Source organism: Talpa occidentalis, unplaced genomic scaffold (genome assembly GCF_014898055.3).
Source record: "Talpa occidentalis isolate TD23 unplaced genomic scaffold, MPIMG_talOcc4v2.1 talOcc4.2, whole genome shotgun sequence".
NCBI lineage: Eukaryota > Metazoa > Chordata > Mammalia > Eulipotyphla > Talpidae > Talpa > Talpa occidentalis.
Window position 1 is genome coordinate 15505901 of NW_023602073.1, and position 67554 is coordinate 15573454.

At 46.1% G+C, this 67554-nt stretch overlaps 2 protein-coding genes and 1 long non-coding RNA gene across 11 annotated transcripts; 2 read left to right on the forward strand and 1 right to left on the reverse strand.

The window, feature by feature from the left end:
* Window positions 1–2824: 2824 nt before the first annotated feature.
* On the forward strand, window positions 2825–17967 carry LOC119251717 (E3 ubiquitin-protein ligase TRIM38-like). Of its 7 annotated transcripts, none has more exons than XM_054698378.1 (9): window positions 2825–2905; window positions 4839–4877; window positions 5582–5664; window positions 6493–7026; window positions 9821–9916; window positions 11976–12206; window positions 13258–13280; window positions 13368–13480; window positions 16040–17967. In XM_054698378.1, exons 4-9 carry the CDS (start codon window positions 6616–6618, stop codon window positions 16564–16566), a joined length of 1401 nt encoding a protein of 466 aa, XP_054554353.1. In that variant the 5' UTR covers window positions 2825–2905; window positions 4839–4877; window positions 5582–5664; window positions 6493–6615; the 3' UTR covers window positions 16567–17967. The 7 variants fall into 7 exon arrangements, with proteins under 7 accessions (XP_054554353.1, XP_054554354.1, XP_037374867.1 ...); XM_054698379.1 differs by having other exon boundaries at window positions 2825–2899; XM_037518970.2 differs by lacking the exon at window positions 5582–5664.
* LOC119251721 (uncharacterized) lies at window positions 4761–10693 on the reverse strand. The gene is made up of 3 exons (XR_005126583.1): window positions 10565–10693; window positions 10398–10454; window positions 4761–4927 (listed from the first exon to the last, which is right to left on the reverse strand). It is a non-coding gene; the product is annotated as an uncharacterized LOC119251721 (long non-coding RNA).
* A 3723-nt stretch (window positions 17968–21690) lies between the features above and the next one.
* Window positions 21691–38735, forward strand: LOC119251723 (E3 ubiquitin-protein ligase TRIM38-like). Of its 3 annotated transcripts, none has more exons than XM_037518978.2 (8): window positions 21691–21794; window positions 23587–24109; window positions 27392–27820; window positions 30313–30408; window positions 33784–34014; window positions 34427–34449; window positions 34546–34658; window positions 37571–38735. In XM_037518978.2, exons 3-8 carry the CDS (start codon window positions 27410–27412, stop codon window positions 38089–38091), a joined length of 1395 nt encoding a protein of 464 aa, XP_037374875.1. In that variant the 5' UTR covers window positions 21691–21794; window positions 23587–24109; window positions 27392–27409; the 3' UTR covers window positions 38092–38735. The 3 variants fall into 3 exon arrangements, with proteins under 3 accessions (XP_037374875.1, XP_037374876.1, XP_037374874.1); XM_037518979.2 differs by having other exon boundaries at window positions 21691–21769; XM_037518977.2 differs by lacking the exons at window positions 21691–21794; window positions 23587–24109 and having other exon boundaries at window positions 27159–27820.
* The last annotated feature ends 28819 nt before the right edge of the window (window positions 38736–67554 follow it).

Here is a 67554-nt window from a genome sequence, read left to right on the forward strand (position 1 = left end):
GACTCACACCTCCTCTTGTTTCCTCTGCGCTTCCCTTCAGAGGCCTCTACTGGCGGCAGTTCCAATTAATCTCAATACCACTATGACCAAGATAACAGACGCTGCTTGCCAGACTCCTCAACTCTCAGTCCCCCTATGGGATTCCAATCACAGCTGCCCCTGCTAGCAAACTGACGTCCTTGCCAGCTTTCATTCCTGTACTTCTAACATTTCGGTTAAGGAATAGACATCTCCTTAGAAAAAACCTCTGTCTTTAGCGTCATTACAAAGACAGGTCACTTCCTGGCACAGACCGCTCTCCAAAACGGGCGGGCTCTGGACCTGTTAACGTCTGATAAGGGGGGCACCTGTCTGTTCCTCAGGGAAGAATGTTATTACTGAGACAGGGCAAGCTAGGGTTATTAGGCAGTTTTAGGGACAGTGCAGTAGGGGACCTCTGAAGAATTTAGGGAGGCTTCAGAGATAAGGACAACCAAAGAAATATAACCAATTCCATTAGGAAAAACAAACATGCCAGGACCAAGGACAACATTGTTAATGCTGTCCTGGTTTCCTTCAGGTGGTAAAGGGAGGCGGAGATTGGAGAAATGGAGAGTGGTTTAATTTATGGACAACTTAGAAGGGCAGCTGTTTAACTTCAATGCAGGGAAGCCCATCCAGAGGACTGGGCCATACATTTAAAGATACAACAAATGGGGAAAGAGAAGGCTGTTAGATAAGGAATGTGAAGATCCCCACTCAGTAGCAAATTAAGTGAGACAGCCGAGAACTAACCAATCACAGAGAGACTGGTGAAGCTTTAGAATAATGAGGGAAAAAAGGTCTATATTCCCTGAAACACAATTCCACTTTGGCTTCCTTGCCCCTCCCAGGCCTGGTTCCCTGGCCTGGGAGTCCCACTTTATTTCTGCTCTTTTTCTCCTCAATAAACTTTTTCTTCTAAACGAACCTGCCTCTTCTCGCTTGCTTGCCTGAGCGTCTGCAAAGTTCCTGCTGCGGCTTCGTGAGACACCAACCCTGGGAGGTCTAGTGGCTGGGACTCAGCGCTGCCCTGCAGCCTGAGATCCGTTCCTGGCTGGGAGACTAGGCCTGACAATTCTGGTATCATTACTAGTAAAAGTGGGGGCTCCAACTCTCCGCTGACATGGTTTCAAAATCCTGTAGTGTCACGGCTCCTCCCACTCTTGGGGTCAATATTAATGATACCCTTATTTTTTCTTTTCACTCCTTGCCTCCTAAAATTCACACAGGCTCGCGTTCGGGAAATGTCTCGGACCACCTTGAACCAACTCCTTCTCCACCTGTATTCTCGCATCCCTGCAGAAGACCCTCATCACCAGGCCTGAGCCTCCCTCTTGGTCTTCGCCCCCTTCCAGCAGGAAGTAGCCAAAGAAAGCACCATGGCCCCTTTTCCTATCAACAAAAGGCTGGTATGAAAGGTCCATGCAGGAGGCTGGAATGCAAAAACCCACCAGGTAGCCCACCTGGGATCAGGAATGCTGAAGCCTGCCTGGAGGATTCAGACAATGAACCTCCCTCGCCCTACAAATCTTTTCTCAGACAAAGAAACTCCCCCCCCCCCTACAAAATTTTTCCCGCCATACTGTTGTAGAGCAGCCCCGATATTGAGCGGATTGCCTGGCTGTGGGTCCTCACCCGCGCGCTTAAAAGAGACTTATTAATACTCCAATACTGACATACAAAAAAGGTTAATAAAAGGTTTATTTACAAGGGAAAAGGAAATAAGGAAAATGTACAACTCAGGGAGAAAATAGGGAAATAAAGTCTTTAGTGTGTCCTACCCAATCCGTTGACCTGGAAACCCAAAGGCACTCTCAGAGCTGGCCTGACGCTGCTAGCTGGTGGAGAGCCAAAATGGGGGACCCCTCCAAAGCCCACGTGTCTGCCTTTATATGAACCTGGCTGCTTAACCCCACCCTCAGGTCCCAGCCACCTTCCCTTTGGTGGGGATGGGATTTGGAGTTCCCAGTGTCTTTGGCTTTGGCCTGGGGTGAGGGTGGAGTCCACAAAGCCTGTATGGAACTAGCTTTAGGACAACCTTTTCCCCCTAACAATACCAACCCTGTTTCCCACCTGACCACTTCTCACCCTATAAAAGCCTGCCTCCCCCTGACAACGTGTGCAGCTTCACTGACCCCCACCTTGGGTCCCTGAGGTCCGCCCTGGGCACAATAAATTTTCCCTTCCTTTGAGAAATTTAGCCTGGCTCTCCTTTTCTTTACTGCGCCAAACCTTTCAGGAGGGAAGAGAGGAAACTGGGCCACCATTGGAACCAGGAGCTTCAGGTTCTGAGCCTGAGTAGCTGGACACCCTTGGCTGGGTTGTTCCTCAGCTCCTTTGCAGCCACCCTGACAGACCCCCTAGGGCATTCAGATCAGCACCAAGCAAAGCACCTGACCCAGGATCCAGCCAGGGGCTCTAGAACCCCAGTCACTGCCTGGCTTCGCCCACCCGACCAGCCCCTCAGCCTCTGCAGAAGTACTTTCTTTTACAAATACCTATTGTGTGATTATCAGAAATGCCTCTTCCATCCTGGGCTATCAGTATGGCAAGGGACTATGCTGCCTGCCCCCAGCACCCAGGCTTGCAGCCTCCCTGCCTGCTGAGCTGCTCCCCTGCTTAAGCATTAAAGGCCTGTCAGATCTACCTAGGGCTCCAAATTCCTTTGCACCCCCTGAAAAACAATGAAGCTGGCTGGTGCTGCCAGTTTCAGGACTTCTCCCAAATCTATCTGGCCCGGCCCCCAGGCAGTTATTTTCTGAGTTGACTCCAGGGAAAGGAAACCACATGCAGGAACCCGGAAGTGGAGCTGCAGGGGGACTAGCAGCGATTTTGTTGCTGACTGCTCCGTGAGGACGGGAGGATTGAAGAAGTCCAGGTCAAGGTTTGCTCTGGGGTAGACTGTGAGTTCCTTGTCTGTGTGTCTGTGGGTGTGTGTGCCCTCACAGGGGTATTTGTTCCTGCATGTGCATGTGTGTGGTCCATAGCAATAAGGAGCTCACGGGAATCTGTGAAAGGTCAGGGCTTTGCCTTCTAGCTCTCTCCCACTGCTTTCTCTTTCCCAGGCACAGTGTCACATCTCAGATCAGTGTGTGAGGTCAGCAAGGGCAGGCACTTGGGGTTCAGGAAGGGCATCCAGGAGCACAACCCCAGGCATAAAGAAGGCTGGTGCAGCCCCTGGGAGAAATCACCTCCATGGGAGAGCAGTCTGCAGAGACATTTTCTAGGCTCTGAGGGCTAGTCCCGAAAATAGTGGGAAATAATCTGTCCAGTTCCTTATGTTGGATCTGTTCTTAGTCCCTGTGAGTGCAAAGGAAATGTCTCTCACTCCCTCCCTCAGCACCTCCCCACACATACCCAGCAAGGGGAGGGCAGCAGGGCTGGGAGCCTGAGCAGCTGCCACTGTGGGGAAGGGCAGACCCTCTGCTCTGGTCCCTGCTCCTCTGTCTCCAGCTCTCAGTCCTCACTGGTGGACACTGGGGGGTCAAGCACAAGGAGCCCACAACGGACAGGCCTTGCCCTCTGCTTCCTGCCTCCCCACATCCTGGTTCTGCAAATTCCCTCTGCCTCAGGCACCCTTCTTGTCCTGGGAGACCTGTCCTCCCCTGGAGGGAGACAGTCACCTCCCTTGTGCCCAGGGCCTCTGCTCCCAGCACCAACACCTTCTCTTGCCACCCTCTGAGGCTCTCTTGCTTTCAGTGTGGTCTCCATGGAAATGTGAATAACCTGGAGACCCTTTTTCTCCAAGGGTTTTAGTAGGGTCCAGAGAACCAGACAAGGGGGTGTGAACAGAGTCAAGTGTGATTGACCCCATGGACTCTGTTTGCCAACCATTCACCTCAGTGTTGGTCCCAGGACAAAGAAGGAACTCATAACTCGGGACTGACTCCTGTTGAAGCTCATCAGACATGGAGAGAGTTTTACTCTTCTCCATGAGTCCCCCCACTTTTTTTTTAAAGATTTATTTATTTATGCATACAAGAACGGGGGTACAGGCTAGAGGTAGGTGGGGCTCGGTTGAGAGGATTCAGCAGAGACAGAGTAGGGAGCAGAACATGCAGAATGACTGAAATACACTGCTGAGGGGAGCTGCGGGTGAGATAGGAGAGGTCTGCTGCACCATGTGGGTAGCTCCTTGGCTGTCCTGGGGTGGAACTCATATTGCAGAGGCTGCAGATAGCTTCACAGTGCTGTCCTTAACCCCTTGCGCCATTAGTGTCCCTACATAATTTCTGTTCTCTCATACAACTTTTGTGAGCTAACCTGTCTGCTTCTCTATCTCTGCTAGCACCTGATACAGGGCACTTTCTGCCAAGATGGAATGATTTTACCTGTCTAGCCCGGGGGCATTGGCAGACTTTAAGCACTGAATTATGGCTGATGGGACTGAAACATTGAATTCAAATGTTATTATTGAAATTTAATCTAAATTAAGGTGGGCAGGGCCTCTCCTGGTGGTGCTGTGGTTGAGCGCAGCGCTGTGAAGCTGTCCACAGCCTCTGCAGCACTGGTTCGATCTCAGCCAGCCGACAAAGGTCCCACATGGCATGGCAGACCGCTCCTGTTGCTCCCGCTGCTCCCCTCAGCAGTATATTTTGTCAGTCTGCCTTTTTTGTTCGCCGCTCTGTCTCTGGTGAATCCTCTTACCCTCCTACACGTCTGACCTGTACCCTGGTTCTTGTATAAAAAAATAAATTAATTAAAAAAAATAGATAAATAAATAAATTAAGGTGGGCAAATGTGACAGGTATCACCATATTCTACAACAGAGGAACATATGAGGCATCTTTCAAATTGCAATCCACTTATCTCTCCAGGGAGAAGACTTCAACACCTGCGCAGGCTCAGAGGCTCAGGTGAGGCTTCTGTCCTTCACTCTGGGATATCCTGGCGGATTCATCTCTGCCTGTAGATACGTAGTAGAACTTTTAGGAAGAGCCATGGCCTCATCCCCAGTGATGAGGAGGATGAGGAAGGAAGCCATGTGCTCCATCTGCCTGGAGCTGATGACAGAGCCCATGAAATCAACTGTGGACACAGCTTCTGCCACTAGTTCCCCTCCTTCACACAGCAGAGGCAGGGGCAGTGGTCACAAGACAGACCCTGTCTTGAGCTTGTTTTTGTCTGCCTGCTGCTGTGTGGGGGTAGTTGATCCCCTGTGCCATTCCCTAGTCTCCTTCCCAGGCCTTTGACAAGACAAACTCGGGATGAGCTATACCAGGTCCAGAATCATCTCCAAGACAGTGAGGGTGGAGGCAGATGCCAGGAGTCATCATGGGAACAGGGACCTCTGTCTGTGAATCTGATGCCTCAAGAGGGGCCCCTCCCTTCCCCATAAAGGGCATGCCCCACGCGCTGTGTCAGGTCACGATGAGATTTAATTTGTCCCCTCTGCTGTTGCTCTGAAGGAAGGGTGCTGTTCCTACCAGGCCCTCCAGTCAGGATTCCTGAGTGTAAAACCTCTGGCATTTTGACAAGTTTCCTCCCTCATCTGTCTGGACCCGCCCCCTCATCAGTTTCGTTTCTGAGTTGACTCTAGTCAGAGGAACTTCCCTTCCAGGAATCTGGAAGTGGAGCTGCAGAGAGACTCAGCGATTTTATGACTGACTGCCCTGTGAGGAGGAGTGCAAAGTCCAGGCAAAGGTTTGCTCTGGGGTGGACTGTGATTTCTCTGTGTGTGTGTGTGTCTGTGTGTGTGGTGGGAATGGGTGGTGGGTGGCAATAAGGAGCTCACCAACTGTGAAAACATAAAGGGAGGGAGACGGTCACCTCCCTTGTGCCCAGGACACAAGGGAGGCCATGGCTCTTCCTAAAACTTCTAAAGAGTATCTATAGGCAGAGAAAAATAACCAGGTTTTTCCAGAGTGAAGGACAGAAGGACCTGACCCTCTGAGTCGGCACAGGTGTTGAAGTCTTCTCTCTGGAGAAGATTTGCAACTCTCTCCAGCTCTCCTGCCCGTTGGGGTCTCCATGGAAACGGGACTAACCTTTTTCTTAGAGGGTTTAAGTGGGGTCCAGAGACCAACATGGGAGTTTGAGGACAGTCAAGTGGGACTGACCCCATGGACTCTGTTTGCCAACATTCATGTCAGTGTTGCTGGCAGAACATAGAAGTCACTCGGGGCTGACTCCTCCTGAAGCTCTCTAGACACAGAGAGAGTTTCACTCTCCCTCCCTGAGTTTTCTTCTCTCATACAACTTTTGTGAGCAAACCTGTCTGCTTCTCTATCTCTACGAGTACCTGCTCCAAGAACATCTCCTGCCATGGTGGATTGTTCTGTGCCTGCGTATGGGGGAATTGGCAGATATTAAGCATTGAATTATGGCTGGTGGGACAGAAACACTGAACTTAAGTTTCATTGAATTCTAATCAATGTAAACTGAATGGGGCAAACATGACAGGGATCGCCCTATTCTACCACACAGGGACAGGTGAGGCATCTTTCAAATTCTAATCCGTTATATCTCCAGAGAGAAGATTTCAACACCTGTGCAGGCTCAGAATCTCAGGTGAGGCTTCTGTCCATCACTCTGGAAAGTCCTGGCTGATACACCTCTGCCTATAGATACTTAGCAGAACTTTGAGGAAGAGCCATGGCCTCATTGCCAGCGATCAGGAAGATGAGGGAGGAAGCCACATGCTCCATCTGCCAGCAGCTGATGAAGGAGCCCGTGAGCGTCAACTGTGGGCACAGCTTCTGCCGCCAGTGCATAGACAATATCATTGGGCAGCAATATTTTGTGACATCTTTTATTTGGAGGGCTCGCTGTCCCCTGTGCCAAACATCACTTCAAAGGGAGAGTGTCCGACCCAACAAGCACCTTGAAAACCTCATTGAGCGCATCCAGGAGCTGGAGCGTGAGAGGCTGTGTGAGGAACATGGGGAGCAGCTCTGCCTGTTCTGTGAGGACGACGAGCAGCTCATCTGCTGGCGCTGTGAGCGCTCCCCCCAGCACAGAGGACACCGCACGGCTCTAGTGGAGGACGTATGTCCAGGCTACAAGGTGAGTGAGTGGCCAAACCTTTCAGCAAGTTCTTCCTCTTATGTTGCACATTTTCATTGAAATTACTTAGTCTGAACACCAAGATTGTGACTGCAAAAATGTTGTTTCCATCATGTTATTTTCTGAATAATAATTAATTATGATCCCAGTGAGTCAGGTCATCAGTCATTTTCTTCTTCTTTTTTTTTTTTTTAAAAGATTTATTTATTTATTTATACATACAAGCACTGGGTACAGTCAGAAGCACAGGAGGGTGAGAGAATTCACCAGAGCCAGAGAGGGGAGCAGAGCAGGCAGAGGACCGAAGCACACTGCTGAGGGGAGCAGGGGGCGGCAGGAGAGGTCTGCACACCATGTGGGACCCTCCTCCGGTGTCCGGGGAGCAGCCGGGGATCGAACTGGCGCTGCAGAGGCTGCAGGCAGCTTCACAACCCAGCGCTCAACCGCTGCGCCACCAGGGAGGCCCGAGGTCATCACTTTCTATGCTGAACTTTAAGGTTGGGCAGAACCTTTCCTGTAAGAATTTCCTGTAATGATTCCCCTGGACAATAGACTGTGCTCTTTGTCACACCTGCCTCATTCATGGCCTCACCTCAAATACGTAAGTGGAGATACCACAGCGTTCAAGAGCACAGGGAAGAATCTGAAATCCCAGAGGTCAGAACCTACACCTTCTTGATATCCCAGAGTCCACAAGGAGTAGGAAAAGGAACTCAGGACGCCTGACCTGCCTTGGTGTGGATGGTGAGGGGGGACACTAGGGGCAGGAATGAGTGTGTGAGGGGGAGACTTCCCTGAGTGAGTCCTGAAGGACACACACAATATCACCACGGGCAGAGTGTGGATAAGAGACAGGAAGCCAGATCAGGTGGTTCACTTGTCACGAGAGCTTGCCTGACTCTCCATGGCCCAGTCAGGGGGCTCGTGAGAGGAAAGGCCGTTGCGGGCATGGGAAAGGATGTCAGGAAGGATTGTTGGTATTACTCGGAGTCTATACCCCTCCCCAGAGCGGCCTGGGACAGTAGGACTTTATTTGTGGAGGGAAAGATCAGGTTGACATGTAAAAACACATTCTGCGTGGACAAAATAAACAACAAGGACAAAATCTAAGGATTGGAAATGGCAACAGGTGTGAGCATAAACTGGGAAGGGGAGTTAGGGTTTAAACATACTTGGTGGGAGGGATGAAGCCTTGAGAGACCTTTCAGTCATTTCCTATGTTTTTGACACAATAGCTTTTAACATAAGGGTCCCTTTGATGTGGAGGAATGAAGAAGTGGGATTCCTTCCTCTCTGCCCCTTTGACATTTGAAGTAACATCCCCAGTGTGGGGCTCTGAGTACCCTCATCACTGAGGGCCTGTGTATTGTGTGAAGGTTCTGGATCCTGTGTCAGGGCATGTCAGCCCTGACCATTGCTCAGTGCACTCACCTCTTCCTGTAACCCCATGAGCAGTCAGGGCTGTAATGGGGCAGGTCTCACTGCTTCTCCCCATGTCATCAAATAGGAGGAACACAAGGTGATGGGTGTAGCCTCAAGAGTCAGACTGCTGAGGTCAAATATTAGTTTAGCCTCCTCCGAAGTGGGCAACTGGGAGCAGCTCAGTTCTTGCTTCATGACTTGGTTTCTCCATGTGTAAATGGAGAAAAGGGCTGCCCCCTCCCACCCGACACACACACCAGGAGGTTGTCATAAGTTGTAAGGACATTCTCTAGGTAGAGTTGAGAATAGCACTGTGCTCATTGCAAAAGCAAATCAGTCTTTTGGTAAATAGTTTCTTGAGCATTATTTTGAGAGTGTTGTGATGTTATGAGTAATTTTGTGAATTTGCAGAGGCCAGGAGGCAATTCCTTTATTGTGGATGACAATGAGCAGTTTAGTAAGCTTCAGATCCCTTCTCTTGAAAATGTGAGGAAAGGGTGCCTTCCTGGTTGTACAGGGGTTCAAGACTCAATGCTATCAAGCTATCCCAGCCACTGCAGCATGAGTTCAATTCCTGGCCAGGAAGCAACCCACATGGTGCAGCAGACCTCTCCTCAGCAGTTTCTTTCAATCCATCTGCCTGTTCTGCTCCCCACTCTGTCTCTGGTGAATCCTTTCACCACCCCCCATCCCCCCACATCTCTAACCTACACTCCAGTTCATGTAGGCATAAATGAATAAAAAATAAATCTTCAGTAAAGAAAAAAGAAAGTGTGAGAAACTTTTGAATAAACCCTAGAGATGGATGTGGACACGAATCACTGTGAGTTGACGTCATGACACTGTTCTCCAGGTGATACAGGGCGCCCCCTCATGACCTGGTTCTATAACTTCAACTGCCATCCTGGGCTCTCCTTCCTGACTTGGCGTAACATGTGAAAAGTTCCCTATGTGTCAGGCACTGTGTATTATCTATGACGGGTCCAGCACGTTATTTTACAAAATTTGCTTTTAGATGATTTTAACCTTAAACGATGAGCAGCATTTTCCTAGCTGACTGTAGTGCGGAGTTAGTCCAATCCTTAGTTCCGCGATGAGCTGGGAATCACATCTCTGCCACCTACCAGTGATGGCCCCTTGGGCAGGTTACTGCTCCCTTCCTAAGCCTCCACATCTACAGCACAGAAAGATGTTACAATCCAGCAACTGCTCAGGGACTCCTAGGAATCACTTAATACTACTGCCCTCATGTTGCTTCCTCGCAAAGTGTAAGGTTCAATGTTATTGTACTGCTTGGAGGTTGGGATTCCCTGTAAGTACCAAATGAAGATTTGATATGGATTAGCCAGACCTCACTCAACATTTCCTGCAGGACAAGCTCCAAGGCATTGTAACAAACCTGAAGGAAACTCAAGACCACTGTACCAGTGCGAAGTTGTTCATGGCAGAGCAAATAACTGCATGGAAGGTAAGAATTGGAGTTTAGTGATCACAAACTATTTTTCATCCTGAATTCAAGTATAGGATATGACTGGGCAAAGTACTCATTGATAGTTTATTCTCATTAAACCAGTACAAATTGCTGAGCCCCAAAGAATATGCCAGTTTTTTAAAAAAATAATTCCTTTAGTTGTCTAATCTAGGAGAATTTCCCTCTACTTTCTTCAGCCTTGCAGGAGTAAAGTGCTAGGCATCCCATCACCTCAGTCAGGAGAAACAAAGCTGTTGTGCCCCTGACCTTCAACGGGCTTCACATTTTCAATGACTGAAATTACCTCCTGTCTGAAGATCGTGAACTCACCTGCGCACATTTACCAGAGTACAGGGTCAGACCCTCTACCTTCCTGGTTGCAATACCACCCTAAGGGAATAACAGGACCAGTGCAGAAGACCTTCCCATAACTCAAGCTCGTGAGGTTGTGATGAGGATAGAGCTCTGCAAGACTTACACACACTTGCACTGTAGACGTTGGGTCTCTAAGACAGTGTCCGTGGCTGACCAGCCCCTGCAGGATCAGAGACACATTCTTTTATGGATATGGATGTAATCCATCATTTAGTAACCAAATTCCCCAGATGTGTGAGCCATTTTGCCTCTTTCAGTTTCTCTTCCCACCTTGACCTTGCTTCTGTGTGAGTGGATGTGAAATTGACTCGTCCATCCCTCATTTCGAGATCCTTGGAAGTTGGAGGACCATACTTGGAAATAACAAGTGAAGATTCCTGACACTGTAGGTGCTACAACTGCCTCTGTCTCCTCATTCTGGAATATTAGGTCATAGGGAGAACTTCTATTGCTACATACCATATAAGGAAACCATGTCAATGCCAGAGTCCAGCTGTCCCAGGTCTCCTACAAAAAGTTCCGCTTCAGGGCCTCCCTGCTGGCTCAAGGAGATAAGTCTCAGACAGTGAAACTATTGGTAGCCACTGCAGCATGAGTTCAATCACTGGACAGGGAGATGCACAGCAGACCTCTTCTGCCTCACTGGCTGCTACCCTCAGCAGTGTATTTCAGTCAATCTGCCTGTTCTCCCCACTCTGTCTCTGATAAATTCTCTCACCTATGCACCTCTGGCCTACACCCAAGTTCTTGTATGCATAAATAAACAAAATCGTTGAAAAAAAATTCCACTTCATCCTAATCAATACTCCATCTACCATAATATCACAGTCACTAAAGCACTGTTGGAATTGAGAAAGCACAGATATAAATTGCAATTCCATATACCACAATAAAACCTGTGTTACACATAAAGATGAAATATGAATCCTGGTAGGTGCAATAATATATCTGGTAGCTCTTCAGGCTTCCCCTATTGAGTGTTATAGACTCTCCTATGAGCCTGATGACTTAAATTCAGCATTGGTTATATTCACTATCAGCGTTTAGTTGAAGAAATTCTCTCAGAACATATATATAGCATGTTACTTGCCCATAGTGCTTGGTTTTATCTTCATAAATGATAAGTTACTTGCTATTGGCCAAATTCCATTATTCTCCTGTTTAGCATTCCGGGAACATCTTCTTCTGCATCGTGGCTGGAGAAAAAGGAAATGTACCAGGTGGCTGCAGCTTATGATCACCTTCCACATCAGAGTGCAGCCTTTAGGTCATTTCTAGTGTACAGTCCAGTGGCATGAAATACATTTACTTGCTTTGTAGCCATCACCATCCTCGTCTGCAGAACTATTTCAGCATTCCAAATTGGAGACTCTATGTCCATGAACAATAACTCCATTGCTCCCTCCTTCCGGCTTGAGGGCCACCGAACTACTTGTTGTTTCTCAATTTGATGAGGGCCCACATATGAGAGGACTCATAGGGTCTTTCTCTTTTGTGCTTTGGCTCATGTCCCTCAGCATGAATCTTCAAGATACGTCCAGTTGGGCACATGTCACAGTTTGCTTTCCTCCTAGGGGTGAGCAGATTTGCACTGTGTCTCAGTCCTACCTGTGTTTACTGACTCACCAAAGAGGTATGTTTGGTTTGTTTCCCCCTTTTCTGCCTACTTTCTTGATTCTAGGAGAACATAGAGCTTCGGAGACAAGAAATCAAGTCTGAGTTTTGGAATCTCCACTGCTTCCTCCATGAGGAGGAGAGGGCTTATCTATGGAGATTGGAGAAAGAGGAAGAGAAGCTGCTGGGGAGACTGCAGGACAGTGAAGCCAGTCTGGACAATCAGAGTTGTGAACTGGAGAAGCTCGTCCTGGAACTAGAGAAGAAATGTCAGGGCTCAGCCCAGAATTTATTGCAGGTGAGGGAGGCTGTGAAATTGGAGGAAAGAAAGAATGTCTGTTTCTGATCTATTGAGAGGAGAATGTCGAGGGAGCCTGGGAAGTTTGGCGAGTCCTCTCTGCCTCATTCAATATTTAAAGTAATAAATGTTGAAGGCTATAGCAGCAGCAGTTCTTTTGCCCATTTCTGTCTATGCAAGTGTCCTTTACTCTTCTCTCCCTTTTTATTATAAACCTCCCCTTTGGAAACCAAAGAAAAGATCCATATCAATGTCAGCTGGTGGCCTGTGCAGGTATCCACAGGGGCAGTATGTGATTCAGACACCAGCTTCTCTGGGTGGAATGTAGGTTTCTTGGCCATATGGAACCACAGAATAACCTTCATCCCATTTATTCACCCTTGTCAGTTGTTCATGGAACCTTCACCCCATCTCTTGAAAATGACTGGTGGTATAGAGAGGGGCATCCAAAATGAATGATAACCTTCTCCTGAACCACTTGTCTTGGGCCATGAGCTCTTAGGGAACCTCATTTCAGCTGCCTGGAGCTTCCAGCTGGTGAACATCAATGCCTGGACTCCAGTTGCTGTTGCAGGACTGGTGGTTGCACTGTGAGGGTGAGGATGTAGTGTGATAGCGCCCTCAGCAGGTGACATCTGCTGCCTTGGCCTCAGTGTCCCAGAGCCAGGGTCTGGGCATGGATTCCCCACTGAGGACCTTTGTCATAAGTAACAAAGGTAAGATGGGCTCCTCAGAAGGAAATTGTATCACTAATAGCAGAAGGAAATGCAACCTTGCTCCTGGCCTCTTCTCTAATGTCACGGGTTAATGTAAATGAAGACTCCATAACTCCCCCCAAGCCTGAGTAAGTGTGATCACATACTTACACACACTGGCAGTGACTATCCTAGGAGACTAGGATGGGAATCTTTCAACCTGGGTATGTGTGGGTGTCTCAGGCTGGGTCACTCTACTTCCTGAGATGGAGTGTTCATAGCAAGTAGCCCCATGTTTCAAGTGACACAAAATACTGATTTCCCCACACTCACATTTGTCTTTGTTTTCACTGTAGGGTGTGAAAGACACATTAAACTGGTGAGTCTGTATGAATGTGGGAGTGTGAGGATGTGGGCAGTTGTGTGGCTACCCAGAGCTGAATGGAATGTCCCCTGTTCCTTATAGGAATTCAGATGTGAAGCTGAAATTGCCAGAGATCTTCTGTTTGGAGCCTCAAACTGTGTGCCATGTTTCTGAGCTTTACTTTGATGTGAAGAAAATGTTAAGGCACTTCCAAGGTGTGTGAAGTCAACAGTTCCCTTCATGCTTTACATAGAATGCCCCTTTGGTGGCAACTAACTGAGCAGCTGTCCCTGGATAGACTCAGAGACAGAGAGGCTGTTTAGCTGTTCTCAGTGGAGCTGGAGCTCTCTACCTTGTGGATAAGCAGGGATGTAGCTTCCCTGTTAACTCTTCAGGCTCTTCAAATTCCTTCTCTCCCAGACTAATCACCTGCTCATTCTCCCCATCTAAACAACAATATAGAAGATTTCACTTCCCTCACTTATCATGACATTTAACAGCATCAATGTATGCAGTGTTTAGAACATTTATTACAATTTCATTAAACTCTCAGCAATGCAAGAAAGATAGATCAGTATTTTAAACTGTGATGAAAATGGTTTTAAGGCCTTGACTCCTCTAAATGTTAGAATCCTAATGAAAGCCAGTATGACCAATTCCAATCCTGAGCTTCCAATCCCTTAGTTCTTACTTAGTATTTGTCATTTTCCATATGTCCACAATTAGATAATTAGATAATAAGTTAAATATTATTAAAAAATTCTTTAGGCTGTAAAATCAGAATGAACCTGACAGAGGCCAAACCAGAATTGATTCCACTGGTGTGCTGCTATTTTAAGTATGTATTTTATCCCACCAGGTTATTTCTTTAAAGATTTATTTATTTACCCATACTAGAGCTGGCACACAGGCCAGAGGTGTTGGGGGGGCGGTGGAAGGATTCACCTGAGACAGAGTGGGGAAAAGAACAGGCAGACTGACTGGAATACACTGCTAAGGGAACAGTGGGCGAAACAGGAGAGGTACTGTGCATGTAGGTTGGCTCCCTGGCCAGCCATGGATTCAACTCATGCTGCAGAGGCTGAGGATAGCTCACAGTGCTGTGCTTAACCCCTTGTGTCCCGAGGGAGGCCCAAGAGTCATCTATTTTCTATTTAGGTTGCTTCTGCAGGGATTTTTCCCATATCTGCCCATTGTCATTTATAAGCATTTTGATTGTGTAATCTTACCATTTTTATTGGTGTTTTTATTACTGTATTACACTGAATTACATTCAAGTAACCGGTCTGTGTAACATAGATCTACAGATATATGTTCATTCTTTCAATCTGACTAGTCTTATTCATGGCTACATAGTCCATGTAGAAAATGTGATGTAAACTGCATTTTCTCTACTTATTAATCGCTGGTATTTTCATTTGTCTATTAAATTGGTCTGTTTGAGGGCCTCCCCAGTAGCTCAGCGGGTTGAGCGCAGTGCTGTGAAGGTGACCGCAGTCTCTGCAGCAACGATTCAATTCCCGCCAGCCAAGGAGAATCCCACATGGGGAGGCGGACCTCCCCTGTCTCGCCCGCTAGTCTGCTCAGCAGTGTATTTCGTCAGTCTGCCTGTTCTGTTCCCCACTCTGTCTCTGATGATTCCTCTCACCATCCTGCAACTCTGGCCTGTACCCCAACCTCTTGTATAAATAAAAAAATAAGAAAAAAAAAAATAAATTGGTCTGTTTGAACTGTCTTAGTCTTCCCCAGTTTAGTGATCTTTTTGGCCAGCCTCACACTTAAGAAATCACACTCCTGTTGCCTCCCTGAGACGCAAGGGGTTAAGAAGCAACCTATAAAGCTGTCTGCAGCGACTGCAGCATGAGTTCGATCCCCAGCCTGGGAGGTAACCACATGGTGCAGCAGACCTCTCCCAACTCATCCTCTGCTCCCCTTAGCAGTGTATTTCAGTCAGTCTGCCTGTTCTGTTCCCCACTCTGTCTCTGGTGAGTCCTCTCACCCATACTCCTCTGGCCTGTGCCCGAGTTCTTGTATGTATAAATAAATAAACCTTTAAAAACAAACAAATTACACTCCTGGCCAGTATCACGCTTAAAAGATCATTATTTTTTTTATTTTACTTATACTAGTCAGATCCTTTTGATGTGCGTTATTCCAGCATAAATTGTATCACTTTTTACTCATCCCTGGGACAATATGGACTATCATCTGCAGCAACATAAAAGACTTCACACCAAAATTCATGGGTCTGAGAGGTGCTCTGAGGGCTGAATAGAATACTGGGATCTGAGGTAACTGTTTCAATAACAAAATATGGCAGGACCTATGTTATTTTGCTTTCTGATAATCAGTGTGAAAGGTTATCACTAAAAATGGGGATAAGCTTCTTTTTTGCGTCAATATTCCATGATTCTTGGTGGCCCTACACAGGGGATAAGGGTTGTGGAGAGGACAGCAACCACTCTGGTTAGTCAGTCCCTTTCCTTCTCTGAGGGACTGAGTTGGTGATGGTGACAGTGATGGAGAGGATATTACTTCCACTTATTGCTTACTTACCAAATGCCAGGAACTTCTCCAAGCAGTAGGGTGCATGAGCTCCTTCAATCCTCCCGACCGTTACTGTGGCGGGTATGATGATGTCGTACTATAGCATGCAGAGTCTTAGAAAGTGACTCACAGAGCTAGAAGAAGTAGGCAGCACCTGAATCCAAGAAGGTTGTACTTGAAGTGCACTGTCTTCTCAGCAAATAAAATGTGTCTTTCTCTTTTATCAGTCAGCGTGACTCTGGATCCAAACACAGCTCATCGTGAACTAATTCTGTCTGAGGATCGGAGACATGTGACCCGTGGAGGCAGACGGAAGAAGCATATCAGTTCTAAAAGATTATGTTCCTTACCCTGTGTCCTGGGCTGTGAGGGTTTCACCTCAGGAAGACATTACTTTGAAGTGGACGTGGGAGAAGGATCCGGGTGGGACTTAGGAGTTTGTCTGGAAAATGTGCACAGGGACAGGGACATGACCCCAGAGCCTCAGTCTGGCTTCTGGGCCATCAGACTCTGCCAGGAGAATGGCTACATGGCCCTTACCTCTCCCCCAACACCCCTTTCATTGAGGGAGCGGCCCCTGCTAGTGGGAGTTTTTCTGGACTGTGAGGCTGGACTTGTGTCCTTTTACAATATGAACACTGGCTCCCACATCTTCACCTTCCCAAGGGCCTCCTTCTCTGGTACTCTTCGGCCTTATTTCCTGGTTAATCATTCTTCTTCTTTGTTCCTCCCTCCACCCCTGGAGTCAATTTAAAAGAGTCTCTTTGTTTCCCATTGTAGAAATATAACGTCAGTCCTATTAGGTCAGGACTTGGTCTATTTTGTCATTTGCTCTTTCCCTTTACCTGAACTGGCGCTGAGTTCACAGTGGACACTCAGTGAGTGTGCCATGACTGCTGGACACAGCCACTGTGCAGACAGCACAGAAGATCAGCCTGACCGGCGGGGAAGCGAGAGAACAGCAGGGTCATCCCTCATACTCAACCCCTGTCACTGGGTCACATCTCTGACCTGCCAGGGTCCTGGTCTCACGCTGGTGTCTGGCCTCTTCCATTTCATGTCAAGTTTTCACGCTCCATCAATGTTGTAGTTTGGGTTAGTAGTTGCTTCTGTTTCTGGACAAAACATTCCACTGTATGGATATCACACATTGTGTGTTCCCGTTCATCAAAGGATGGACATTGGTTGTTTCCACTTTGGGGAGAGTTCAAATGATGCCATTGAGAACAGTGCTGTACAAGTTTTTGTGTGATTATGGTCAAATTTGGAGGTTTATACCTAGGAGTAGAATTGCTACTTCCTGTGATAATTTGTTCAACTTTTTTTTTTTGAGATTTATTTATAGAAGAACTGAGGTACAGGCCAGATGCGATGGAGGGTGAGCAGATTCACCAGAGAGAGAGCGGGGAACAGAACAGGCAGGCTGACTAAATACACTGCTGAGGGGAGCAGCGTGTGTGACAGGTGAGGTCTCCCGAGCCATGTGGGACTCCGCCGGCCTGCCAGGATCCAACCGGTGCTGCAGAGGCTGGGAGAGCTTCACAGTGTGGTGCTCAATTGCCTGCTCCACCAAGGGAGGCCCAAGTTGTTCGTCTTTTTAAGGAACTGTCTGTTTTCCAAGGATGCTACAACATAGTATATCCTCACATGCCATGTATGACATTCCAATTTCTCTACATTTTATTGTGGGTATTTTTAAATGTAACTATGCTAATGGATGGTAAGTTCTATCTCCTTGAGATTTTGTTTTTTTCTGGCTTTTGCATTTTCCTAATGAGTGGTGATGGTGACAGCTTCATGGCTAATTGTGTGTCTTTTTGGAATTATCTCTTCACATACATTGCCCATTTTAGTTGGGTTATTTGTATTTTGGTTTGTAATAACTTCTGTATGCTAATTACAGTTCTAGGTATGTCCCTTATCAGCCTAATAATTTTAGAAACTTTCTGTCATTCTCTGAGTTGTCTTTTACATTCTTGATGGAGTCCTGTGAAGCTCACCTCAGTATCGTTGTTATATTGAACTTTTATTGCTTGTGCTTTGGTGTCATCCAGGTAACCATTGGGAACCCAAGGGAACAAGAGTTTTTCCCTCTTTTCTTCCAAAAGGTTTTAACCATTTCAGTTCTTACACTTAGATCTTTGGTTCATTTTGGGGATCCAGTGATCTGTCCACTCCATTCTTTGAATTTCTCCATCCTACACTCCTCATACACAGGAAGGGATGCACTGAGGGAGGGACTACCTCTGGCCTCCCCTGAGCTGTCTCAGTACATCACACAAATCACATGAAGCACTGGGCTCTCCCCACTTAGGGAACATGTCTCTGAAGTCTCTTCTGCCTCCCCTCCCCTCTCAGACCTGAGCTCTGCATGATCCCCTCCCTTACACAGCAGGTGCCAGGGGGGCAGTGGTCACAAGACAGACCCTGTCCTGAGCTTGTGTATGTCTGGCTGCTGCTGTGTGGGTGTGGTTGATCCCCTGTGGGGTCCCTCAGCTCCTTTCCTGGTCCTTTGACTATGGGGAGCCATGCTACTCATGTCGTCTGACAAAAGTCCAGGCATGGGGCAGATTTCTGAAAAATCAGGAATCTTGTTAGCTGACTCCAAGATTCTCCTCATTTGTTTATGGCTAGTTTCTACCATTGCTAAAATACGCATTTAAAAGTAAAACTGCAAATACTGATCAATCACTGAATAACCCTTTTGATGACAAATGGCACTGCATGATACAAATATCACATTTTTTATAAAATTAGTAGTTATCTGCCAAAAGGCAGCAATTCAACATTTGGCCTTACATTAACAAATTAAAAAAAACTTCTGGGAACAAAAGGCTGTAAACATCCCTAGGCCAAGTCTTTGATATGGAGATGTGGTCTTTTGAGGCAAGGGCTAATTGGAGAAGGAAATTCCTTTACTTTAAAGTAAAAGATAGCAGTTGGGTGGCAGAGGAGAGCCATGCTCCAAGTGTAAGAAAATTCCTAATAAACCAGGAGGCGCCATAGCTGACTCCTGCTAAATTCTTCCTGTTTGTTTAGGGCTAATTTCCCTGGAGGTGACAATTGGTATGGTAGCTGTTAGAGTGTGCATTCAAGAATAAGTCAACAGCAATTTTGTGACTGGTTGAGCTAGTACCATGGCAGCACAAATAATGCACTTGGATATGGTTAATGTTACAACTACTGATATGTCACCTATCGACCATTTTTGAGAATCAAAGGCTATAACCATCTCTGCTCCTGCCCCTGGTGAAATATTTGTAGTTCCTTAAAACAACAACCAGCAATCTTATAGATAAGGAAATTGTCTCTTGATCTTAAAGTTAAATATGGAAACTAGGCTGACTAGATAAAGTAGAGGAGTAATAAGTAGAAAACTCTTTGTTTAGATTAGGAGACTTTCTCCCTCAATTTGTTAGGGGAAAAGGATGTCCTAAAGCTAATTCCATACAGGCTTTGTGGACTCCGCCCCCAATCCCAGGCCAAAGCCAAAGACACTGGGAACTCCAAATCCCATCACCACCAAAGGGAAGGTGGCTGGGACCTGAGGGTGGGGTTAAGCAGCCTGGTTGGTATAAAGCCAGACACGTGGGCTTGGGGGGGTTCCCCCGTTTTGGCTCTCCGCCAGCTCTCAGCATCCGGCCAGCTCTGAGAGTGACTTTGGGTTTCCAGGTCGGCAGATTGGGTAGGACGCATTAAAGACTTTATTTCCCTATTTTTTCCCTGAGTTGTACATTTTCCTTATTTCCTTTTCCCTTGTAAATAAACCTTTTATTAACCTTTTGTGTGTGCCTGTAGTGGAGTATTAATAAGTCCCTTATAAGCGCGCGGGTGAGGACCCACAGCCAGGCAACCCGTTCAATATCGGGGCTGCTCTATAACAAATTCACAGCTGGGGCTAGGGAAGAGTCAGTGCCGCTTGCCTGGCATTAACGCCCTCCAGGCACTTGGTTCCTTAATATCAAATCAATATAAAAGCAATATACTATAGATGATGATTTCTATATAAAAGCCTTCTGTTTTTTACTTTAATCAATTAGTTATACGTTAGTCTAAACTTTATAGGTTAGTTAGAAAAAATCCCTTTGTTTCCCCTCCCCCAGGTAACTTCCTGCCCTTTGTCTCCCCAGCCCTTAGTTAATCCTTCAACATGGCAAACATAGAAATGTTAGTTACAGTCATGTAAGCCTTTTGCTAGTAATAAAATTGTTAGGGGGAAATGATGTCCTGAACTAATTCCATACAGGCTTTGTGGACTCCACCCCCACTCCAGACTAAAGCCATCAGGACATTGGGAAAGACAAATCCCATCACCACCAAAGGGAGGGTGGCTGGGAAGTGAGGGTGGAGTTGGGCAGCCAGGTTGTGTATAAAAACCAAACACGTGGGTCTTGGGCTGGCTGGCTGTCACTCGCCTCCTGGCTACACAGCTCCTGGCTGGCGGCCAGCTCTCAGAGCGCCATTTTGGAATTCCTGATCAGCGGATCGGGTAGGACTCATTTAAAACTTTGTCTCCCACTTTTCTCCCTGAGCTGTACATTTCCTCATTTCCCCTTCCCTTGTAAATAAGCCTTTATTAACCTTACGCGTGTGCCTGCAGTAGAGCATTGATAAGTCCTTTTAAGTGTGAGGGTGAGGACCCACAGTCAGGCACCCCGTTTTGTATCGGGGTTGCTGTACAACAAAATGACTGGTTGTTTAAGGTAAATGACTATTCTAAGAACACTTTTGTTTAGCAACTGTGTCTTCTTTAAAACAAAGAATAATAAACATCACGACCTCTGCAGGACTGCAAATAACCCCTTGGCTGTTCTTGAGAAAGATGTGATGATTGTTATCTTCCTGCCTTAATGCATATGCTTATGCACTCTCCTGGTTTGCTTGAAATGTATAAATAAAGGCTGCTGAGACCCTCAGCAGGATGATGCCTGCACCCTGACTGAGTGTCCCTGTCTCCTCATGCCCCTTCCCCATCCCTCAGGATTTCGCCGAAGCCGTCCCTTCCTTCAGGAACCCCTGACACCGACTGCTGCGGCTGGCTCACAACATTTGACAAGACAGCTCAGGATGATCTGTGCCCAGTGCAGAGTCTCATCCATGACAGTGAGGGTGGAGGGATATGCAGGTAGTCATTATGGGATCAGGAACCCAGGGGGGCATTCTCATCTCTCTTGAGCTGGATGCCTCAGGAGCTGGTGTGTCCAGTTCCTTTGAGGGGCCTGCCTGCAGGCTGTGCCAGGATGAGATGAATCTTCAGGCTTGAATGGCAGAGACTCTGGGAGCACCCAGGAGAGTGCAGAGACTGAGAGATTCCTCTTGGGAAGGAAGAGAAGAGCCTGGGCCACCATTGGGACCAGCAGCTTATGAGCCTGAGCAGCTGGACACCCTTGGTTAGGTTGTTCCTCAGCTCCTTTGCAGGTCAGCTGCCCTGACTGACTCCCTAGGGCATTCAGATCAGCACCAAGCAAAGCACCTGACCCAGGATCCAGCCAGGCAGCTCTAGAATCCCAGTCACTGCCTGGCTCCTCCCTTACCTCACCAACCCCTCACACTGCAGAAGTGATTTCTTTTACAAATGTATATTGTGTGATTATCAGAAATGCCTCTTCCATCCTAGGCTATCAATATGGCAAGGGACTTTGCTGCCTGCCTCCTAGCCCCCAGGTTTGCAGCCTCCCAGCCTGCTCATCTGCTCCCCTGCTTAAGCATTAAAGGCCTGTTAGATCTACCTAAGGCTCCGAATTCCTCTCCCTCTCCTGAATAACAATGAATCTGGCTGGTGCTGCCAGTTTCAGGACTTCTCCCAAATCCATCTGGCCCCGCCCCCACCAGTTTCCTTTCAGTGTTGACTCCTGGGAAAGGAATCCACAGGCAGGAACCCGGACATGGAACTGCAGGGAGACTAGCAGCGATTTTGTTGCTGACTGCTCCGTGAGGAAGGGAGGATTGAAGTCCAGGTCAAGTTTTGCTCTGGGGTGGAATGTGAGTTCTGTGTCTGTGTGTCTGTGGGTGTCTGTTCACACAGGGTGTTTGTTCCTGTGTGGGCGTGTGTGTGTGGTCCCTGGCAATAAGAAGCTCACTGGAACCTGACAATGGTCAGGACATTGCTTTCCAGCTCTCTCTCCCTCTGCTTTCTCTTTCCCAGGCACAGTGCCACATCTCAGATCAGGGTGTGAGGTCAGCAAGGGCAGGCACTTAGGGTTCAGAGGAAGGGCATCCCCAGGAGCACAACCCCAGGCATAAGGAAGGCTGGTGCAGCCCCTGGGAGAAATCCCCTCCGTGGGAGAGCAGTCTGCAGAGACGTGCTCTGGCTCCGAGGGCTAGTCCTGAAAATAGGGGGAAATAATCTATCCAGTTCCTTGTGTTGGATCTGCTTTTAGTCCAGGTCCTGTGAGTGCAAAGGAAAGGTCTCCACTTCCTCCCTCAGCACCTCCCCACACACTCCCAGCAAGGGGAGGGCAGCAGGGCTGGGAGCTGGAGCAGCTACAGCTGTGGGGAAGGGCAGACCCTCTGCTCTGGTCCCTTTGTTATAGGGCAAGCCCAATATAAAATAAAATGGGTTGCCTGGCTGTGGGTCCTCACCTGTGCGTTTAAAAGGGACTTATTAATACTCCACTACAGGCACACACAAAAGGTTAATAAAAGATTTATTTACAAGGGAAAGGAATTAAGGAAATGTACAACTCAGGGAGAAAATAGGGAAATAAAGTCCTTAATGCGTCCTACCCAATCTGCCGACCTGGAAACCCAAAGGCACTCTCAGAGCTGGCTGCACTCTGTGAGCCGAAATGGGGGACCCTCCAAAGCCCACGTGTCTGGCTTTAATACCAACCTGGTTGCTTAACCCCACCCTCAGGTCCCAGCCCCTTCCCTTTGGTGGTGATGGGATTTGGAGTTCCCAGTGTCTTTTGGCTTTGGTCTGGAGTGGGAGGGTGGAGTCCACAAAGCTTGTATGGAATTAGCTTTAGGACATCCTTTCCCCCCTAACACCTGCTCCTCTGTCTCCAGCTCTCAGTCCTCACTGGTGGACACTGGGGTTCCCGGACAAGGAGCCCAAAATGGACAGGTCTTGCCCTCTGCTTCCTGCCTCCCCACATCCTGGTTCTGCAAATTCCCTCTGCCTCAGGCACCCTGACCTTGTCCTGGGAGACCTGTCCTCCCCAGGAGGGAGACAGTCACCTCCCTTGTGCCCAGGGCCTCTGCTCCCAGCACCAACACCTTCTCTTGCCACCCTCTGCAGCTCTCCCACTGGAGTAGGGTCTCCATATAAACTGGAATAACCTGGAGCCCCTTTTACTTTGTAGCAATTTGTGGGGTCCAGAGAACCAGACATGGGGGTATGAGGAGAATCAAGTGTCACTGGCCCCATGAATTCTGCTCCCAAACCATTCACCTCTATTGCTGGCAGGAAAAGAAGTCACTCAGAACTTCGAGCTGACTCCTACTGAAGTCCATTTGATACAGAGAGATTATCACTCTCCCTCCCTGACTTCTCTTCTCTCCTACAACTTTTGCTAGCAAACCTGTCTGCCTCTCTATCTCTACGAGTACCTGATGAGAACACTTTCTGCCATGAGGGAATGTTCTTTACTTGGATACCATTGGCAGGTATGAAGCATTGAATTATGGATGGTGGGACTTAAACACTGAATTTAAATGTTATTATTGAATTTTAATCTATTCAACTGAATAGGGCGAAGTGACGGGATCACCCTATTCTACCACACAGGGACATGTGAGGCATCGTTCAAATTATAACCCATTTTGTCTCCAGAGAGAAGACTTCAACACCTGTGCAGGCTCAGAGTCTCAGGTGAGGCTTAATGCTTCACTTGGAAAATCCTGTCTGATCCATCTCGGCCTACAGATACTGTCTCAGGAAGAGCCATGGCCTCAATTTCAGGGATCAGGAAGATGAGGGAGGAAGCCACGTGCTCCATCTGTCAGCAGCTTATGACAGAGCCTGTGAGCATCTACTGTGGGCACAGCTTCTGCCGCAGGTGCATAAGTAGCTTCTTTGGTCAGAGTCTCCATTGTGCGTTTTTTGTGATGATGCGTCCCTGTCCCTTGTGTGGAACATCATTTCAAAGGGAGAGTCTCCACCCAACAGACTGCTGGAAAACCTCATTGAGAGCATTAAGGAGCTGGAGCATGAGAAGCTGTGTGAGGAACTTGGGGAGCAGCTGTACCTGTTCTGTGAGGATAATGGGCAGCTCATCTGCTGGCGCTGTGAGCGCTCCCCCCAGCACAGAGGACACAGCACGGCTCTAGCGGAGGACGTATGTCCAGGCTACAAGGTGAGTGAGTGGCCAAACCTGTCAGCAAGTACTTCCTCTATGGTACACATTTTTATTGAAATTAGTTAGTCTGAACACCAAGATTGTGACCCTAAAAATGTTGTTTCCATCACATTATTTTCTGAATAATCGTTGATTATGATCCCAGTGAGTCAGGTCCTGATGATCTATGCCAAACTTCAGGGTTGGTCAGAACCCATTTCTGTAACGAACTTTTCCTGACAATACAGTGTGCTCTTTGCCACACCAGCCCTGTTCAAGGCCTCACCTCGAATATATAATTGGAGACACCACAGCGTGCAAGAGCATAGGAAATCATCTAAAATCCCAGTGGTCAGAACCACCAACTGTTTTACAGCCTATAGCACGAGGAGTAAGAAAAGGAACACTGGATACTGACGTCCCTTGGTGTGGGTGATGAGGGGGAGCACCAAGGGGTGCCAATGGGTGTAGGTAGGGAGACTGCCCAGAAGTGAGTCCTGACAGGAAAATATAAATAACCCTGTGTGGAAAAAAAACAGGATCCACTCAGGCAGACCACCTGTCACGACAGCTTGCCTGACAGTCTAGTACCTTGTCAGGGGGTGTGTGATGGGACCGTCAGGTGAGGGCATGAGAAAGGGAGTCAAGGAAAGAACTTGAGTGTCACTCAGAGTCTACTGGTCCACAGTGGGGATTTATTTGTGGAGGGAAAGATCAGGCTGACATTTAAAAGAACATTCTGCATGCACAAAATAAACATCAAGGAATAAAATCGAAATTAGTCCTCTAATAAAAGGGGATGGAAACAGGCGTTAGCAAGGATTAAGGAGTTAAAGGTTTTCAAAATAATTGGTGAGGGCCTCTCCGGTGGTGCAACGGGTTGAGCGCAGTGCTGTGAAGCTGTCCGCAGCCTCTGCATCACCGGTTCAATTCCTGGCCGGCCAGCGAGATGCCCACATGGCCTGGCAAACCTCGCCTGTCTTGCCCGCTGCTCCCCGCAGCAGTACTTTGGTCGATCTGCCTGTTCTACTCCCTACTCTGTCTCTGGTGAATTCTCTCACCCTCCCGCGCCTCTGGCCTGTACCCCAGTGCGTGTATAAATAAATAAATCTTTTAAAAAATAAAATAAAATACTGAGGACATAAAAACATTGTTCTAAATAAAAAAGAAATAATTGGTGAGTGATGAAGCCTTGAGAGAGGTTCAGGCAACTCCTATGTTTCTCACTCAGTAGCTCTGAGTAAAGACGCCCTTTGCTGCACAGGAATGAAGAAGTGGGAATCATTCCTCCTCTGTCCTGTTGACATTTGAAGGAAAAGTCCCATGGGGCCTGTGTCCCCTCATCCTTCAGGTCCCCGTGTCTTCTGTGAAGGTTCTGGATCCAGTATCAGGGTGTGTCAGTCCTGAGCACCACTCAGTGCACTCACGTCCTCCTGTAACACCATGCGCAGCTCATCACTGTGATGGGGCAGATCCCATAACTTTCCCACCAAGCAGTAAAAAATAAAGCAACCCAAGGTGATGGACGTAGCCTCAGGAATCAGACTTTGGTGGTCAAAACTTAGTCGAAGTTTCACATGAAGCACTGGGCTCTCCCCACATTGCGACATGTCTCTGAAGGCTCTTCTGTGTCCCCACCCCTCTCAGCCCTGAGCTCTGCATGATCCCCTCCTTCACACAGCAGGTGCCAGGGGGCAGTGATCACAGGACAGACCCTGTCATGAGCTTGTCTTTGTCTGCCTGCTGCTGTGTGTGGGTGGTTGATTCCCTGTGGGGTCCCTCGTCCTCTTTCCTGGCCCTTTGACAAGACAACTTGGGATGAGCTGTGCCCGGTGCAGAGTCTCATCTATGACAGTGACAGGGGAGGGAGAGGCAGGAGTCACTATGGGATCAGGGACCCAGGGTCTCAATCTCCCTCTGTCTGTGAGCTGCATGCCTCAGGAGGGGTGTCCTGTCCCTGTGAGGGGTCTGTCCCCGACTGTCCCAGGTCATGATGAGATGTTAATTTGTCCCCTTTGTTGTTGCTCTGAAGGAAGGGTGCTGTTCCTACCAGACCCTCTAGTCAGAATTCCTGAGTGTAAAACTTCTGGCATTTTGACAAGTCTCCTCCCTCATCTACCTGGACCTGCCCCACATCCATTTCATTTCTGAGTTGACTCTATCAGAGGAACTTCCCTTCTAGGAATCTGGAATCGGAGCGGCTGGCATAGATTTTGTGACTGACTGCCCTGTGGGGAGGACTGAAAAAGTCCAGGCCAAGGTTTGCTCTGGGGTGGACTGTGATGTCTGTGTGTGTGCAGTGGGAGGCAATAAGAAGAGCTCAGCCAAGTCAAATTGGTCAGGACTTGCTTTCTAGCTCTCTTCCCCTCTGCTTTCACTTTCAAGACTCCATTTCCCCTCTCAGATCAGGGTGTGAGGTGAGCAAAGGGCAGGCACTTGGGGTTCAGAGGAAGGGCATCCCCAGGAGCACAACCCCAGGCATAAGGAAGGCTGGTGCAGCCCCTGGGAGAAATCCCCTCCGTGGGAGAGCAGTCTGCAGAGACGTGCTCTGGCTCCGAGGGCTAGTCCTGAAAATAGGGGGAAATAATCTATCCAGTTCCTTGGGTTGGATCTGCTTTTAGTCCAGGCCCTGTGCACCTGTCTCTCTGCTCACCCTCTGCAGCTCTCCCGCTGGAGTATGGTCTCCACATAAACTGGATTAACCTGGAACCCCTTTTTCTCTGAGAGTTTTAGGGAGTCTTGAGGACCAGATGTGGGGTGTGAGGAGAGTCAAGTGTCACTGACACCATGCACTCTGCCCCCAAACCATTCACCTCTGTTGTTGGCAGGACAAAGAAGTAACTCAGAACTTGGGGCTGACTCTTCCGAAGTTCATTTGACACAGAGAGACTATCTCTCTCCCTCCCTGACTTCTCTTCTCTCCTACCACTTTTGCTAGCAAACCTGTCTTCTTCTCTATCTCTCCTACTACCTGATCAAAGAACACTTTCTGCCATGAGGGAATGTTGTTCACTTGGATATGGTGGGACTATTGGCACTTGGATATTGGCAGGTATGAAGCATTGAATAATGGCTGGTGGGACTCAAACATTGAATTTAAATGTTATCATTGAATTTTAATCTAAACTGAATGGGGCAAACGTGGCAGGGTTCAACCTATTCTACCACACAGGGATGTGTGAGGCATTTTTCAATCCATTATGTCTTCAGAGAGACTTCAACACCTGTGCAGGCTCAGAGGCTCAGGTGAAGCTTAATTCTTCACTTGGAAAATCTTGTCTGATCCATCTCTGCCTACAGATAATTTCAGAAAGAGCCATGGCCTCACTTTCAGGGATCAAGAGGATGAGGGAGGAAGCCACGTGCTCCATCTGCCTGGAGCTGATGAAGGAGCCTGTGAGCATCCACTGTGGGCACAGCTTCTGCCGCCAGTGCATAACTGCCTACTTTGGTAAGAGTCTCCATTGTGTGTTTATTGTGATGATGCGTCCCTGTCCCTTGTGTGGAACATCATTTCAAAGGGAGAGTCTCCGACCCAACAAGCCGCTGGAAAACCTCATTGAGAGCATCAAGGAGCTGGAGCGTGAGAGGCTGTGTGAGGAACACGAGGAGCGGCTCCACCTGTTCTGTGAGGACGACGGGCAGCTCATCTGCTGGCGCTGTGAGCGCTCCCCCCAGCACAGAGGACACAGCACGGCTCTAGTGGAGGACGTATGTCCAGGCTACAAGGTGAGTGAGTGGCCAAACCTTTCAGCAAGTGCTTCCTCTTATGTTGCACATTTTCATTGAAATTAGTTAGTCTGAACACCAAGATTGTGACCCTGAAGAGTTGTTTCCATCATGTTATTTTCTGAATAATAATTTATTATGATCCCAGTGAGTCAAGTCTTGATGATCTATGCCAAACTTCAACATTGGTCAGAACCCATTCTTGTAAGAACTTCCTGTGATGAACTTCTGGACAATACATTGTGCTCTTTGCCAACCTGCCTCATTCATGGCCTCATCTCGAATATATAATTGGAGACACCACAACATGCAAGAGTACAGGAAATCATCTGATCCCATAGGTCCGAATCTCTAACTGTTAGATAGCCTCCAGTCTACAAGGATTAACAAAAGGAACACAGGCTGCCTCATGTCCCTTGGTGTGGGTGGTGAAGGGGGGAACTTAAGAGCCTGAATGGGTATAGGGGGAGACTGCCCAGAAGTGAGTCCTGACAGGAAAATATAAATAACCGTGTGGAGAAAAAACAAGATTCCACTCAGGCAGACCACCTGTCACAGCAGCTTGCCTGACCTTCTAGTACCTTGTCAGGGTGTGTGTGCTGGAACTGGCAGGTGAGGGCATGAGAAAGGAAGTCGAGGAAAGAACTTGAGTGTCACTCAGAGTCTACTCGTTCACAGTTGGGATTTATTTGTGGAGGGAAAGATCAGGCTGACATTTATTTATTTATTTTTTTTTAACTTTTTAAAAAAAATTTATTTATTTATTTACACAAGCACTGGGTACACTCAGAAGTGCGGGAGGGTGAGAGAATTCACCAGAGCCAGAGCGGGGAGCAGAGCGGGCAGAAGGACCGAAGTACACTGCTGAGGGGAGCAGCGGGCGGCAGGAGAGGTCGCGCGCCATGTGGGACCCTCCTCCTGTGGCCGGGGAGCAGCTGGGAATCGAACCGGCGCTGCAGAGGCTGCGGGCAGCTTCTCAACCCAGTGCTCAACCGCTGCGACACCTGGGAGGCCCCCAGGCTGACATTTAAAAGAACATTCTGCGTGCACAAAATAAACATCAAGGAGTAAAAACAAAGTTAGTCCTCTAAGAAAAGGGGATGAAAACAGGTTTTAGCAAGGATCATGAAGGACAGTTAAAGGTTTTCAAAATAATTGGTGAGTGATGAAGCCTTGAGAGATGTTCAGTCACCTCCTAAGTTTCTCACTCAGTAGCTCTGAGTAAGGCTGCCCTTTGCTGTGCAGGAATGAAGAAGTGGGATTCATTCCTCCTCTGCCCTTGTTGACGTTTGAAGGAAACATCCCCAGTCGGGCTCTGTGTCCCCTCATCCTTGAGGTGCCTGTGTCTTATGTGAAGGTTCAGGATCCTGTGTCAGGGCTTGTCAGTCCTGAGTACCCTCAGTGCACTCACCTCCCCCTGTAATGCCATGAGCAGCTCATCACTGTAATGGGGCAGATCCCGTAACTTTCCCACCAAATAGTAAAAAATAAAGCAACCCAAGCTGATGGATGTACCTCAGGAGTCAGACTGCGGAGGTCAAAATCTAGCGAGAGTTTCAGTTCTTACTAGATGGGATCAGTGAGCAACTTAGTTATTGCCTACATGACTTGGTTTCCCCATCTGTCAGTGGAGATTGCAGTGTCCCCTCCCAGCCCCCCACCCCCACACACAGCGGAGGTTGTCATAAGCTATAAATACATTCTTGATGTAGAGTTGAGAATAGCACTGGGCTCAGAGCAAGAGAAAATCAGTCTTTTGCTAACTAGATTCCTCACACTTTCTTGAGAGCACTGTGTTGTTATGAGTATATTTAAGAGTTTGCAGAGAGCAGGAGCAATTCTTTTACTGTGGACCATGACTAGCAGTTTAGTAAGCTTCAGATTGCTTCTCTTGAAAATGTGAGAAAGTGTTTGAAAAGTAACTCTACAGCTGGATGAGGACACTAAACACTGTAAGTTGCTGTCATGACACTGTTCTTCAGGTGATACAGGGCTCTCCCTCCATGACCTGGTTCTGTAACTTCAGCTGCCATCCTAGGCTCTCCTTCCTGACTCACCATAAGATGTAAAATATCCCACGTGTTTCATACACTCTGTAGTGTTTATTACTGGTCCAACACATTATTTTATAAAACATACTGTTAGGTTATTATAATCCTGTTCTATATGCAACATGTCCTGGAAGGCTGTAGTGGTGGTTGTATTTCAGGCTCTGGGTCAGCGGATGAGCTGGGAATTACATCTCAGCCACCTTTCAGTGATGGCCCCATTGGAAGGTTACTGCTCCCTTCCTAAGCCTCCACTTCTACAGCACAGAAAGATGTTACAATCCTAGGAACTCTATCCGTTATGTTACAGCCCTCATAATTTTGTCCTTTGTTAAGGCCTGAAAATATATTCAATGTTAATTATTTATTGGCAGTTGCACCCTGTAGGTGCCAAGTGAAGGTTTGTGAAATTGACTAGTCGTAACTCAGCCCTTTTTCCTTCAGGAGAAGCTCCAGGAAGTTGTGACAAAACTGAAAGCACAGAAAGATACATGTAAGAGTGCAAAGTTGTTCACGAGAGACCAAATGACAAAATGGGAGGTAAGAATTTGAGTTTATTGACCTCAAGTTATTTTCTGTCCTTGAATTTAAAGAGAGGCGATAACTGGGAAAGTATTAGGCTGTTCATTCTCTGTCCACCAGAGCACAGATCAAACTCAAGAAGAATCCATTTTTTTTAGTTTTAATACTACTAGTTGTCTATATCTATGAGAATTTATCTCCATTTTCTTCAACCTTTCAATAATAATTGCGTAGTTGTCCTGTGCCTCTGTCAGGAGACGAGAGTTGGTATGTCTGCTAACCTGGAACCCAGAACTTGACTGGATTTCTATTTTTAAAATCTTTTTTTTTTTTATTATTATTTTTTTTTAATTTTTCTAGAGGCATGTTTTTTTTTATTTATTTGTTTGTTTGTTTTGTTTATACATGCACTGGGTACAGTCAGAAGCGCAGGAGGGTGAGAGAATTCACCAGAGTCAGAGCAGGGGGCAGAGCAGGCAGAAGGACCGAAGCACACTGCTGAGGGGAGCAGCGGGCAGCAGGAGAGGTCTGCGCACCATGTGGGACCCTCCTCCGGTGGCCGGGGAGCAGCCGGGGATCGAACCAGCGCCGCAGAGGCTGCGGGCAGCTTCGCAACCCAGCGCTCAACCGCTGCGCCACCTGGGAGGCCCTGGATTTCTATTTTTAACAACTCAACCTTTGAAGGCCTCGACCTGCTGACATAGGCAAATTTATCTACTATATTTTCGAACTTCACCTGCCAGGTTTAGAAATCACCTTTGGGAGCCTGAAAATAGGATCACTGCAGGTGAGATTTTATTACTCAAACTTGCAGAGCTCATGAGGAGGCTGAGAACTGCTTCAATAATGCACTTGAGGGCCTCCCCCGTGGCGCAGCGGTTGAGCACTGGGTTGCGAAGCTGCCCGCAGCCTCTGCACCGCTGGTTCGATCCCTGGCTGCTCCCCGGCCACAAGAGGAGGGTCCCACATGGCACGCACACCTCTCCTACCACCCGCTGCTCCCCTCAGCAGTGTACTTCGGTCCTTCTGCTTGCTCTGCTCCCCGCTCTGGCTCTGGTGAATACTCTCACCCTCCTGTGTCTGACTGTACCCAGTACTTGTATAAATAAATAAATAAATCTTAAAAACAAAAAAAAGAATGCATTTGAGGGTCTCCCCTGGTACTGCAGCAGTAGAGCGCTGGGCTGCGAAGCTGCCTGCAGCCTCCTCAGTGCTGGTTCAATCCCCCGCTGCCAGCGAGGGTCCCACATGGCCGCTGGCGAGGATCCCACCTGGCATGCAGCCCTCTCCTGCCACCCGCTGCTCCCCTCAGCAGTGTATTTCAGTAAATCTACCTGTTCTGCTTGCTGCTCTGGCTCTGGTGAATCCTCTTACCCTCCCGTGCTTCTGACTGTACCCAGTGCTTGTATAAATAAATAAATAAATCTTAAAAAAAAAAAAAGAATGCACTTGCACTACAGACTTGGGGTGTAGCACAATGTCATGGTCAAACAAGGTATGAATAGAGAAAGCACCAAGTGAAACTACAATTCTGTATGTCCCAAATGAAAACTGAGACCTTCAGGGTGGGTCATTTGATTTCCGTCAGTCTTAGCCATAATGATGATAGTGAATCCTCTCTTGGTGGATAATTATTTCTGGAATCTGTGATCAAAGCCTGTCACCTAAACTGCCCCCCTGCTGAGGCTGAGAATCATAGACTCTTCTACCAGCCTGGACATCTTAAATTCAGGATTGGTTATATTTATCACAAGCCTCTGTTTGAAGATTCACATTTACCTTCTAACATCCCCTTCAACCCTTGGTTTTATCTCTATAAATGATCAATTATTTGACCTTGACCTATTTCCGTGTGTGTGTATGATTTAGCTTCCTGCCCCACGTTCTCCTGCAACTTGACTAAGGAAAAAGGAGATCAATTAGACCACCATAGACAGTTGAGTAACCCTCTCCCACACTTCGCTGCCTGCTCTCAGGCTTGACATACAGCGGGGAACTGGACATTCAAATGATGTAGGGGATAATAATATCACAGAAACTGAGCATGTTTCCTGGTGTGTGTGGGTGTGTTAAAATAAACATAACAACATTGGGGCCTCGCTGGTGGCACAAGGGGTTAAGACGCAACCTATGAAGCTATTCACAGCCACTGCAGCACAAGTTGGATCCTCGGCCAGTGAGACACCCACATGGTGCAGCAGACCTTTCCTGACTCTCCTGCTGCTCCCCTTAGCAGTGTATTTCAGTAGATCCACCTGTTCTGTTCCCCACTCTGGCTCTGATGAATCTTCTCAACCCCCTACATGTCTGGCTTGTATCCCCAGTTCCTGTATGCATAAATAAACCAATCTTTAAAGAAATAGAACATAAAATGCTGTTTTAACACTTTGTGAATGTAAGTTCATCAGTGCTTTTACACTATTGTGCAACCATTTTCACTCTATCTGCAGAACTTTTTCGTTGTTCCCAACTGGATCTCTGCACCCATTAAGCAATACCCATTGCTCTCTCTTCAAAACTCCTGGTAACAGGGGCCTCCCTGGTGGTTAAGGGGTTAAAGTCTCAGCACTATAAAGCTGTCTCTAGCCACAGCAGCATGAGTTCAATCCCCAGCCAGGGAGCTAGCCCACATAGGGCACAGAAGACCTTTCCTGTCTTTACCGCTGCTGCTCCCCTTAGTAGGGTATTTTTTTTTTAAATAGTTTTTGAGAATTTTTTTTTAAAGATTTATTTTTATTTATTTATACAAGCACTGGGTACTGTCAGAAGCGCAGGAGGGTGAGAGCATTCACCAGAGCCAGAGCAGGGAGCAGAGCAGGCAGAAGGACCGAAGTACACTTCTGAGGGGAACAGCGGGCGACAGGAGAGGTCTGCGGGCCATGTGGACCGTCCTCCCATGTGGGACCCTCCTCCAGTGGCTGGGGAGCAGCCGGAGATCGAATAGGCGCTGCAGAGGCAGTGGGCAGCTTCGCAACCCAGCGCTCAACTGCTGCGCCACCGGGTAGGCCCTTAGTAGGGTATTTAAGAAGATCTGCCTGTTCTGCTCCCCACTCTGTCTCTGGTGAATCTTCTCACCCCCACACCTCTGGCCTCCATCCCAGTTTTTGTATGCTAAATAAATAAAAATAAATCTTTAAGAAAAACCACTCCTGGTAACCATCACTCTACTTTCTATGCCTGAATTTGATTAGGTACTTCATGTTAGAATAATATTGCAATGTGTGTCTGACCAGCTTCACTTTTCATGTCTTTAAGGATTCATCCTTGAACATATATGGAGCTTTTCCTTCCTAAGGCCAACAGATTTCAAAATGTGATACCACATTTTTTGACTCATCCATACAATAGCATTTGGTTTGTTTTCCCCTTCTGAACACACTTTCTGTATTTTAGGAGAACATAGAGCTTCAAAAACAGAAAATCCAGTCTGACTTTGAGAATCTCATCAACTTCCTGTCAGAGGAGAAGATGTACCATCTGCGAAGACTGGAGAAGGGGAAAGAGCAGACTCTGGACAAACTGTGGAAGAATAATAACTGTCTGAAAGAGCAGAGCCAGGAACTCAAGAACCACATCCTGCAACTGGAGGAGAAATGCCAGGGCTCAGCCCAGAACTTGCTGCAGGTGAGCTGTGCCCGGGAGGACATAGAACAGGGATCTGTTGCTGGGGTGTTACCAGGGACAGGGTGAGGAAGCATGGGGCATCTGGCACAGCCCTTCTGCCTCATTCAAAAGAGCACACAGGTGTTGGGAAGTTAAAGGAAGATTTCTTTTAGTACACATCTGTATGCGCAGAGAGGCCTCTGCTGTCTGGAGGGTAATGTCAGACACTACAGCTCCCTCCAGCCTCCACGCAGAAGACAACAGACTTCAACATGCTGGCAGCTGAAGTCCTAGGAGACTGGGGTGGGCTCGTCCTCCTGGGAGTGCCTGGGTATCTCAGGCTGGGGTCACTCTTTACTTCTTTATAGCCCCACATAATAGACACCATGAAATATGAGTGTGTGGCACTCACCTCTCACCTTTGTCTCTGCAGGGTGTAAAAGACACCTTAAGCAGGTAAGTGCTGAATGAATACAGTGGGAAAGTGGGCTGGGTGTATAGAGCTGAATAGAATTTCCCACTAAAAGTGTCCTTGGTCTTTGTTTCTTCTAGGAGTTCCGCAGTGAAGCTGAAAGTACCAAAGCCTGTCTCTTTAAAACTTCCTGCTGTCTGCAATGTTTCTGAGCTTTACTTTGACATGAGGAAAATATTGAGGAGCTACCAAGGTATGGAATGTCAAGAATTTCTTCAGTGCTAAAGATGGCAGGGACCTAAAGAGGTAACCAAGTTCACCCTCTGTCCATGGGCAGACTCACAGCCAGAGAGGTGATTTAGTTGTTTCAATGGAGCTGTCACCTCCTCCGTACCAGGATACTCCAGGCCTTACACAGGACTTAACGATGCATGCAGATGCCTCAAATGCCTGTTTCCATTTCTTAGTTGTGTCAGCTAAGGAAAATCACCTCTTCATTTTTCCTTAGGCAAAAAAATGAAATTATTAACAGTTCCCACTTTGATGGATTGTCATGAAAATTAAAAACATTGACATGTAGGAAGTGTTTCCAAGACTTTTTAACTGTTAACCTCAGCACAATGCAAGAAAGGTGATTATTATGAACAGGGTGTGTATGGTTTTAGGGCCTGATCTTGATACCCCCATAAATGTCAGAATTGGAATGAAAACCAGTTTTACCTACACCGAAGCATGAGCTGCCCTCTGGCTCTTGGCTCTCTTCTTCAGTACTTGTCATATCTCTAATCCCTTATCCACAGTTATAAAATTGGAATACCTCTAAATACTAAACTCTTTTAATAATTCATCTGACTGCAATTTGAGAGCAAATCTGAAATGTTAGATTGGTCTTCTTAAAAGAGCTTTTTTTTTTTCTGTTTTATTTATTTGTGCGTAGAAGAAGTGGGATATAGACCGAAGGTGCACAGGGTGAGGGGATTCACCAGAGACAGTGAGGAGCAGAACAGGCACATTGAGTGACAAACAGTGCTAAGGGGAGCAGCAGGCAAGACAGGAGAGGTCTGCTGAGCCACATGTGGGTTAGCTCTGTGGCCAGGGATCAAACTCAGGCTGTAGGGGTGACAGCGCTGAGACCTAACCCCAAGGCCAACAGGGAGGCCCTCTTTAAGCTGCTGAAGCTTTTCCCATCTTCAATTACTTTCATGCTTCCCTGATCTATCAATTATGAAGAGAAGAATGTTAAAATGTTTCATGATGGTTATAGAGCTTCATATTTCACCTTGCAATTTTTTTTTTTAAAGATTTGTTTTTATTTATTTATTTATACAAACACTGGGCGCAGTCAGAAGCACGGGAGGGTGAGAGAATTCACCAGAGACAAAGCAGGGAGCAGAGCAGGCAGAAGGACCAAAGTACACTGCTGAGGAGAGCAGCGGGTGGCAGGAGAGGCCTCTTTGCCATGGGGGACCCTCCTCCGGTGGCGGGGGAGCAGCCGGGGAGCAGCCGGGGATCGAACCGGCACTGCAGAGGCTGCGGGCAGCTTTGCAACCCAGCGCTCAACCACTGCGCCACCTGGGACGCCCTCACCTTGTACTTTGGTGATTTTTTGCATTGTTTGTTTTGAGATGACATTACCAGTACTTGTGTTTGGACTTGTGATTTTTCCTAGTGACCTCCATACTTTTAAGGTGATTCCTTTCTACCCTGACTTAATACAGTGTGGTATCATTGTATAACATAACATTGTATAACCGTCCTATGTCTGTTTGTTACTAGTGCTGCTTACAAATAAATGTGGGTGGAGTTTCAAGAATCCAATTGATATCTTCTCTTTCAGTATATTTCACTTTCCAACCTCAGAATATTTTAATCTGTCCACTTCGGTTTTCCTGTATTGTTCAGATAACGTGAATTGAAATTGCAAACTTCTATGAATCAGGACAAAATATGGGCTGACTAAAGAGAGTTGACTAAAGGAGTTATTTCAAAGATGTGTGTTAGGATAGCAAATAAGGACAAGTGAAGGCCCCAGGACTAGGAGTAGGTAGGGAGCCATCCTCTGTCCTGGGCTCAAGTGCTGGGAGAAGGGGGGCAGGGATAGCAGAGAGTGTCCAGAGGCAGAGGAATGGAAGACCCCCCCCCCAGTCACAGCCAGTGGAGTACAATTAATCTTATCTCTTGTCTCTGCTTCTGTTTGCCTGGGTCTCCTCTAGTGCTTCCCATTGGCTAAAGCAAACACAGGTCAGAATAGAGGGATCCTGGCTGATGTGTCCACAGGGGTCTGCTTTAGGGAACAGAGCAGGTAGGGAAGGTGGGGAGAGACCTCCACTGAAAACAAAGGTGTCAGCACAGCAGATGTTTCTATACTTGATTTCTCTTATCACCACCATCCAAGCAACCAGTGTTTAACGAGTATCTCTGCGGAGGCTGGCTTCTCGGTAGAGCATTCCATTACCACTTTGTCTTTTTTAAATTTCATTCTGGCCAGAATTAAACTTAAATTTATAGTATTATTTTTGTATTTTACTTGACTCTTCAGATCATTATTGTGTCTTAGTGTACCACCTTATACTCACACCTGTGAAACTTTATCTGAAGCATGGAAAAAAAGCTTATCCTTACAAGCCATTGGACTAAAATGTGTCCTGAGGCCTGGGTAACATACTGGGGCTGTTATACCAAGCTATGCTATGAGCTCTGTTGTTCTCTTGTTGATCCTGAGAGTTGGTGATTGTTTCGTGAAGATGGGAAGGGATCTTTGTGCCCCAGTATTCCATGGTACTTAGTGGTCCTACTTGGGAGAGTCCCTCTGGGAGAGGAAAATCACCTTGTCCACTCTGGGCAGTTCTGGTCCTTGCCGTCTCTGAGTGACAAAGATGGCGATGATGCTGGTAAGGGTGGTGGTTGTGATGGGGTTGATGTCACTACTACCACTTATTGATTGCTTACATATATCACAAATTTCATCAAGAACTAAGCATGTATTAGCCAATCAATTCTTCCCACCATTCTTTATGACAGATAGGACAATTTCTGCTTTAGTTTTCACCCTCTCAAAACTGACTCACAGAACTAGTAAGACAAAGTTTGCATTTGAGCACAGACTGGTTTTACTTCAAGTAAAGTATATTCTCTTCATCACCAAAATGTCTTTTCTTTTTTCAGTCAGTGTGACTCTGAATCCCGATACAGCTCATCCTGAACTAATTCTGTCTGAGGATCGGAGACAGGTGACCCGTGGCAGCCCCCAGGAGAAGCATCACGATTCTAGGAGATTTAGTGTGTTACCCTGTGTCCTGGGCTGTGAGGGCTTCACCTCAGGGAGACGTTACTTTGAAGTGGCCGTGGGAGACGGAATGCAGTGGGATATAGGAGTTTGCCTGGGAAGTGTACCCAAGAACGCTGACGTGACACTGATGCCTCAGTCTGGATTCTGGGCCATCAGACTCAGCAACGGGAACTGCTATGAAGCTCTTACCTCTCCCCCAACTTCCCTTTGTCTGAGGGAGAAGCCTACGGTTGTGGGACTTTTTCTAGACTGTGATGCCGGACTTGTACACTTTTATAATGTGACAACTGGCTCCCACATCTTCACCTTTGAGAAATTCGTCCTCTGTGATACTATCTGGCCCTTTTTCCAGGTTTATCATTGTTCACCTTTGTTCCTGCCTCCTTCAGAGAAATAAGTAAGTACAGGAGCCAAGTCTTTTTGTTTAAACATCACAGGTAATATAAAATCCTGTGAAGGCAGTAATCAGATGTTTACTTCACTGCTTGTTCCCTTCACCTGTAATAGTACCAAGCACCCAGCGGAGTTTTAATAAATCTGCATTGACTGATGCACGTATAGACTCTAAAACACGGCAGATGATAGCCATGATCATAAATTGTTCTCTCCATCCCTCCTCATTGAGTTCAGATTTGGGTTTTGAAGACTTGTTGGCTTAAAAGCAGGGTGACAATAATCTAGAGGTCTGCATTCTCCCAGTTTGAAACCATTTAACTCACGTGTGGGGATGACGGGATGCTGCAGATATCTGTCAGCCACCTAAGGAATCCAAAATGGGGCCTCCCTGGTGGGGCAAGGGATTAAGACATAACCTATGAAGCTATCTGCAGTCACTGTAGCTTGTATTTCATCCCTGGCCAGGGAGCAAACCACATGGTGCAGCAGATCTCTGTCTTGCCCGCTGCTCCCCTCAGCAGTGTATTTCAGTCAGTCTCCCTGTTCTGTTCCCTACTCTGTCTCTGGTGAATCCTCTCACCCCCCACACCTCTGGCCTGTACCCCAGCTCTTGTATGCATAAATAAATAAATCTTTAAAAAAAAATCCAAAATGGCTGTAATTCTCTAAATAACGGTGTTATTACGTAACTGAAGTAATTATCACTGTGAAGCAAATTTAAATTTAGTGAAAGGGACACTGATGATACAGATTAGAGTCAAACTGAGGACGGGCCCTGGAGACCAGCATCAGATTTCTTTGAGGGACTGACTGGTCACTTACCTGAAGTTTCTGGCTTAGGTTTGTACATGGAACTTACATGCACAGAGAGTTCATAATTTTTTTTCTTACTAAAGGTGAGAAGACATCTACTTAATTTCCAACCATTCTGTTAACTAAAGGAGTTTGGTTTCTAACAACCTCAGTTCATAGATAAAGGAGAACAAGTTCCTACTGACATAGTTACACTTGGGTGAGTATGTGGTTTGTGTGTCAGGGCAGGCTCAGCTGCTCTCTTCTCTGCCGTGTCACTCACCTTCAACATGGAGTCAGCTGGCACTGGCTGATCTCGGGTGGCCTCATCTCTCATTCTGGCAGTTGGCAGGCTGCTGACTGTGGGGCCTTATCCTATAGCAGGGATAAGGCCTCTTTCATGTGATGATCTCAGGGTTATGAGAGAACCAAAGGGGAACAAATCTCCATGTACCAGGCTCCTCTGAAGCATATACTCAGGTCACATTTGTTAAATCATGTGCCCTGGCCCAGACTCTTGTTGGGAAAAAGTACAAAGTCACAAAGTCACAATTTAAAAGAAGTGCAACCAGAAATGGAATGAGATTAATTGGGGGCAATTTTTGCAATTTCGGTAAGATTTTGCTGCTAAAGGTCTGTACATTTCAACTAAGGGAGAGATAGAGATTCAGACCCATTTGAGGCCCTGGTCCTCAGCAGATTCAGCCTCAGTTTCTCCCCATATTTGACATCTATGAGAGTCTCTGGACCATGAATAATTCCATCCTTTTCTTGCCCCCACACATAGCCCACATACCCCAAATTCTGGGGGAATTATTCCTGCATTCACCACTCTTACACTTGACCCTCATGTACCCTGGCATTTCCAGCCTAAAGTGGCACCTGGGGCCTCCTGGTGGCGCAAAGGGTTAAGATGCAACCTATGAAGCTATCCGCAGCCATAGCAGCATGAGTTCAAGCCCCAGCTGGCCAGGGATCTACCCACATTGCTTAGCAGTCCTCTCCTGGCTCACCCGCTGCTCCCCTCAGCAGTGCATTTCTGTCAGTCTGCCTGTTCTGTTCCCCAGTCGTCTCTGGTGAGTCATCTCACCCCCCCCCCCACCTCTGGCCTGTACCCCAGCTCTTGTATGCATAAATAAATAAATCTTTAATAAAAAAGAAAGTGATAATAAAAAAATAAAGTGGGGTTTGGTTCTCTGGAACTCCCACATTGGGAAGGAGTTCTCAGAACTTGGAATTGGAAATCCAGAAAACTGCAAGTCTTTCACCTGTGAAAGTCCTTTCTCCACCGGTCACAAGGAGACAGCTTATGATTCAGAAAGATGTTTCATAGGTGCATTCATGAGCATGTGATTAGGGAAATATGCTAAATTCTTTGAGTTTATCCTAAATTTCTTCGGACAAGAAAACTGATCCAATGTGTCCAATTCTCAGAATCGGGTGTTGCCTGGTCACTCCAGTGCCGGGCAGGGGCGGAGACTGCAGACTGCTCCTTCCCACTGACTTGTATCTCAGCCACCCTTCCCAGACCTGGACTCTCTGAGTATGGTGGGAATGTGTGGGGTTGGCTAATTTTACACGTTGCTGCCACTCCTGAGGGCCTGTTTTGGTGAGATGGATTCACTGGGTCTGATGAAGAAACTAGGTGGAGATTAAAATAAGGTTTCCCACCTTCCAACGCAGAGCCTGATTTTGTTCAACACCTGATTTTCATTCAAAATGGACAAATGACACCAGCCATCTGGGCCTCAGTTTCCTCAGATGTGGTATTTGGTCCCTGCACAGGTTGCTGTGAGAAGTGTTCAGGCACATAGCTTGAGGCATATGAACAAGACATGGTCTTTTGTTGGTTTTTTGTTTTGTTTTTATATATTTTTGCATCGTTGTTCATTTTTGTACAATGTTTGCTCCTGATCTTGGGGGAAAGCTGCTAGTCTTTTACCATGTAGCTTGAGGTTGAGGGAACTGGTTGAGGAAGTGACCCTGATCTCTACTTTGTTGAGTGCTTTATAATGAAAGGAGTTTGGATTTTCTCTTTGTCTATTGAGATGATATTGGTTTCCTCCTCTGTTCTATTGATGTGTCGTATATTAAGTTAGTTTAAAAATGTTCAACTTGTCTTTCCTTCCCACAATAAATCCCACTTTGTCATGGTGTGTAAACTTGTTTATATGTTGCCAGATTCAGTTTTCTAATATTTTGTTGAGGACCTTAGTGCAAATATTAAAAAGAAATATTGTCTCTAGGTTTCTCATGATATAGATGTAGTTATCACAGTATTATTTTTTTTTAAAGATTTATTTATTTATTTATACATGCACTGGGTAGTCAGAAGCGCGGGAGGGTGAGAGAATTCACCAGAGCCAGAGCAGGGAGCAGAACAGGCAGAAGGACCGAAGAACACTGCTGAGGGGAGCAGCAGGCAGCAGAAGAGGTCTGTGCACCATGTGGCACCCTCGCCCGGCTGCCAGGGATGGAACCGGCCCTGCAGAGTCTGCGGGCAGCTTCACAACACAGTGCTTGACCGCTGCGCCACCGGGGAGGCCTCATCGCAGTACTATTGACTTCATCGGATGAGTTAGAATGTATCTCCTCCTATTTTATAAAATGTTTGTGAAATAAGATTAGTATTAATTCTTTTTTGTAAACATTTGGTAGAGTTCCCAGTGAAGACATCTATCTCTGTGATTTTCTTTGTGGAAATTCTGGATTGCTAATGCGTCATTATTAGTTGTCAGAACTCAATTCGTATTTTCTACTTTTTCTTAGAAAATGTTGTGGGCTTGCCTGGTGGTGCAGCGCATTAAGCGCAGTGCTGTGAAGCTGTCCATAACCTTTTCTGTGTGAGTTCGATCCCAGGCCAGCCAGGAGCTACCGATATGGCGCAGCAGACCTCTAATGTCTCGCCGGCTGCTCCCCTCAGCAGTGTATTTCGGTACATCTGCCTGTTCTGCTCCCAACTCTGTCTCTGGTGAATCCTCTCACCCCCCGCCCCACACCCCTGGCCTGTACCTCACTTCTAGAAAAAAGTTAGAAAATGTTGTGTAGTTTGGGTCATCACAGATTATCCGTTTCTCTGGGTTATGCAATTTGTTAGCATACAATTGGTCATAAAATTCCTTCATACTTCTTTTATTTCTGTAGGGTTGGGGTATTGTCTTTCCTTACTTACATGAGTCACTTCTAGCTTTTCTCTCTTTTTTCTAGGTTATTGCAGCTAAAAGATTTGCCAATTTTGTTGGTCATTTCAAAAGGCCAATTTTTGTTTAAATTGATTTTTTCCTTTATTTTATTAACCTCTATCAAAAAACCTTATTATTTACTTGCTTCTACTTAGGCTTGATTTGTTTTTTCTGCTTTCTTAGTGAGAAAGTTAACTTATTGACTTAAGATCTTTTAAGTTGATTGAAATAGCGTTTACATCTACAGGTTGCCTAAGCACTGCTGTTGCTGAATCCCATAATATTTTTTTAAAATAAATTTTCCTTTTTTTAAAGAAATATTTATTTATTTATTTATTTATTTATTTATTTATTTATTTATTTATTTATTTATACAAGCACTGGGTACAGTCAGAAGTGCGGGAGGGTGAGAGAATTCATCAGAGCCAGAGCGGGGAACAGAACAGGCGGACGGATGAAATACACTGCTGAGGGGAGCAGCGGGCGTGGCAGGAGAGGTCTGTCGCACCATGTGGGACCATCACCGTGGCCGGGGATCAAACTGGTGCTACAGAGGCTGTGGGCAGCTTCGCAGCCCAGCGCACAAGCGCTGCACCACCAGGGGAGGTCCTCCCATAATATTTGATGTGTTGCTTTCATTCTCTTTGACTGATTGATAATTTAGAGTGTGCTGTTTATTTTCCAACCTGTGCTCTCCTTGTGTGAGTATCATTATGTGTAAAAAAGTATATTCAGTGGTATCCCACATCTCTGAAGTTCTATTCGTTTTTCTTCATTGTTTCTTCTTTCTGTTCCTCAGAGTAGAAGGAACATCTTCTGGCTGCTCAAATTAGCTTTTGAGCACTTTTAGTAAAATTTCTATTGTAGTTCTCATAATTTAAGCTCCAGAAGTTTTTAAGGAGGATTATATTAACACACAGGGATCTCTGGCCCAGGGCCTGGCCCAAAGTAGGTGCTCAATAGATGTATAGGTGTGTTATCACCAGCTGTTCAGGACCAGTCAAGGAAAATTGTCCTGTTTTCACCTCATCTCATCGTAGAGTATGCTCTACTGAAAATCATCTATGCCATAAGAAAGAGAGGTGCACACTATTTGCAAAGGATGCTAAGACCTACATTGGGGAAGTCCTTTGTCCTAACCATCACTCTGAATTATCACACTCCTACTGTAACAGGGTGGGCCCCAGAAAAGGGGGAGTTTCCAGGTTCCCTGCCCCACCCAAGGAAGGGTAGAGCTGAGCAAGAAGAGAAGCTGCAGAAGAGACTGAGGAAGGAAGCAGGATGGAGCCAGAAGGAGACCTGGAGGAGGCGCATGGAGCCTAGAGAAACGTGAAGAAACTGTGCTTGTCTTTTGGTCGTGGACTGGGTGACACAGATGTGGGTGAAACCCATGGGGAGGTGACAATGGCAGCTTTTATCTTGATGTTGATTTTGCTCTTTTCCTTCCGGGCTTGTCTGGTTGTTTCTGACCCTTTTCTGTGGGTCCCCACTGGAAGATGCTTTAGACTTGTGGCAGGCTTTGGGGCCTTGTTCTGGGCCGATTCCATATGGATGGACTTTTACCTATGAGAGGACGGGTGCTTCCAAGGTGTGTGAAGTCAACATTTCCCTTCATGCTTCACGTAAAATGCCCCTTTGGTGGTAACCAACTGAGCAGCTGTCCCTGGGTAGACTCAGAGACAGAGAGGCTGTTTAACTGTTTTCAGTGGAGCTGGAACTCTCTACCTTGTGGGTAGGCAGGGATGCAACTTCCCTGTTAACTCTTCAAGCTCTTCAAATTCCTTCTCTCCCATGATAATCACCTGCTCATTCTCCCCATCTGAATAACAATATAGCAGATTTCACTTCCCTGAGTTATGACATTTAACAGCAAATAAAATGTGTCATTCTCCTTTTTCAGTCTGCGTGACTCTGGATCTTGACACAGCTCATCTTGAACTAATTTTGTCTGAGGATCGGAGACATGTGACCCATGGAGGCAGCCAGAAGGAGTATTTCAGTTCTAAGAGATTCTGTTCTTTACCCTGTGTCCTGGGCTGTGAGGGCTTCACCTCAGAAGACATTACTTTGATGTGGATGTGGGAGAAGGATCTGGGTGGGACTTAGGAGTTTGTCTGGAAAATGTGCAGAGGGACAGGGACCTGACCCCAGAGCCTCAGTCTGGCTTCTGGGCCATCAGACTCTGCCAGGAGAAAGGCAACATGGCCCTTCCCTCTCCCACAACTTCCCTTGCATTGAGGGAGCATCCCTGCTGCTGGGAGTTTTTCTGGACTGTGAGGCTGGACTTGTAACTGTTACAGAGCAGCCCCAATATAAAATGGGTTGCCTGGCTGTGGGTCCTCACCTGTGCGCTTAAAAGGGACTTAATAATACTCCACTGCAGGCACACACAAAAGGTTAATAAAAGGTTTATTTACAAGGGAACAGGAATTAAGGAAATGTACAACTCAGGGAGAAAATAGGGAAATAAAGTCCTTAATGCGTCCTACCCGATCCGCTGACCTGGAAACCCAAAGGCACTCTCAGAGCTGGCTGGATGCTGCTAGCTGGTGGAGAGCCAAAATGGGGGACCCCCTCCAAAGCCCACGTGTCTGGCTTTATACTAAACCTGGCTGCTTAACCCTACCCTTTGGTGGTGATGGGATTTGTAGTTCCTAGTGTCTTTTGGCTTTGGTCTGGAGTGGGGGTGGAGTCCACAATGCCTGTATGGAATTAGCTTAGGACATCCTTTTCCCCCTAACATGTCCTTTTACAACTTGAACACTGGCTCCCACATCTTCACCTTCCCAAGGGCCTCCTTCTCTAGTACTCTTCAACTTTATTTCCAGGTGAATCATTCTTCTCCTTTGTTCTTCCCTCCACCCCTGGAGTCAATTTGAAAGTCTCTTTTGTTTCCCATCGTAGAAATATAACGTCAGTCCTACTAGGACAGGACTTGGTCTGTTTTGTCATCTGCTGTTTCCCTTTACCTGGACCGGCGCTGAGTTCTCAGTGGACACTCCGTGAGTGTGCCATGACTGCTGGACACAGCCACTGTGCAGACAGCACAGAAGATCAGCCTGGCCTGCGGGGAAGCGAGAGAACAGCAGGGTCATCCCTCGTGCTCTCCCCCGTCACTGGGTCAGATCTTTGACCTGCCAGGGGCCTGGTCTCTCGCTGGGTGTCTGGCCATTTCACATCATGTGAAGTTTTCATGCCTCATCAATGTTGTAGTTCGGGTCAGTTGTTGCTTCTGTTTATGGACAAACCATTGCAGTGTATGGATGTCACGCATTGTGTGTGCCCTTTCATCAAAGGATGGACATCGGTTGTTTCCACTTTGGGGCGAGTTCAAATGATGCCACTGTGAACAGTGTTGTCTGTACACATTTTTGTGAGATTATGTTTAAATTTGGAAGTTTGTACCTAGGAGTAGAATTGCCACTTCCTGTGGTAACTTGTTCAACTTTTGAAGGAACTGTCTGTTTTCCAAAGAAGCTACATTGTATATGCTCACAGGCCATGTATGACATTCCAATTTCTCTACATTTTATTGTGGTTATTTTTCAAGGTAACTATGCTAATGGATGGTAAGTACTATCTCCTTGAGATTTTCTTTTCTTCTGGCTTTTGCATTTTCCTAATGACTGGTGATGGAGACACCTTCATGGCTAATTATGTGTCTTTTTGGAATAATCTCTATTCACATGATTGCCCATTTTAGTTGGGTTATTTGTATTTTGGTTTGTATAACTTTTCATGCTAATTACAGTTCTAAGTATGTTCCTTATTAGCCTAATAATTTTATTTTATTTTATTTTTTTAAATTTTTTTAAAGATTTATTTATTTATTTGTTTGTTTATACAAGCAATGGGTACCGTCAGAAGGCGGGAGGGTGAGAGAATTCACCAGAGCCAGAGCGGAGAGCAGAGCAGGCAGAGGGACCAAAGTACACGGCTGAGGGGAGCAGCGGACGGCAGGAGAGGTCTGCAAGCCATGTGGGACCCTCCTCCGGTGGCTGGGGATCGAACCGGTGCTGCAGAGGCTGCAGCAGCTTCGCAACCCAGCGCTCAACCACTGCGCCACCGGGAAGGCCCACAGCCTAATAATTTTAGAAACTCTCTGTCATTCTCTGAGTTCTCTTTTTACATTCTTGATGGAGTCCTAATGTTAGGGGGAAAAGGCTGTCCCAAAGCAAATTCCATACAGGCTTTGTGGACTCCACCCCCACCCCAGGTCAAAGCCAAAGACACTGGGAACTCCAAATCCCATCACCACCAAAGGGAAGGTGGCTGGGACCTGAGGGTGGGGTTAAGCAGCCAGGTGGATACAAAAGGCAGACACGTGGGCTTAGGGGGTCTCTCCATTTTTGGGCTCTCGGCCAGCTCGCAGCATCCGTCCAGCTCGGAGAGTGACTTTGGGTTTCCAGGTTGTCGGATCGGGTAGGACGCATTAAAGACTTTATTTCCCTATTTTCTCCCTGAGTTGTACATTTTCCTTATTTCTTTTTCCTCTTGTAAATAAACCTTTTATTAACCCTTTTGCGTGTGTCTGTAGTAGAGTATTCATAAGTCCCTTTAAAGCGCGCGGGTGAGGACCCACAGCCAGGAACCCGTTTAATATCGGGGTTGCTCTATAACACTAAGAAGCTCAACTCGGTTTCCTTGTTATATTGAGCTTTTATTGCTTGTGTTTTGGGTGTCATCCTGATAACCACTGGGAACCCAAGGGAACAAGAGTTTTTCCCTTCTTTCTTCCCAAAGGTTTTAACCATTTCAGTTCTTACACTTAGATATTTGGTTCATCTTGGGGACTCCAGTGATCTGTCTACTCTGGTTCTTTGAATTTCTCCATCCTACACTCCTCATACACAGGAGGGGATGCACTGAGGGAGGGGCTCTCTCTGGCCTCCCCTGAGCTGTCTCAGTACATCACACACATCACCTGAAGCACTGGGCTCTCCCCACTTAGGGTACATGTCTCTGAAGTCTCTTCTCCCTCCCCTCCCCTCTCAGCCCTGGGCTTTGCCTGATCCCCTCCTTCACACAGCAGGTGCCAGGCGGGCAGAGGTCACAGGACAGACCCTGTCATGAGCTGGTCTTTTCTGGCTGTGCTGTGTGGGGGTGGTTGATCCCCTGTGGGGATCGCCTTTCCTGCTCCTTTGAAAAGACAACTCAGGATGAGCTGTGCCTGGGTGCAGAGTTGCATTTATGACAGTGACCTGGTAGAGGGGGATGCAGGAGTGATCTTGGGATCAGGGACCCAGGGACACATTCTCCCTCTGTCTGTGAGCTGGATGTCTCAGGAGCTGGTGTAGCCAGTCCCTGTGTAGGGCCTGCCCACAGGCTGTGCCAGGATAAGATAAATCTTCAGGTGTGAAATGGCAGAGACTAGGGAGAACCCAGGTGATTGTGTGACTGAGAGATTCCTCCTGGGAGGGAAGAGAGGAAGCTGGGCCACCTTTGGAACCAGCAGCTTCTGAGCCTGAGCAGGTGGTCACCCTTGGCTGGGTTGTTCCTCAGCTCCTCTGCAGGTCAGCCACCCTGACAGACCCCCTAGGGCATTCAGATCAGCACCAAGCAAAGCACCTGTCCCAGGATCCAGCCAGGCAGCTCTAGAATCCCAGTCACTGCCGGGCTCCGCCCACCCACCGAACCCCTCAGCCTCTGCAGAAGTACTTTCTTTTACAAATATATATTGTGCGATTATCAGAAATGCCTCTTCCATCCTAGGCTATCAATATGGCAAGGGACTATGCTGCCTGCCTCCCAGCACCCAGGCTTGCAGCCTCCCTGCCTGCTCAGCTGCTCCCCTGCTTAAGCATTAAAGGCCTGTCAGATCTACCTAGGGCTCCAAATTCCTTTCCCCCTCCTGAATAACAATGAACCTAGCAGGTGCTGCCAGTTTCAGGACTTCTCCCAAATCTATCTGGCCCTGCCCCCAGGCAGTTACTTTCTGAGTTGACTCCAGGGAACAGAATCCGCAGGCAGGAACCCGGAAGTGGAGCTGCAGGGGGACTAGCAGCGATTTTGTTGCTGACTGCTCCGTGAGGACGGGAGGATTGAAGAAGTCCAGGTCAAGGTTTGCTCTGGGGTGGACTGTGAGTTCTGTGTCTGCATGTCTGTGGGTGTGTGTGCACACACAGGGGTGTGTGTTCCTGTGTGGGTGTGTGTGTGTGGTACCTGGCAATAAGGAGCTCACTGGAACCTGACAATGGTCAGGACATTGCTTTCCAGCTCTCTCTCCCTCTGCTTTCTCTTTCCCAGGCACAGTGTCACGTCTCAGATCAGGGTGTGAGGTCAGCAATGGCAGACATTTGGGGTTCAGAGGAAGGGCATCCCCAGGAGCACAACCCCAGGCATAAGGAAAGCTGGTGCAGCCCCTGGGAGAAATCCCCTCTGTGGGAGAGCAGTCTGCAGAGATGTGCTCTGCTCCTGTAACAGGGTGGTCCCCAGGAAAGGGGGAGGTTCCCTGCCCCACCCAAGGGAGGGTGGAGCTGAGCAGGGGGAGGAGAAGCTGCAGAAGAAGAGACTGAGGAAAGAAGCAGGATGGAGCCAGAAGGAGACCTGGAGGAGGCGCATGGAGCCTAGAGACAAGTAAAGAAACTGTGCTTGTCTTTTGGTCGTGGACTGGCTGACACAGATGTGGGTGAGACCCGTGGGGAGGTGACAATGGCAGCTTTTATCTTGATGTTGATTTTGCTCTTTTCCTTCCGGGCTTGTCTGGTTGTTTCTGACCCTTTTCTGTGGGTCCCCACTGGAAGATGCTTTAGACTTGTGGCAGGCTTTGGGATCTTGCTCTAGGCCAATCCCATTTGGATGGACTTTTACCTACGAGAGGACGGGTCACTTTGGGTGCTTGATTTAGAAACTAGATTCTTTGCCTTACCTGTATTGTTTCCTAGTTTTATTAAAGTTCCTTCCCATAAAAGTCTCATATGTTTTGTGTTGATGCGGCGGATGACAGAACCCTACATAGAATAGGCAGGTTTGCGGGGTTTGGGCTGCCCCTCTCCCTGCCCTATAGCATTCCGAGGGCTCGTCCTGAAATAGAAGGAAATAATCTATCCAGTTCCTTGTGTTGTATTGTTACAGGGCAGCCCTGATATAAAACGGGTTGCCTGGCTGTGGGTCCTCACCTGTGCGCTTAAAAGGGACTTATTAATACTCCACTGCAGGCACACACAAAAGGTTAATAAAAGGTTTTTATTTACAAGGGAAAGGGAAATGAGGAAATGTACAACTCAGGGAGAAAATAAGGAAATAAAGTCTTAAATGCGTCCTACCCGATCCACCAACCTGGAAAGCCAATGGCACTCTGAGAGCTGGCCGCCAGCCAAGAGGCCTGAAGCCAAAAAGCACCCCAAGACCCAGATGTCTGGTTTTATACTAAACCTGGCTGCTTAACTCCACCCTCAGGCCCAGCAACATTCCCTTGGGTGGTGATGGGATTTGTCTTTCCCAATGTCCTGATGGCTTTGGACTGGAGTCGGGGTGGAGTCCGCAAAGCCTGTATGGAATTAGCTCAGAACATCCTTTCCCCCCTAACAGTATCTGCTTTTAGTCCAGGCCCTGTAAGGGCAAAGGAAAGGTCTCTCACTTCCTCCCTCAGCACCTCCCCATACATGGCAGCAAGGGGAGGGCAGCAGGGCTGGGAGCCTGAGCAGCTGCAGTGGTGGAGAAGGGCAGACCCTCTGCTCTGTTCCCTGCTCCTCTGTCTCCAGCTCTCAGTCCTCACTGGTGGACACTGGGGGGTCCAGCACAAGGATCCCACAATGGACAGACCTTGCCCTCTGCTTCCTGCCTCCCCACATCCTGGTTCTGCAAATTCCCTCTGCCTCAGGCACCCTGACCTTGTCCCGGGAGACCTGTCCTCCCCTGGAGGGAGACAGTCACCTCCCTTGTGCCCAGGGCCTCTGCTCCCAGCACCAACTCCTTCTCTTCTCACCCTCTGCAGCTCTCCTGCTGGAGTGTGATCTAAAACTGGATTAAACTGGAGCCCCTATTTCTCTGAGGGTTTTTTTTTTTTAAGATTTATTTATTTATTTAAGATTTATTTATTTATACAAGCACTGGTTACAGTCAGAAGTGCGGGAAGATGAGAGAATTCACCAAAGCCAGAGCAGGGAGAAGAGCAGGCAGAAAGACCCGAAGCACACTGCTGAGGGGAGCAGCGGGCAGCAGGTGAGGTCTGTGTTCCAGACCCTCCTCGGTGGCTAGGGAGCAGCCGGGAATCAAACCAGCGCTGCAGAGGCTGCGGGCAGCTTCGCAACCCAGCGCTCAACCACTGAGCCACCAGAGAGGCCCATTTCTCGCAGGGTTTTAGTGAGTCTTGAGGACCAGACATGGGGGGTGTGAGTAGAATCAAGTATACTGACCCCGTGCACTCGGCACCAAAACCAATCACCTCTGTTGCTGGCAGGAAAAGAAGTAACTCAGAACTCAGAGCTGAATCCTCCGGAAGTTCATTTGACACAGAGAGACTATCACTCTCCCTCCCTGACTTCTCTTGTCTCCTACAACTTTCGCTAGCAAACCTGTCTGCTTCTCTATCTCTACGAGTACCTGATCCAAGAACACTTTCTGCCATGAGGGAATGTCCTTTACTTGGATATCGTGGCACCATTGGCAGATATGAAACACTGAATTATGGCTGGTAGGATCCAACACTGAATTTAAATGTTATTATTGAATTTTAATCTAAACTGAATGGGGCAAATGTTACAGGGATCACCCTGTTCTACCATACAGGGACGTGTGAGGCATCTTTCAAATTGTAACCCATTTTGTCTCCAGAGAGAAGACTTCAACACCTGTGCAGGCTCAGAGGCTCAGGTGAGGCTTCTGGAAAATCGTGGCTGATTCATCTCTGCCTACAGATACTCAGTAGGACTCTGAGGAAGATCTGTGGCCTCATCGCCAGTGATCAGGAAGGTGAGGGAGGGAGCCACGTGCTCCATCTGCCAGCAGCTAATGAAAGAGCCCGTGAGCATCAACTGTGGGCACAGCTTCTGCCGCCAGTGCACAGACAATATCATTAGGCAAGAATATCATGTGACATCTTTTATTTGGAGGTCTCGCTGTCCCCTCTGTCAAACATCACTTCAAAGGGAGAGTGTCCAACCCAACAAGCACCTTGAAAACCTCATAGAAAGTATCAAGGAGCTGGAGCGTGAGAAGCTGTGTGAGGAACACAGAGAACAGCTCCCCTTGTTCTGTGAGGACGAGGAGCAGCTCATCTGCTGGCGCTGTGAGCGCTCCCCCCAGCACAGAGGACACAGCTCGGCTCTAGCGGAGGACGTATGTCCAGGCTACAAGGTGAGTGAGTGGCCAAACCTTTCAGCAAGTACTTCCTCTTATGTTGCACATTTTTATTGAAATTAGTCTGTACGCCAAGATTGTGACCCTAAGAATGTTGTTTCCATCATGTTATTTTCTGAATAACAGTTTATTATGATCCCAGTGAGTCAGGTCCTCATTTTGTATGCCAAACTTTAAGGTTGGGCAGAACCTTTCCTGTAAGAACTTCCTATAATGAACTTAATAGACTGTGCTCTTTGTCACACCTGCCTCGTTCATGGCCTCACCTCAAATACAAAATTGGAGACACCACAGCGTGCAAGAGCACAGGACAGCATCTGAAATCCCAGAGGTCAGAACCAACACCTTCTTGATATCCCAGAGTCCACAAGGAGTAAGAAAAGGAACTCAGGACGCCTGACATCCCTCGGTGTGGATGGTGAGGCGGGGGGCACTAGGGGCAGGAATGAATGTGTGAGGGGGAGACTGCCCTGAGTGAGTCCTGAAGGACACACACAATATCACCACGGGCAGAGTGTGGATAAGAGACAGGAAGCCAGATCAGGTGGTTCACTTGTCACGAGAGCTTGCCTGACTCTCCATGGCCCAGTCAGGGGGCTCGTGAGAGGAAAGGCCATTGCGGGCATGGGAAAGGATGTCAGGAAGGAACCTTGGTATCACTCAGAATCTATACCCCTGCTCAGAGTGGCCTGGACACTAGGGATTTATTTGTGGAGGGAAAGATCAGGTTGACATGTAAAAGAACATTCTGCGTGGACAAAATAAACAACAAGGACAAAATCTAAGGATTGGAAATGGCAACAGGTATGAGCATACACTGGGAAGGGGAGTTAGGGTTTAAAAATACTTAGTGCGAGGGATGAAGCCTTGAGAGACGTTTCAATCATTTCCTATGTTCTTGACACAATAGCTTTTAGCATAAGGGTCCCTTTGCTATGGAGGAATGAAGAAGTGGGATTCCTTCCTCTGAGCCCCTTTGACATTTGAAGTAACATCCCCAGTGTGGGGCTTTGAGTTCCCTCATCCTTGAGGTGCCTGTGTCTTGTGTGAAGGTTCTGGATCCTGTGTCAGGGCGTGTCTGTCCTGACCACCACTCAGCGCACTGACCTCCTCCTGTAACCCCATGAGCAGTCAGGGCTGTAATGGAGCAGGTCTCATTGCTTCTCCCCATGTCATCAAATAGGAGCAACACAAGGTGATGGATGTAGCCTCAGGAGTCAGACTACTGAGGTGAAATACTAGGTCAGCCTCTTCCTAGATGGGCAACTGTGAGCAACTCAGTTCTTGCTTCATGACTTGGTTTCTCCATCTGTAAATGGAGAAAAATTTACCCCAGCCCACCCGACACATACACCAGGAGGTTGTCATAAGCTGTAAGGACATTCTCTAGGTAGAGTTGAGCATAGCACTGTGCTCATAGCAAAAGCAAATGAGTCTTTTGGTAACTACTTTCCTGAGCACTGTCTTGGGAGCAGTGTGATGTATTGTGAGTTTGCAGAGGGCAGGAGGCAATTCCTTTACTGTGGATGACAATGAGCAGTTTAGTAAGTTTCAGATCCCTTCTTTTGAAAATGTGAGAGATGGGCGCATTCCTGGTGGCACTGGGGTGCAAGTCTCAGTGCTATCAGCCTATCCCACGCACTTCAGCATGAGTTTGATCCCTGGCCAGGGAGCAACACACATGGTGTAGCAGACCTCTCCTGTCTCACCTGCAGCACCCCTCAGCAGTGTATTTCAGTAATTTGCCTGTTCTGCTCCCCACTCTGACTCTATTGAATCCTCTCACCCCCCACTCCTCGACCTACACCCCAGTTCTTTTATGTGTAAATAAATAAAAATAAATCTAGAGTGAAAGAAAAAGAAAATGTAAGAATCTTTTGAATAAACACTACAGCTGGATGTGGACAGGAATCACTGTGATTTGACATCATGACACTGTTCTCCAGGTGGTAGTAGGGCACCCCCTCCATGACCTGGTTCTGTAACTTCAGCTGCCATTCTAAGCTCTCTGTCCTAACTCGGCATAACATGTGAAATGTTCCCTGTGTATCAAACACTGTGTATATCTATGACTGGTCCAGCATATTATTTTATAAAATTTACTTTGAGATGATTTTGACCTTATAGTATGTGCAGCATTTTCCTGGCTGACTGTAGTGTGGAGTTAGTCCAATCCTTAGATCCGCAATGAGCTGGGAATCGCATCTCTGCCACCTACCAAGGATGGCCTCTTGGGCAGGTTAGTGCTCCCTTCCTAAGCCTCCACTTCTCCAGCACAGAAAGATGTTACAAACCTAGGAACTGCTCAGGGACTCCTAGGGAATGGTTATGCTACTTCCCTCATGTTGTGTCCTCTCACAGTGTAAGTTCTCAAAAATATATTCACTGTTATTGTGCAGATTGGAGGCTGGGATTTCTCCTAAGTACCAAATGAAGATTTTGAAATGGAAGCCAGACCTCACCCAATTTTTCCTGCAGGAAAAGCTTCAAGACGTTGTGACAAAACTGATGGGAGCTCAAGACCTCTCTACGAATCCGAAGTTGTTCACGACAGAGCAAATAACTAAATGGGAGGTAAGTATTTGAGCTTAGTGATCACAAACAATCTTTCATCCTGAATTCATATATAAGCTATGACTGGGCAAAGTACTCATTGATAGTTTATTCTCATTAAACCAGTACAAACTGCTGAACCCCAAAGAATATGCCAGTTTTTTAAAAAATAATTCCATTAGTTGTCTAATCTAGGAGAATTTCCCTCTACTTTCTTCAGCCTTGCAGGAGTAAAGTGCTAGGGGTCCCAGCAACAGAAAGAAACCTGTTGTGCCCCTTACCTTCAACGGGTTTCACGTTTTAAATAACTGAAATTACCTCCTGTCTGAAGATTGTGAACTAACCTGTGCACATTTACCAGAGTACAGGGTCAGACCCTCTACCTTCCTGGTTGCAATACCACACTAAGGGAATACAAATAACAGGACCGGTGCAGAAGACATTCCCATAACTCAAGCTCATGAGGTTGTGATGAGGATAGAGCTCTGCAAGACTTACACACACTTGCACTGTAGACTGTGGGTCTCTAAGACAGTGTCTGTGCTGACCAGCCTCTGCAGGATCAGAGACACATTCTTTTATGGATATGGATGTAATCCATCATTTAGTAACCAAATTCCCCAGATGTGTGAGCCATTTTGCCTCTTTCAGTTTCTCTTCCCACCTTGACCCTGCTTCTGTGTGAGTGGATATGAAACTTGACTCTTCCATCTCTCATTTTGAGGTCCTTGGAAGTTAAGAGGACTGTATTTGGAAATGACAGGTGAAGATTCCTGACACTGTAGGTATTACAACTGCCTCTATCTCCTCATTTCTGGAATATTGGATCATAGGGAGAACTTCTATTGCTACAAACCATGTAAGGAAACCTTGTCAATGCCAGAGCCCAGCTGTCCCATGTCTCCTACAAAAAGTTCCACTTCAGGGCTTCCCTGGTGGTACAAGGGTATAAGTCCCAGATGATGAAGCTTTTTGTAGCCACTGCAGCATGAGTTCAATTGCTGGCCAGGGAGGTGACACTCAGGGCCCAGCAGACCTCTCCTGCCTCACCCGCTTCTCCCCTCCGCAGTGTATTTCAATCAATCTGCCTGTACTGCTCCCCACTCTGTCTCTGATGAATCCTCTCACCTCTGCACCTCTGGCCTGTACCCCAGTTCTTATATGCATAAAAAAATAAAATCTTCAAAAAAAAAGTTCCACTTCATCCTAATCAATACATCTATCACAATATCACAGTCACTAAAGCACTGTGGGAATTGAGAAAGCATTGATGCAAATTGCAATTCCGAATACCACAAACAAAAACTGTAAGTGTTACACATAAAGATGAAATATGAATCCTGGTAGGTGCAATAATATGTCTGGTAGCTCTTCAGGCCTCCCCTATTGAGTATTATAGACTCTCCTATGAGCCTGATGACTTAAATTCAGTATTGGTTATATTCACTATCAGTGTTTAGTTGAAGAAATTCCTCAGAACATATATATAGCGTGTTACTTGCCCACAGTGCTTGGTGTTATCTTCATAAATGATAAGTTACTTGCTGTTGGCTAAATTCCATTATTCTGCTATTCAGCATTCCAGGATCTTCTTCTTCTGCATCATGGCTGGAGAAGAAAGAAATGGACCAGATGGCTGCATCTTGTGATCACCTTTCCACATGAGAGTGCAGCCTTTAGGTCATTTCTAAGTGTACAGTCCAGTGGCATGAAATGCATTTAGTTGCTTTGCAGCCATCACCACCCTCCATCTGCAGAACTTTTTCAGCATTCGAAATGGAAACTCTATGTCCATGAACAATAACTCCATTTCTCCCTCCTTCCAGCTTGGGGGCCACCATTCTACTTCCTGTTTCTCAATTTGACAAGGGCCCACGTATGAGAAGACTCATAGGGTCTTTCTCTTTTGCTCTTTGGCTCATGTCCCTCTGCATGAATCTTCAAGGTACGTGCAGTTGGGCATATGTCACAGTTTGCTTTCCTCCTAGGGGTGAGCAGATTTGCACTGGGTTTCGGTCCCAACTGTGTTTACTGACTCACCATAGAGGTATGTTTTCCCCGTTTTCTACCTACATTCTTGATTCTAGGAAAACATAGAGCTTCGGAGACAAGAAATCAAGTATGAGTTTAGAAATCTTCACATCTTCCTCCATGAAGAGGAGAGGGCTTATCTATGGAGACTGGAGACAAAGAAAGAGCAGTTGCTGAGGAGACTGCAGGACAGTGAAGCCAATCTGGACAATCAGAGCCATGAACTGGAGCGACTCCTCCTGGAACTAGAGAAGAAATATCAGGCTTAGCCCAGAATTTATTGCAGGTGAGGAAGGCTGTGAACTTGGAGGAAAGAAAGAATGTGCTTGTTTCTGATCTATTGAGAGGAGAATGTCGAAGAAGCCTGGGAAGTTTGGCAAGTCCTGTCTGCCTCATTCAATATTTAAAGCAATAAATATAGCAGCAGCAACCCTTTTGCCCATTTCTGTCTATGCAAGTGTCCTTTATTCTTCTCTCCCTTTTTATCATAAACCTACACTTTTGGGAATCAATGAAAAAATCAATATCAATGTCAGCTGGTGGCCTGTGCGGTATCCACAGGGGCAGTATGTGATTCAGACACCAGCTTCTCTGGGTCGAATGTGGGTTTCTTGGCCATATGGAACCACAGAATGACCTTCATCCCATTTATTCACCCTTGTCAGTTGTTCATGGAACCCTCTCACCATCTCTTCAAAATGACTGGTGGTACAGAGTGGGGCAGCCAAAATGAATGATGACCTTCTCCTAAATCACTGTCTTGTGCCATGAGCTCTTAGGGAACTCATTTCAGCTGCCTGAAGCTTCCAGCTGGTGAACATAAATGCCTGGACTCCAGTTGCTATTGCAGGACTGGTGGTTGCACTGTGAGGGTGAGAATGTAGTGTGACAGCGCCCTCAGAAGGTGACTCCTACTGGCTTGGCCTCCGTGGCCCAGCGCCAGGGTCTGGGCATGGATTCCCCACTGAGGACCTTTGTCATCAGTGATCTCTATCATGGACTCCTCAGAAACAAATTAGGTCACTTCTAGCAAAAGGTAACATGATCAAATCCCTGAGATCACAGGCTAATGTGAATGCAGTCTCCATGACTCCCCACAATCCTGAGCAAGTGCGATCACACACTCACACACACTGGGAGGGACTATCCTAGGGGATGGGGATGGGAATCGTTCTACCTGGGTATGTGTGGGTGTCTCAGGCTGGGTCACTCTGTTTCCTGGGGTGGAGTGTTCATAGCATGTAACCGCCTGTGTCAAGTGACATGACATACTGATTTTCCCATGCTCACATTTGTCTTTGTTTTCACTGTAGGGTGTGAAAGACACATTAAACTGGTGAGTCTGTATGAATGTGGGAGTGTGAGGATGTGGGCAGTTGTGTGGCTACCCAGAGCTGAATGGAATGTCCCCTGTTCCTTGTAGGAATTCAGATGTGAAGCTGAAATTGCCAGAGACCTTCTGTTTGGAGCCTCAAACTGTGTGCCATGTTTCTGAGCTTTACTTTGATGTCAAGAGAATGTTAAGGTGCTTCCAAGGTGTGTGAAGTCAACATTTCCCTTCATGCGTCACGTAAAAGCCCCTTTGGTGGTAACCAACTGAGCAGCTGTCCCTGGGTAGACTCAGAGACAGAGAGGCTGTTTAGCTGTTCTCAGTGGAGCTGGAGCTCTCTACCTTGTGGGCAGGCAGGGATGTAGCTTCCTGGTTAACTCTTCAGGCTCTTCAAATTCCTCCTTTCCCAGGCTAATCACCTGCTCATTTCCCCATCTGAAAATAACACTATAGCAGATGTCATTTCCCTCACTTACCATGACATTTAACAGCATCAATGTATGCAGTGTTTAGAATGTGTCTACAACTGAATATTTATTAACATTTCGTTAAACTCTCAGCAATGCAAGAAAGATAGATCAGTATTCAACTGTGATGAAAATGGTTTTAAGGCCTTGACTCTAAATGTTAGAATCCTAATGAAAGCCAGTATGACCAATTCCAATCCTGAGCTTTACAATCCCTTAGTTCTTGCTTAGTATTTGTCATTTTCCGTATGTCCACAATTAGATAATTTAAGCTAAATATTATTAAATAATTCTTTTTTAAAAAAAGATTTCATTTATTTATTTATTTATACAAGCACTGGATGCAGTCAGAAGCGCAGGAGGGTGAGAGCGGGGAGCAGAGCAGGCCGAAGGACCGAAGCACACTGCTGAGGGGAGCAGCGGGCAGCAGGAGAGGTCTGCGCGCCATGTGGGACCCTCCTTCGGTGGCCGGGGAGCAGCCGGGCATCGAATCGGTGCTGCAGAGGCTGCGGGCAGCTTAGCAACCCAGCGCTCAACCGCTGCACCACCAGGGAGGCCCCTGTTAAATAATTCTTTTGGCTGTAAATCAGAATGAACCTGACAGAGGCCAAACCTGAATTGATTGCACTGGTGTGCTGCCATTTTAAGTATGTATTTTATCCCACCATTTATTTTTTTAAAGATTTATTTATGCAACTAGAGCTAGGAAACAGGCCAGAGGTGTTGGGCGGACGGTGAAAGGATTCACCTGAGACTGAATGGGGAACAGCACAGGCAGACTGACTGGAATACACTGCTCAGGGAATAGCGGGCAATATAGGCGAGGTACTGTGCCATGTAAGTTGGCTTTCGGGCCAGCCACAAATGGAACTCATGCTGCAGAGGCTGAGGATAGCTTCACAGTGCTGTGCTTAACCCCTTGTGCCCCGAGGGAGGCCCAGGAGTCATCTATTTTCTATTTAGGTTGCTTCTGCAGGGATTTTCCCATATCTGCCCATTATCATTTATAAGCATTTTGATTGTATAATCTTAGCATTTTCATTGGTGTTTTCATTATTGTATTACACTGAATTGTGTTCAAATAACTGGTCTGTATAACATAGATCTACAGATATATGTTCATTCTTTCATCGTGACTAGTCTTATTCAATGACTACGTAGTCCATGTAGAAAATTGATGTAAACTGGATTTTCTGTACTTATTAATTGCTGGTCTTTTTATTTGTCTATTAAATTGGTCTGTTTGAGGGTCTCCCTAGTAGCTCAGCGGGTTGAGGGCAAATCTGTGAAGCTGACCGCAGCCTCCACAGCACTGGTTTGATTCTTGCCGGCCAGAGACAATCCCACATGGCAAGGCTGACCTCTCCTGTCTCGCCTGCTGCTCCCCTCAGCAGTGTATTTCAGTCAGTCTGCCTGTTCTGTTCCCCACTCTGTCTCTGGTGAGTCCTCTCACCCCTTACTCCTCTGGCCTGTGCCCCAGTTCTTGTCTGCATAAATAAATAAACCTTTAAAAACAAAGAAATTACACTCCTGGCCAGCATCACACTTAAAAAGATCATTTTTTTAAAATTTTACTTATGCTAGTCAGATCCTTTTGATATACATTATTCCAGCATAAATTGTTTCACTTTTTACTCATCCCTGGGACAATATGAACTATCACCTGCAGCAACATAAAAGACTTCACACCTAAATTCATGGGACTGACAGGTGCTCTGAGGGCTGAATAGAATACTGGGATCTGAGGTAACTTTCAATAATAAAATAAGGCAGGACCTATGTTATTTTGCTTTCTGATAATGGGTGTGAAAGGTTATCACTAAAAAATGGGGATAAACTTCTTTGTTGCTTCAATATTCCATGATTCTTGGTGGCCATACACGGGGGATAAGGGTTGTGGAGAGGACAGCAACCAGTCTGGTTAGTCAGTCCCTTGCCTTCTCCAAGGGGCTGAGTTGGTGATGGTGACAGTGATGGAGAGGATATTACTTCCACTTATTGCTTACTTACCAAATGCCAGGAATTTCTCCAAGCAGTAGGGTGCATTAGCTCCCAATCCTCCCCACCATTACTGTGGCAGGTGTGATGATTTCCTACTATGTGCAGAGTCTCAGAAAGTGACTCACAGAGCTAGAAGAAGTAGGCAGCACCTGAATCCAGGAGATTGTACTTGAAGTGCACTGTCTTCTCAGCAAATAAAATGTGTCTTTCTCTTTTCTCAGTCAGCGTGACTCTGGACCCAGACACAGCTCATCGTGAACTAATTCTGTCTGAGGATCAGAGACATGTGACCCGTGGAGGCAGACGGAAGAAGTATTTCAGTTCTACGAGATTCTGTTCCTTCCCTGTGTCCTGGGCTGTGAGGGCTTCACCTCAGGAAGACATTACTTTGAAGTGGATGTGGGAGAAGTATCTGGGTGGGACTTAGGAGTTTGTCTGGAAAATGTGCAGAGGGACAGGGACCTGACCCCAGAGCCTCAGTCTGGCTTCTGGGCCATCAGACTCTGCCAGGAGAATGGCTACATGGCCCTTACCTCTCCCCCAACTCCCCTTCTGGTGAAGGTTTTTCTGGACTGAGGCTGGACGTGTGTCCTTTTACGACATGAACACTGGCTCCCACATCTTCACCTTCCCAAGGCCTCCTTCTCTGATACTCTTCAGCCTTATTTCCAGGTTAATCATTCTTTTCCTTTGTTCCTCCACCCCTGGAGTCAATTTAAAAGTCTCTTTTGTTTACCGGTCGCAGAAATATAACGTCAGTCCTATTAGGACAGGACTTGGTCTGTTTTGTCATTTGCTGTTTCCCTTTACCTGGACCGGCGCTGAGTTCTCAGTGGACACTCAGTGAGTGTGCCATGACTGCTGGACACAGCCACTGTGCAGACAGCACAGAAGATCAGCCTGACCTGCGGGGAAGCGAGAGAACAGCAGGGTCATCCCTTGTGCTCTCTCCCATCACTGGGTCAGATCTCTCACCTGCCATGGTCCTGGTCTCATGCTTTTGTCTGGCCTCTTCCATTTCATGTCAAGTTTTCATGCTTCATCAGTGTTGTTTGGGTCAGTATTTGCTTCTGTCTATGGACAAACCATTCCATTGCATGGATGTCATGCATTGTGTGTGCCCTTTCATCAAAGGATGGATATTGGTTGTTTCCACTTTAGAGCGAGTTCAAACGATGCCACTGTGAACAGTGTTGTACAAAATTTTGTGTGATTATGGTCAAATTGGAAGGTTTGTACCTAGGAGTAGAATTGCCACTTCCTGTGGTAACTTGTTCAACTTTTTTTTTTTTTTAATAGAGGCATGTTTTTATTTATTTATTTTTTTGTTTGTTTTGTTTATACATGCACTGGGTACAGTCAGAAGCACGGGAGGGTGAGAGAATTCACCAGAGCCAGAGCGGGGAGCAGAGCAGGCAAAAGGACTGAAGTACACTGCTGAGGGGAGCAGCGGGCGGCAGGAGAGGTCTGCGCACCATGTGGGACCCTCCTCCGGTGGCCGAGGAGCAACCGGGGATGGAACCTGCGCCGCAGAGGCCGTGGGCAGCTTTGCAACCCAGCGCTCAACCGCTGCGCCACCGGGGAGGCCCAACTTGTTCAACTTTTTAAGGAACTGTGTTTTTCAAAAAGGTACAACATTTTATGTGCTCACAAGGCACATATGCTATTGCAGTTTCTCCACCTTGTATTGGGGCTATTTGTAAATGTGATTATGCTAATGGATGGTAAGTGCTCTCTCCTTGAGATTTTGTTTTCTTCTGGCTTTTGCATTTTCCTAATGACTGGTGATGGTGACAGCTTCATGTATTTATTGTCTATTTGTTTCTCTTTTTGGAATAATGTCTATTCACATGCTTTGCCTTTTTAGTTGGGTTATTTGTATTTTGGTTTGTAAAAACTTTTTTTTTAAAGATTTGTTTAATATGCATGCAAGAACTGGGATACTGGCCAGAGGTGTGGGAGGTGAGAGCACTCACCAGAGACAGAGTGGGGAACAGAACAGGCAGACTGACTGAAATGAACTGCTGAGGGGAGCAGCGGGCGAGACAGGAGAGGTCTGCTGCGCCTGGTAGGTAGCTCCCTGGCGGGTTGGGGTTGGAAATCCAGCTGCAGTTGCTGTGGACAGCTTCATAGCACTGTGCTTAATCCTTGCACCACCTGGGAGGCCCTGTAAAAACTTTCACATGCTAATTGCAGTTCTAGGTATGTCCCTTATCGTCTCTATAATTCAGAATTGTTCTGTCATTCTCTGACTTGTGTTTTTACATTCTGGATGGTTTCCAATGAAGCTCAAGAACCTTCAGTATTGTTGCTATTCATCTCAGGTATTTCTACTTTTATTTCTTGTGTTTTGCTGCCATGCAAATAACCTTTGCGAGCCCAATGTAACAAGAGTTATTCCCTGTGCTTCCTCTCAAAAGGTGTTAACCACTTCTGTTATTACATTTAGATCTGTGGTTCATTTTGAGTGCTGTATATGATGTGATGCAAGTCTCCACTTTCATTTTTTTGCTTGCAGATATGCTGTTGTGCACTATCAGTAGTTAGAACAATTCAGTAATTTCTTCTAACTGTATTGTAATTGGTTATTGTAGCTAAAAGATTCTTGAATTTGTTAGTCTTTTTAAAAGGACTAACCTTTGTTGACATTGATTTTGTTCATTAACCCCCATCTCATGGCATTGGTGTCCCTCTGCCTGCTTTGGTTTTCTTTCTTTTTTTTTTTTTTTTTTTTTTTTTGAGGGGAAGGAATTGTTTTTTATTAAATTTAGATGTTTTATATTTTTTAATTTAAATTTTATTTTTATATTCCCCATACAATTACAACACCCCCTTATTTTGACCCCAATCCCTCCTTTCCCCGCCTCCCAACCCCCATATAGTGTCTCTGGTTTATAGTTGTTTGTTGATTTTGATATTTTCTTTCTTACAGTTATTCTTTTTCCTGGTCCCTTACTTAAGTTTTCTAGATTCCTGCTTTGAGTGAGACCATCCGGTAGTTTTCTTTTTCTTTCTGGCTTATTTTGCTGAGCATGATCCCTTCCGGCTCCATCCATGTTGCTGCAAATTGCATGTGTTTATCTTTTTTGAATGCTGAGTAATATTCCATGGTGTATATGTACCATATCTTCTTGATCCAGTCATCTATTTTTGGGCATTTGGGTTGTTTCCAAAGCTTAGCTATTGTAAACAGTGCTGCTATAAACAAAGGGGTGCAGGTGCTCTTTGGGATTGATGTTTCTGTGTCCTTTGGGTAAATACCTAGGAGTGGAATTGCTGGATCATATGGAAGCTCTATGTTTATTAGGTCAAGAAATCTCCACACAGCTTTCCATAGTGGTTGGACCAGTTTGCACTCCCACCAACAGTGCAGGAGAGTTCCTTTTTCTCCACAACCTCGCCAACATTTGTTGTTGCTAGTATTTTTAATATGTGCCATTCTCACTGGTGTAAGATGGTATCTCATGGTAGTTTTGATTTGCATTTCCCTGATTACAAGTGATGTTGAACGTTTTTTCATATGCCTGTTGGCCATTTGCATTTCCACTTCAGAGAAGTTTCTTTTTAGCTCTTCTGCCCATTTTTTGACTGGATTTTCTTTGTTTTTGTTGAGTCTCATCAGCTCTTTGTAGATTTTTGTGATCAGTCCTTTATCATTAGTGTTGTGTGCAAAAATGTTTTCCCAGTAGGTGGGGTTTCTCTTTGTTTTTGTTGTTGTCTCTTTTGCTCTGCAGAAGCTCTTTAATTTGATGTAGTCCTAGCTGTTTATCTTTGCCTTCACTATCACTGCTTTGGGTGATGTGTCTGTAAAGATGTCTTTGATGTGCATATCATGTAGTGTTTTGCCTATATTTTCTTTTATGTATTTTTTGGTTTCAGGTCTTATGTCTAGTCCTTTAGTCCATTTTGAGTTGGTTTTTGTGCATGGTGTGAGGTAGTAGTCAAGCTTCATTCTTTTGCATGTAGCGACCCAGTTTTCCCAGCACCATTTATTGAACAAACTTTCTTTGCTCCAATGCATATTCTTTGCTCCTTTGTCAAAATTAGTTGACCATAAATCTGTGGTTTATTTCTGGATTTTCTTTCTTTCCTTTTTTTTTTTTAAAGATTTAATTTATTTGTTTGTTTGTTTGTTTGTTTGTTTATACATACAAGCACTGGGTACAGTCAGAAGCGCGGGAGGGTGAGAGAATTCACCAGGGCCAGAGCAGGGAGCAGAGCAGGCAGAAGGACCGAAGTACACTGCTGAGGGGAGCAGCGGGCGGCAGGAGAGGTCTGCGCACCATCGGGACCCTCCTCCAGTGGCTGGGGAGCAGCCGGGTATCGAATCGGTGCTGCATAGGCTGCGGGCAGCTTCGCAACCCAGCGCTCAACCGCTGCGCCACCAGGGAGGCCGTATTTCTGGATTTTCTATTCGATTCCATTGGTCTGTGTGTGTGTGTTCTTGTTCCAATAACATGCAGTTTTGATGATTGTGGCTTTGTAGTATAGTTTGAAGTCTGGGAGTGTGATGCCTTCATTCCCTTCTTTTTTGTTCTCAGGAGAGCTTTGGCTATTCGAGGTTTTTGGTGATTCCATATGAATTTCATCAATAATTGTTCTATTTCTTTGAAGAATGACATTGAAATTTTGATTGGAATAGCATTGAATCTGTATATTGCTTTTGGCAGGATGGCCATTTTAATAATGTTTATTCTTCCAATCCATGAGCAGGGGATGTCTTTCCATTTCTTTGTGTCTTCTTCTATTTCTTTTAACAGTATTTTATAGTTTTCTTTGTATAGGTCCTTTACCTCTTTTGTTAGATTTATTCCCAAGTATTTGATTTTTTTTGTTTCAAGAAAATAGGCATAGTTTTTTGGATTTCTTCTTCTTCAGATTTATTGTTTGTGTATAGGAAGGCTACTGACTTTTGCATGTTGATTTTGTATCCTGCCACTTTACTGAACCGATTGATTAGTTGAATTAGTTGTTCTGTGGAGTTTTTTGGGTTTTCTATGTATGTTATCATATCATCTGCAAATAATGATAGTTGGACTTCTTTTCCTGTTTGGATTCCTTATATGTCTTTCTCTTGTCTTATTGCTCTGGCTAGGATTTCCAGTATTATATTGAAAAGCAGTGGTGAGAGTGGACATCCTTGTCTTGTTCCAGATCTTAATGGAAATGCTTTCAGCTTTTCACCATAAAATGATACTGGCTGTTGGCTTGTCATATATGGCCTTTATGATGTTGAGGTATGTTGCTTGTATCCCAAGAATTTCAAGGGCTTTTATCATGAATGGGAGTTGCACTTTGTCAAAAGATTTCTCGGCATCTATTGATATTATCATATGGTTTTTATATTTCTTTTTGTTGATGTGTTGGATAACGTTGATTGACTTTCGGATGTTGAACCATCCTTGTATCCCTGGAATGAATCCTACTTGGTCGTGGTGAATTATCTTATGGATACATTGTTGGATTCTTATAGCTAAAATTTTATTGAGGATTTTGGCATCAGTGTTCATTAGCAAGATTGGTCTGTAGTTTTCTTTTTTTGTGTTGTCCTTGTTTGGTTTTGGTATTAGTGTAATGTTGGCTTCATAGAACCTGTTTGGTATTATCCCTTCCTTCTCAATTTTTTGGAAGAGTTTGTGAAGGATAGGCACTTTCATTTCTGAACGTTTGGTCCTGGGCTTTTGTTTTTGATTACCATTTCAATTTCGCTACTTGTAATTGGTCTGTTTAGGTGTTCTATTTCTTCCTATCTAGCCTTGGGTGATTGTAGAGTTGTAGGAATTTATCCATCTCCTCTAGATTATTGAACTTGTTTCCATATAACTGTTCATAGTAGTTTATGATTATTCTTTTGATTTCTGCTGTGTCTGTTGTGATTTCTCCTCTTTCAGTTGTGTTCCTGTTTATTTGTGCTTTCTCCCTTTTTTCCTTTGTGAGCCTGGCTAGGGGTTTGTCTATTTTATTTATTTTTTAAAAAAACCAGCTCTTGGTTTCATTGATCTTTTGGATTGTTTTTTCAGTTTCAATTTCATTTATTTCGGCTTTGGTTTTTATTATTTCTTTTCTTCTACTGGTTTTGGGTTTTTTTTGTTGTTCTTTTTCTAGTTCTTTGAGCTTCGAGATTAGGTTGTTTCTTTGCGTTCTTTCTTGTTTCTTGATGTGAGCCTTTATTGCTATATATTTTCCTCTTATTACTGCTTTTGCTGTGTCCCATATGTTTAGGAAATTGGTGTCCTCCTTGTCATTCAATTCAAAGAATTTTTTAATTTCTTCTTTGATCTCCTCATTAGTCCAGTGGTCTTCCAGTAGTGTGGGTTTCAATCTTCATGAGGTAGGAGATTTCCTTGCCTTCTTTTTATGATTTATTTCTAGTTTGATGCCTTCATGGTCAGAAAAGATGCTTGGTATGATTTCAATCTTGGTGTGTCTGTTGATGTTTGTCTTGTGTCCCAGTATGTGATCAATCCTGGAGAATGATCCATGTGCACTTGAGAATAATGTGTACTCAGATATTTTTGCGTTTAGTGTTCTATAGTTGTCCGTTAAGCCCAGGCGCTCTAGATCCTTATTTAGAGCTTTAGTGTCTTTACTTATTTTTTGTCTTGTTGGTCTGTCCATTGTTGATAGTGGTGTGTTGAAGTCTCCTACTACATACGTGTTTTCTCTGATGTCTGTTTTCAAAGATAACAATAGTTGTCTGATATATTTTGGTGCTCCTTTGTTTGGTGAGTATATGTTAATGAGTGTTATTTCTTCTTGAAGTATTGTCCCCTTGATCATAATGTAGCGATGGTTGGGGTGTCTTTTTACCTTTTTGAGTTTAAAATCTGTTTTATTTGATATAAGTATAGCTGTTCCTGCTTTCTTTTTGGTCCATTTGCTTGTAGGATTGTTTTCCATCCATTAACTTTGAGTCTATTTTTATCTTTTGTAGCTAAATTTGTTTCCTGGAGACAGCAAAAGGTTGGGTTTTGTTTCTTAATCCAGCCTGTGACTCTGTGTCTTTTTATTGAAAAATTTAGTCCATTTACATTTAGAGTTAATATTGATATGTTAGCATCTCTATTTGCCATTGTATTTGTCTTTACTTTGATTTTATTTATTATTTTAATAATTTTTTTATTTTTTTGGTCTTCTTTCGTTGTTACTTGTCCCTCTGAGGTTCTGGCTTTAGGATTCCTTGTAGTATTTTTTGGACTGGGGGTTTAGTCGTACTGAAATTCCAGAGTTTCTGTTTGTCTGGGAAGGTCCTTATTCTTTCTTCATAGAGCAAGGAGAACTTTGCAGGATAGAGTATTCTTGGTTGGCATCTGTTTTCTTGGAGTCTGTTGACTATGTCCCTCCACTCTCTCCTTGTCCATAGTGTTTCTTCAGAGAAGTCTGATGTCAGTCTGATTGGTTTTCCTTTGTATGTTATCTGTTTCTTCTCTCTTCTCAGCTTCATTATTTTTTCCTTGTCCTGGATTCTTGGGAGCTTTACTATTATGTTTCTTGCTGTATTTTTCCTTTTATCATGGAAGTTTGGTATTCTTCTTCTTGTATATCAATTTTCAGCTCCTTCTTCACGTTTGGGAAGTTCTCTTCAATTATTTCCTTGAATATTTTCTCTGTTCCTACGTCTCTCTCCTCTCCTTCTGGGATTCCTATAACTCTTATATTTCCTTTCATCATGGTTTCAGATAGTTCTCAAAGTTTTTCTTCAGTCTTTTTCATTCATACTTCTCTTTCTTTTTCTGCTTTGATTCTTTTTATTTCTGTGTCTTGGAGAGTGCTTATTCATTCTCTCATTTCCTCTATTCTGTTATCAC

Excerpts from the sequence above, each read along its gene's own strand:
- LOC119251717 (XM_054698378.1), top strand. The coding sequence starts at position 6,616 with ATGGCCTCATTGCCAGCGATCAGGAAGATGAGGGAGGAAGCCACATGC. Across the intron at positions 12,207-13,257 it reads CAGCCCAGAATTTATTGCAG|GGTGTGAAAGACACATTAAA; the intron begins GTGAGGGAGGCT and ends TTTTCACTGTAG. Across the intron at positions 13,281-13,367 it reads GTGAAAGACACATTAAACTG|GAATTCAGATGTGAAGCTGA; the intron begins GTGAGTCTGTAT and ends TGTTCCTTATAG.
- LOC119251723 (XM_037518977.2), top strand. The coding sequence starts at position 27,266 with ATGTGTGAGGCATTTTTCAATCCATTATGTCTTCAGAGAGACTTCAAC. Across the intron at positions 27,821-30,312 it reads ACGTATGTCCAGGCTACAAG|GAGAAGCTCCAGGAAGTTGT; the intron begins GTGAGTGAGTGG and ends TTTTTCCTTCAG. Across the intron at positions 30,409-33,783 it reads ACCAAATGACAAAATGGGAG|GAGAACATAGAGCTTCAAAA; the intron begins GTAAGAATTTGA and ends TCTGTATTTTAG.